Here is a 72,089-nt window from a genome sequence, read left to right as displayed (position 1 = left end):
TATAAGTGCATATGTATGGGCATGTATGTAGAGACCAGAGGACTATCTTGGATGTCATTTCTCAGACACTGTCTGCGTGTTTGTTTGTCTGTCTGTCTGTTTTTTTGTTTGTTTGTTTGTTTTTTGTTTATTTTTTAAATTTGGTTTGGTTTTGTGAGATTCAGTCTCATTGGTCTGGAACTCATTAACTAGTCAATGCTGCTCAACCCCAGGGAGCTGCCTGTTTTCCCACCTCTAGCACTGGGATTACAAGTGTGCACCACTATGCTCAACTACGGGCATACTCGGCAAGCACTGTGCTAAGCAGATTATCTTCCTAGCCCTCCAGAAATATGAATTTTGAATAGTAATTTCTTTAGCGAGAATCTCACTTCTCTCCTAGGCTGACCTGGATTTCATGAGCCTCCTGTTCTGTGAGTACAGGTGTGTAGCTCCACGTCTGACTCCGAAGAGCAAATTTAAAACTCTCCAAAGATCACCAATCATGAGTTTGCCACAGATAAAACAGAATGTGCTGATTTCTTCCTATAATTAACTCAGAGATCTAATGAACTTAATGAAAATTGATATGTGATCACAGGAAAGTGTTATTTTTAAATTGAACTCACAATTCTTTAGAGTATTTTAAGAAAAAGTATTGAGCCTCTCCTGAATTGAAAGCTAAGTTTAAATGGCGGCGTGTGTGCATGGTTCATCTCCCTCATCAGAATGGATCTTATTCTCTCATGACCCCTCTTCTTGGAAGAGCTGTTCGCTCCATGTTTCCTACCTCAACCTGTTTTGCTCATGTTTCTAGGCTCTGCATTTATCCCTTCAGAGAAATTACTGTGGCTCACAGCCCTACCAAAAAATTACTTGAATTTTCTGACTCAGTCCATTCCTGCTCCTATCACAAAATGCCTTGGGTTGGATAATGTATGAATGGTAGTCATTTATTTCCTATAGCCATGGAGACTGGGAAGTCCAGTATAAAATGCTGGCACACTGTGCTCATGGTTAAGGTTTGTCCTCTGTTTTCAAGATGGAGCCTGCCTTTATGTAGCACCTTCAGAAGTGCCGAAGGAGGCAAAAGAGGACAACCTTGCTCCTCGTGACCTTTATGCAGACACTGCTGCCATCCATGGAGGCCAAGTCCTCTCAACTACACCATTTCCCAAAGGCCCATTTAAGGAGAACTTTAGTTTCTAGCTTATGAATTTTGAAGGAACACAGACATTCAAACCACTACATTTTTCTTCCTCACATTCCTTAATAATAACTATGGGCCTTTACTTGGGCTATAGTTAACCAGAATATCCATACTTCGGCAAGACCCTCATAATCTTTCAAGATTTTGTTTTAGCCTGGCCTTTTCTACAGGCTCATACCTGGGTCAGTCCCGCCTCTTGGGTTGCAACAGCAGACTCAAAAAAGCACTTGCCAGGCTCAATTTTAATTCAAATTCTCTCTTCTCTTCTCTTCTCTTCTCTTCTCTTCTCTTCTCTTCTCTTCTCTTCTCTTCTCTTCCCTTCCCTTCCCTTCCCTTCCCTTCCCTTCTCTTCTCTTCTCTTCTCTTCTCTCCTCTCCTCAGACAGTGGATGCTGCTATATGGTATTGGTTCACCTTGCAATTCTTTGTTGGTTATCAATGGACTTTGATGCTGGTCTTCGCTGACAACACTTTGTGGTATTTGCTTGCCTTGCCACTCTTTGCTGGTCATTGTTTGTTGAGACTTCATGGAGAGATATGACACCAAAGAACTTCTGGTAGTGTTCTGGTGGCTTCTTCACACTTCCATAAATTCGGGCTTATTGGCAGAACCTAGTGTTTTCTTCTGGATTGAGCTCTTGTTAACCAAACTGCTGACAATGGAGACCAGATTCACTCCAAAGAACCTTTTCTAAATGGGTCCACAAACTTCTTTGCCTTATTAACCTTCCATTTACATTACCTCAAGTGGGTGGTGGGCTAGAAGGGAGGGTAAAGCATTTAAATATTCATATTAAAAGTAGGTTTTGAAAAATATTAGCCTACAGGTGGTATCCAAAATGGCTTAGGCATTATGGCTTACTGATTCTAACTTACTAGAGGAAAGGGCAGGTTTTGATGGGTTAGCAATGTTATTTAAGGAGGTTAGTAAAATACCAGCTGCTGCCACTGGGTGGTCTCCTGCCTTGCTACCATAAGTTTTGTTTTGTTTTTTGTTTGTTTGTTTGTTTGGTTGGTTGGTTGGTTGGTTTTGCTTCATAGTTCTCGTGTATACTAATTTGAAAAAGTTTAGGGAGAAACCTGACAATTCTCTTCTGTTAGAGAAGATTAAAGAGTTGGCTATGCACTTAGAGAGTTTGTGAATTGAGGTAGAAGTACTTGGAAAACAAAAAGAGCCAGTAGGAGAAAAACAGGCTTCAGGCTAGGTGTCTGAGACCAGGAATTTATTGAATGATGAAAATGGGAAGCAAACTAGGCTGAAAGATAAACTGCCAACCCAACATCCTCCACAAACTTTCACTGCCATGCCCCCAGAACACCTCAGTGAAAGAAAAGGGAAGGAAGAGCAGGAGACTATACAAACTCAACATAGGTTTTGCCAAGTGCCAGAGGATTTGTTTGAGGCTACACAAGCACCTTCAGCTTTCCCAGTCTTTGTGCAGCATATACCAGCTAACAACAGTGGCCACGCTTTTAATGAATTGACCTGGTGACTGATAGAAATGTTAGATCTAAATATTAAAGAGCCCATTATGTTGTACAGCTTGCATTCTCCATTTGTTAAAGAAACGTTAAAGAACTGGGCCATGCAGCATAGGGTCATCTTCCAAGATTAGAAGCAACTGGTGTCAGCCATACTAGAAGCAGGGAGGCAATTACAATGGCTATTGTGGTAGAAGAACAAAGCCACAACAATAGAACAATAAAATGTCATGGGGGGGGAGAGAATAAATTTAACTAAAGACCAGCTGCCTAGTAAAGTACATTATGCTGACTTACAAAAACAAATCTGATCTGATGATGGATTAATTGAACAACATCATGTTGGGGTTGGGCTCAGCTGTGAGTAGAATTTGAAACCAGACAGTCTTTAATAAAAATATTGGGAAAATGCAACTATCAGGGGCCTTCTAGTTGCCATGCACAGTGACCCTGAACCACAGGAAATGGGAAAGAGCTGTCCCAAGTGCTGACTCCTGACAGCATAGGTAAGACTACCACTTCTGTTCTGAGGGACCCACCCAGAGCCCTCACGACACAGGAACCAAAGAGCAGCCTGGGACAGGATCCTTCTGGTCTCCATCTGGGCCCCAGAGCTGTCCCTGTGCTAAGCTCTCTAGACCCACAAACTGCCAGAAGACAGCTGATCTCCCAGGAGTGCTGGCACACCTGAGAGCACAGGTAAGGCCACCACTTCTGCTCCAAGGAACCCTCCCAGAGCTCTCAGGACACAGCAACCAAAGAGCAGCCTGGGACAGGAGCCTTTTCATCTCTATCTGTGCCCCAGAGCTGACCCTGGGCCACAGCACTCTGTACACAAATCCTGCCCAAAGAAAGCTGGTATCCCAAGAGTGCTGTCAAACCTGAGCACACATGTGAGACCAACACTTCTGCTCAAATACCTGAGCTAAGAGGGACTCATCCAGAACCCTTGCACCATGGAGCTCTCCATACCTAAATTCCATCAGGAGCTTTGATACACAGGCTTACAGGAGGGACAAGCCACTGTAAGAGAGAGCAAAACCAAGTAACACCAGAGATAACCAGATGGCGAGAGGCACATGCAAGAACATAAGCAACAGAAACCAAGGCTACTGACATCATCAGAACCCAGTTCTTCCACCATAGGAAGCCCCAACATACCAGAAAAACAAGATTCTGATTTAAAATCATATCTCAAGAGGATGATAGAGGACTTTAAGAAGGACATAAATAACTTCCTTAAAGAAATACAGGAGAACACAGGTAAAAAAGCAGAAGCCCTTAAAGAGGAAACACAAAAATCCCTTAAAGAATTACAGGAAAACACAACCAAATAGGTGAAGGAATTGAACAAAACCACTCAGGATCTAAAAATGGAAATAGAAACAATAAAGAAATCACAAAAGGAGACAACCCTGGAGATAGAAAACCTAGGAAAGGATCAGGAGTCATAGACAGAAGCATCACCAAGAAAATAAAACAGATTGAAGAGAGAATCTCAGGTGTAGAAGATATCATAGAAAACATTGACACAACAGTCAAAGAAAATACATAATGCAAAAAGCTCCTAATACAAAACATCCAGGAAATCCAGGACACAATAAGAAGACCAAACCTAAGGATAATAGGTACAGAAGAGAGAGAAAATTCCCAACTTAAAGGGTCAGTAAATATCTTCAACAAAATAATAGAAGGAAACTTCCCTAACCTAAAGGAAGAAATGTCTATAATAAACATACAAGAAGCCTACAGAACTCCAAATAGATTGGACCAGAAAAGAAATTCCTCCTATCACATAATAGTCAAAACACCAAACGCACAAAACAAAGAAATAATATTAAAAGCATTAAGAAAAAATTCAAGTAATATATAAAGGCAAACCTATCAGAATTATACCAGACTTCTCAACAGAGACTATGAAAGCTAGAAGATCCTGGGCAGATGTCATACAGACCCTAAGAGGACCCAAATGCTAGGGCACTTTTGCTATACATAGCAAAACTCTCAATTACCATAGATGGAGAAACCAAGATATTCCATGACAAAACCAAATTTACACAATATCTTTCCACAAATCCAGCCCTACAAATGATAATAGATGGAAAACTCCAACACAAGGAAGAAAACTACACCCTAGAAAAAGCAAGAAAGTAATCTTCTTTGAACAAACACAAAAGATAGACACACAAACATAATTCCACCTCTAACAACAAAAATAATAGGAAACAACAATTACTACTCCATAATAACTCTTAACCCCAGTGGACTCAATTCCCCAGTAAAAGACACAGCCTAAAAGACTAGATATGTAAAGAGGACCCAGCATTATGCTGCACACAGGAAATGCACCTTAGTGACAAAGACAAACACTCTCTCAGAGTAAAATGCTGGAAAAAATTCTCCAAGCAAATGGGCCCAAGAAACAAGCTGGAATAGCCATTCTAATATCAAATAAAATCGACTTTCAACAAAAATTTATTGAAAAAGATAAGGACTCTATGTATTCATCAAAGAAAAAAATCTACCAAGATGAACTCTCAATTCTGAACAACTATGATCCAAATGCAAGGGGACCCACATTTGAGCATTTTTACTAAAGCTCAAAGCACACATTTCACTTTACACAATAATAGTGAGGAATTTCAACACCTCACTCTCATGAATGGATAGATCACGGAAACAGAAACTAAACAGAGACACAGTGAAACTAACAGAAGTTATGAAAGAAATGGATTAAACAGATATCTATAGAACATTTCATCCTAAAACAAAATAATATACCTTCTTCTCAGCAACTCATGGCACCTTCTCCAAAATTGACCATAGAATTGGTAAAAAAAACAAAAAAACAAAAAAAAAACAACAACAACAAAAAACCAACAACAAAAAATAATCCAATACATCTTATGAAATCACTACGAAATGGACTAAGGCTGGTTTTCAATAACAACAAAAACAATAGAAAGCCCACGTGCACAAGGAAGCTGAACAATGCTTTAATCAATGATAATTTTGTCAGGGAAGAAATAAAAAAGAAGTTAAGGACATTTTTAAAATTTAATGAAAATGAAGGCACAACATACCCAAACTTATGGAACACAATGAAAGAAGTGCTAAGAGGAAAACTCAAACCTCTGAATGCCTCCAAAAGAAGTTGGAGAGAGCACACACTAGCACCTTGATAGCACACCTGATATATGTAGAACAAAAAGAACCAAATACACCCAATAGGAGTAGATAGCAGGAAATAATCAAACTCAGGGCTGAAAACAACCAAGTAGAAACAAAAAGAACTACACAAAGAATCAACGAAAGGGGGAGATGGTTCTTTGACAAAATCCACAAGATAGATAAATGTTTAGCCAGACTAACCAAGGAGAGACAGTATCCAAATTAATGAAACCAGAAATGAAAAAGGAGACGTATCAAAAGAAGCTGCGGAAATTCAAAATATCATCAGATCCTACTATAAAAGCCTATACTCAAAAAGATTGGAAAATCTGGAGAAAATGGAAAAATTCTAGAAAGATACCTGGTACCAAAGTTAAATCAGGTTCAGATAAACCATTGAAACAGTCCCATAACCCCTAAAGAAATAAAAGCAGTCATTAAAAATCTTCCCACAAAAAAAAAAGCCCAGGACCAGATGGGTTTAGTGCTGAATTCTATTAGACATTCAAAGAAGACCTAAAACCAATACTCTTCAAACTATTCCACAAAATTGAAATAGAAGGAACACTATGAAGCCACAGTTACTCTGATACTAAAACCACTCAAAGACTCTTCCCAAAGAGAGAAGAGAACTTCAGACCAACTTCCCTTATGAATATTGATGCAAAAATACACATTAAAATTCTTGCAAACCAAATCTAAGAACATATCAAAATGATCGATCGTTCACCATGATCAAGTATTCTTGATCCCAGGGATGCAAAGGTTGTTCAATATCCATCTAATCCACCACATAAACAAACTAAATAAAAAAAATTTTTTTAAATGATCATTTCATTAAATGCTAAAAAAGCATTTGACAAAATTCAATACCCCTTCATGTTAAAAGTCTTGGATAGAACAGGATTTCAAGGACCATAACTAAACATAGTAAGAATAATATATAGCAAACCAGAAGTCAACATCAAACTAAATGAAGAGAAACTTGAAGCAATCCCACTAAAATCAGGGAATAGACAAAGCTGCTCACTATCTCCCTACCTACTCAACATAGTGCTTGAAGTTAAAGCTAGAGCAATTAGACAACAAAAGGAGGTCAAAGGTATACAGATTGGAAAGGAAAGTGGCTGGATATAAAATTAATACAAACAAATCAGTAGCCTTCCTCCATTCAAAGGACATAGGGGCTAAGAAAGAAATTAGGGAAATGGAACATTTCACAATATTCACAAATCTTGGGGTGACTCTACCCAAACAAGTGAAAGATCTGAATGACAAGAACCTCAAGTCTCTGAAATCAAAGATCTCAGAAAATGGAAAGATCTCCCATGCTCATGGATTGACCGGATTAATACAGTAAAAATGGCTATCCTGCTGAAAGCAATCTATAGATTCTATGCAATCCCGCATCAAAATTCCAACTCAATTCTTCAGAGAGTTAGAAAGAGCACTTTTTTTGTTATCTTCTTTGTTTTTCCTTCCACCCCCCCACACTGGATAGTTTATGTGTTTACATTTCAAATGTTATCCCCTTTCCCAGTTCTGCCCTCTCACATTCACCATCCCATTGCTTCTGTGAGGATGCTTCCCCTCCCACCCACCTACTCTCAGCTCAACGCCCTGGCATGCCCCTACACTGGGGACAAGAGCATTCACAGGACCAAGATCACCTCCTCCTATGTATGCCAGACAATGTCATGCTCTGCTACAAGCATGGGTCCTCCCATGTAGATCCTTTAGTTGGTGGTTTAGTTCCTGGGAGCTCTGAGAGGTCTGCTTGGTTGATTTTGTTCTTCCTAAGGGGTTGCAAAACCCTTTGGTTCCTTCAGTCCTTTCTTTAACTACTCCATTGGGGTCCCATGCTCAATCTGATGGAAGCTGCAAGCATCTTAATCTGTATCAGTAAGGATCTGACAGAGTCTCTCAGGAGACAGCCATATCAGATTCCTGTCAGCAAGCATTTCTTGGCATCGGCAATAGTGACTGGGTATGGTGGCGGCATAAGGGATGGATTCCCCAGGTATGGCAGTTTCTGGATGTCCTTTCCTTAACTCTCTGCTCCTCTTTGTCCCTATATTTCTACCTGTGGGTATTTTGTTCCCCCTTCTAAGTAGGACTGAAACATCCACATTTTGGTCTTACTTCTTCTTGAGCTTCATAGCGTCTATGAATTGTATCTTGGGTAATCCAAGACTTGGGCTAATATCCGCTTATCAGTGAGTTCATAAGTTTTGTGACTGTGTAATCTCATTCAGGAAGATATTTTCTAGTTCCCTCCATTTGCCTAAGAATTTCATGAAGTCCTTGTTTTTAATAGCTGAGTGGTACTCCACTGTGTTGATGTACCATATTTTCTGTATCCATTCCTTTGTTGAAGGACATCTGGGCTCTTTCCAGCTCCTGGCTATTATGAATAAAGCTGCTATGAACATAGTGGAACATGTGTCCTTGTTATATGTTGGAGCATCTTTAGGGTATATGATCAGGAGTGGTATAGCTGGGTTGTCAGGTCCAATTTTCTGAGGAACCACCAGACTAATTTCCAGAGTGGTTGTACAAGTTTGCAGTCCCACCAAAAATGGAGAGGTGTTCCTTTCTCCATACCCTCGCCAGTGTCTGCTGTCACCTGAGTTTTTTATCTTAGCCATTCTGACTGGTGTGAGGTAGAATCTCAGGGTTGTTTTGATTTGCATTTTCCTAATTACTAAGGATTTTGAGCATTTGTTTAGGTGCTTCTCAGCCATTCAATATTCCTCAGTTGAGAATTCTTTCATTAGCTCTGTACCCCATTTCTAAATAAGATTAAAAATTTCACCAGAGAACTCATAAACCTGATAAACAACTTCAGCAAAGTGGCTGGATTTAAAATTAACTCAAATCAGTAGCCTTCCTCTTTTCAAAGGATAAACAGGATGAGAGAGAAATTAGGGAAATACCACTCTTCACAATAGTCACAAATAATATAAAATACCTTGGTGTGACTCTTACCAAGCAAGTGAAAGATCTGTATGGCAAGAACTTCAAGTCTCTGAAGAAAGAAATCAAAGATCTCAGAAAATGAGAAGATCTTCCACTCTCATGAATGGACAGGATTAGTATAGTAATATACTAATATAGTAATGGTCATCTTGCCAAAAGCAATCTACAGATTCAATGCAATCCCTATCAAAATTCCAACTCAATTTTTCATAGAGTTAGAAAGCAATTTGCAAATTCATTTGGAATAACCAAAAATACAGGATAGAAAAAACTATTCTCAACAATGAAAGACCTTCTGTGGAAATCACCATTCCTGACCTCAACAGAGCAATCATGAGAAAAACTGCATGGTATTGGTACAAAGACAGGCAGATAGATCAATGCAATAGAATTGAAGACCCAGAAATGAACCCATACACCTATGGTCATGTGATCTTTGACAAAGGAGCTAAAACTATCCAATGGAGAGAGGACAGCATTTTCTTTTAAATATACAAAGAACTCAAGGCAGAAGATACAATAGAAAACATCGACACAACCGTCAAAGATAATGTAAAACACAAAAAGCTCCTAGCCCAAAACATACAGGAAATCCAGGACACAATGAGAAGATCAAACCTAAGGATAATAGGTATAGAAGAGAGTGAAGACTCCCAACTTAAAGGGCCAGTAAATATATTCAACAAAATTATAGAAGAAAACTTCCCTAATCTAAAGAAAGAGATGCCCATAAACATACAAGAAGCCTACAGAACTCCAAATAGATTGGACCAGAAGAGAAATTCCTCCTCCCTCTTTTTCTGCCCCTCTTTTCCCTTCTTCCTTTCTTTCTTCCAAGCCCTCCCACCCTCTACTACCTTTAATTATTTTGTTTCTTCTTCTGAGTAGGACTGAAGTATCCACTCTTTGGTCTTCCTTCCTCTTGAGTTTCATGTGGTCCTTGAGCTTTATTGTGGATATTCCAAGCTCTTTGCCTAATATCCACTTATCAATGAGTACATAGCATGTGTGTTCTTTTATGACTGAGTTACCTTACTCTGGATAACATTTTCTAGTTCCTTCCATTTGCCTATGAATTTCATAAAGTCATTGGTTTTGATAGCTGAGTAGTACTCCGTTGTGTAGATGTACCACATTTTCTGTATCCATTCCTTTGTTGAAGGACATCTGGGATCTTTCCAGCTTCTGGCTATTATGAATAAAGCTTCTATAGACATAATGAAGCATGTGTCCTTGTTACATGTTGGAGCATCTTTTGGGTATATGCCCAGGAGTGGTACAGCTGGGTCCTCAGGTAGTACTATGTCCAATTTTTTGAGGAACCACCAGACTGATTTCCAGAGTGGTTGTAACAGTTTGCAATCCCACCAACAGTGGAGAAGTGTTCTTCTTTCTCCACACCCTCACCAGTATCTGCTGTCACCTGAGTTTTTGATTTTAACCATTCTGAGTGATGTGAGGTGGAATCTCAGGGTTGTTTTGATTTTCATTTCCCTGATTACTAAGGATGTTGTACATTTCTTTAGGTACTTCTCAGCCATTCAATATTCCTCAGTTGAGAATTCTTTGTTTAGCTCTGTTCCCCATTTTTTAGTTTTTATTAGATTTTTTATTTATTTACATTTCAAAAATATCCTCTTTCCTGGTTTCCCATCCATTAACCCCCTATCCTACCTCTATGAGGGTGCTCCCCCACCAACCTCCCCAACCCCTTCTGGCCTCCCTGCCCTAACATTCCCCTACAAGACCAAGGGATTCTCTTCCCATTGGTGCCAAACTAGGCCATTCTCTACTTCATATGCAGCTGGAGCCATGGGTCTGTCCATGTGTACTCTTTGGATGGTGGTTTAGTCCTTGGGAGCTCTGGTTGGTTGGTATTGTTGTTCTTATGGGTTTGAGAACCCCTTCAGTTCCTTCAATCCTTTCTCTAATTCTTCCAATGGGGACCCTATTAGTTCAATGGTTGGATACAAGTGTCTGCTTGTGTATTTGTCATGCTCTGGCAGAGCCTCTCAGGAGACAACTATATCAGGCTTTTGTCAGCATGCACTTCTTGGCACCAGCAATGTCATTTGCATTTGGTGGCTGTATGTATATGGGCTGGATCCCCAGGTGGGGCAGTCACTGGATGGCCTTTCCTTCAGTCTGGGCTCCAAATTTTGCCTCCATATTTCCTCCTATGAATATTTTTGTTTTCCCTTCTATGGAGAGCTAAAGCATCCACACTTTGGTTGTCTTTCTTGAGCTTCATGCGGTCTGTGGATTGTATCTTGGGTAATCAGAGCTTTTGGGCTCTGTTCCCCATTTTTAATAGGGTTATTTGGTTCTCTGGAGTCTAATTTCTTGAGTTCTTTGTACATATTGCATATTGGCCCTCTATAGGATGTAGGATTAGTAAAGATATTTTCTTAGTCTGTTGGTTACCATTCTGTCCTATTGACATTGTCCTTTGCCTTACAGAAGATTTTCAATTTTATGAGGTCCCATTTGTGGATTCTTGATCTTAGAGCATAAGTCATTGGAGTTCTGTTCAGAAAAATTTCCCTTGTGCCCATGCGTTCAAGACTCTTCCCCACTTTCTCTTATATTAGTTTCAGTGTATGTGGCTTTATGTGGAGGTCCTTGATGTATTTGGATTTGATCTTTGTACAAGGAGATAAGAATGAATCAATTTGCATTCTTCTACATTCTGACCTCCAGTTGAACCAGTGCCATTTGTTGAAAATGCCTTTTTCCTCTGGATGATTTTTAGCTTCTTTGTCAAGGAACAAGTGACCATTAGTGTGTGTGTTCATTTCTGGATCTTCAATTCTATTACATTGATCTACCTGTCTACTTCTTAGCCAGTACCATGCCATTTTTATCACTATTGTTCTGTAGTACAGCTTAAGGTGAGGAGTGGTGATTTCCCCAAAAATTCTTTTATGGTTGAATTTAGTTTTTGCTACCTTGGGATTTTTGTTATTCCAAATTAATTTAAGAATTGCTCTTCCTTGAGTCTAACTTCTTGAGTTCTTTGTATATATTAGATATTAGGCCTCTATTGGATGTGGTAGGATTGGTAAAGATCTTTTCCCAATCTGTTGGTTGCCATATTGTTCTATTGATAGTGTCCTTTGCCTTATAGAAGCTTTGCAATTTTAAGAGGTCCCACTTGTCAATTCTTGATCTTAGAGTATAAGCCATTGGTGTTCTGTTCAGGAAGTTTTCCCCAGTGCCTATGTATTCAAAGATTTTCTCCACTTTCTGTTCTATTAGTTTCAGTGTATCTGGTTTTATGTTCAGGCCCTTGATCCACCTGGACTAGAGCTTTGAACAAGGAAATAAGAATGGGTCGATTTGCATTATTGTACAAGCTGATCTCCAGTGGAACCAGCATCATTTGTTGAAAATGCTGTCATTTAAAAAAAAAAAGAGGAAAGAAAATGCTGTCCTCTCTCCATTGGATAGTTTTAGCTCCTTTGTCAAAGATCACATGACCATAGGTGTATGGGTTCATTTCTGGGTCTTCAATTCTATTGCATTGATCTATCTGCCTGTCTTTGTACCAATACCATGCAGTTTTTCTCATGATTGCTCTGTTACAGGAATTGCTCTGTTGAGGTCAGGAATGGTGATTTCCACAGAAGGTCTTTCATTGTTGAGAATAGTTTTTTCTATCCTGTATTTTTGGTTATTCCAAATGAATTTGCAAATTGCTTTCTAACTCTATGAAAAATTGAGTTGGAATTTTGATAGGGATTGCATTGAATCTGCAGATTGCTTTTGGCAAGATGGCCAGTTTTACTATATTAATCCTGTCCATCCATAAGTGTGGAAGATCTTTCCATTTTCTGAGATCTTTGATTTCTTTCTTCAGAGACTTGAAGTTCTTGTCATACAGAGCTTTCACTTGCTTGGTAAGAGTCACACCAAGGTATTTTATATTATTAGTGACTATTGTGAAGAGTGGTATTTCCCTAATTTCTCTCTCATCCTGTTTATCCTTTGAAAAGAGGAAGGTTACTGATTTGTTTGATTTTATGTGACATTAGACTCCAGAGAGCCAAATCACCCTATTGAAAAATGGGGTACAGAGCTAAGCAAAACATTCTCAGCTGAGGATTATCGAATGGCCAAAAAAGCACCTAAAGAAATCTTCGACATCCTTAGTCATCAGGGAAATGCAAATCAAAACAACCCTGAGATTCCACCTCACACCAGTCAGAATGGCTAAGATTAAAAACTCAGGTGACAGCAGATGCTGGCGAGGATGTGGAGAAAGAGGAACACTTCTCCATTGTTGGTGAGATTCCAAACTGTTACAACCACTCTAGAAATCAGTCTGGAGGTTCCTCAGAAAATTGGACATTGTGCTACCTGAGGACCCAACTATACCTCTCCTGAGCATATAACCAAAAGATGCTCCAACATACAACAAAGACACATGCTCCACTATGCTCATAGCAGCCTTATTTATAATAGCCAGAAGCTGGAAAGAACCCAGATGCCCTTCAACAGAGGAATAGATTAAAAAAATGTGGTGCATCTACACAATGGAGTACTACTCAGCTATCAAAAACAATGACTTCATGAAATTCATAGGCAAATGGAATGAACTAGAAAATATCATCCTGAGGGAGGTAACTCAATCACAGAAAAACACACTTGGTATGCACTCATTTATTAGTGGATATTAGCCAAAAAGCTCAAATTACCCAAGATGCAATCCACAGACCACAGGAAGCTCAAGAAGGAGGATGACCAAAATGTGGATGCTCCCACTCCTTCTTAAAAGGGGGAAATATCCATAGGAGGGGATATGGAAGCAAAGTTTAGAGCAGCAACTCAAGGAACAGCCATTCAGAGCCTGCCCCACATGTGGCCCATACATATATACAGCTACCCAAACTAGATAAGATTGATGAAGCTAAAAAAATGCATGCTGAAAGGGACTGGCTATAGATCTCTCCTGAGAGACACATCCAGAGCATGTCCAATGCAGAGGTCAATTCTAGCAGCAAACCACTGAACTGAGAATAGGACCCCCTTGGGGGGGAATTAGAGGAAATATTGAAAGAGTTGAAGGAGCTTGCAACCCCATAAGAACAACAATGCCAATCAACCAGAGCTTCCAGGGACTAAACCATTACCAAAACACTATACATGGACTGACCCAGGGCTCCAACTGCATATGTAGCAGAGAATAGCCTTGTTACAGCACCAGTGGAAGAGGAAGCCCTTGGTGCTGCCAAGGTTGGACCCTCAGTGCAGGGAAATATGGGGGGACAGAAGGGGGATGTATGGGGGGAATACCCGTATGGGGTGAGGGGGACAGAGGGATGGGGGCTTATGGACAGGAAACCAGAAAGGGGACTAACATTTGAAATGTAAGTAAAGAAATATATGTAATAAAAAATTTTAAAAAATAGTTATCGAATTGATCTGTATGTCAAGAGCAGTGGCCCATAACTAAAGAAAACTTGCAGGCACTTGAACAATTGGTGCAAGAGCAGCTGGAGGCTCAACATACAGAAGAGTCCCTGGTAGCAGCCCTTGTAATTCCCCTGTGGTTGTTGTAAAAAAATCAGGAAATGAAGGATGATAACGAACTTAAGAGCAGTTAATAAGGTAATTAAACCACTGGGTCTTTTTCAGCCTGGACTTTCTTCACCATCTTTGTTACGGAGATGATGGCCTATAATAATAACTGATTTGAAAGAATGTTTTTCACAATATCCTTACGTGAGCAAGATAGGGAAAAGTTTGCTTTCTCAGTACCTTCTCTGAACAATAGCAGTCCAATGAAAAGATACCACTGGAATTTACTTCTGCAGGGAAGGTTAAATAGTCCAACTTTATGTCAATATTTTCTGCAGCAACTATTAGAAATAATTTGTAAGCAATTCCCTCAATCTATCATTTATCATTATATGAATGACATTCCATTGGCTAATTATGACACAGATGCTTTAGAGAATATGTTTAAGGTAACAAAGAATTTTGCCATGCTGGGGGTTATAGATTTCTCTAGAAAAAAAAAACTAGAAAAGGAGATTCACTTAGTTACTTGAGCTATAAAAATCAGTCAACAAGAAATTCAACCACAAAAGGTACATATCCCTAGGAACCAATTGCAAACTCTTCAGGATTTTCAAAAATTAATGGGAGATATTAGCTGGCTGCAGTCTACAATTGGATTAAGTAAACATTAGTTAAGTAATTTGTTTCAAACATTACAAGGAGACTCCAATTTAAACAGCCCAAGATGTCTAACATCTGAAGCAGAAAAAGAGTTAACTCGTGTAGAACAAAGACTGCAAGAGGCATATGCAGATCAAACTGATCCTAAATTTGATTGTATTTTGGTCCTTTTACCTGTAACTCCTTCTCCTACTTACGCTCATTAGGCAAAGGGAAGATAGCATTGTGGAATGGATTTCCTTAGCTCATGAACAAAGCAAAAAATGGAAGACATATACAGAAAAGATTTCTGAATTAATTTTAAAAGATATTATACATATATAGTGGTAATTATTAAATGTATAAAAAAGAATAAGATTACAACGATTGTCAGAAACAGACCTGACCAAAATTATAATACCTTTGACAAGTGCTTACATAATGTCATTGTGGGTGATCAATGAAGATTTGCAAAGATCTTGTAGTAATTACTTAGGTGAAATTAATAAGAGATATCCAAAAAGCAAACATTACATTTTATAAAAAGAACTACTTGGATTCTTCCACGTATAGTAAATAGAACAGCAATTCCTGAGGCACCAACATTTTATACTGATACAAATAAGATGGGGATGGCAGGTTATAAATCAAATCAAATAAACAAGGATCAGAAGTTCATATACATTCATTCAAAAATCAGAATTATATGCTATCCTTATGGTATTATTAGGTTACCCTGAATCTCTTAACATAATTAGTGATTTTTTATATGCATAAAGAGTTGTTTTACATAAGATTGCTGAACTTGTACCTGGTAACTCAGATTTAACTTAGTGGTTTATACAATTGCAACAGGCCATCAGAAGTAGAAACTATCCTTATTACTCACATTTGGTTTCACACAGCTTTGCCAGATCCATTAGCTCAAGGAAATGAGAAAATTGACCAATTACTAATAGAAACTATGTTAAAAGCCTCAAATTTTCACGAGAAACATCATGTTAGTGGGAAAGGTTTAAAGAAAAAAATTCTGTCACTTGGCAACCAGCCAAAGAGGAAAATTTCTTAAAATGTCCTACATGTTTCCTACACAAACTCCATTACCTGTTTGGAGTAACCATAGGGATACCAAAAGAAATGACATCTGGCAGATGGATGTTTTCCATTTTGCAGAATTTGGAAAACAAAAGTATATACAGCATACCATTGATACTAATAGGCAACTGCTTTAAGTTCTAAGAAGGCTGATTATGTAATTACACATCTATTGGAAACCCTGGCAATTATGGGGATACCTGCATAAATTAAAGCTGACAATGCTCCTGCATATGTATCCAATAAAATGAAGCAATTCTTTGCATATTATAATATAAAGCATGTTACTGGCATGCCACAAAATCCCACAGGGCAAGACTTTATAGAAAGATCCAACCGGGGCTGGAGGGATGGTTCAGTGGTTAAGAGCACTGGTTGTTCTTCCAGAGGTCCTGAGTTCAATTCCCAGCAACCACATAATGGCTCACAACCATCTGTAATGGGATCCGATGCCCTCTTCTGGTGTGTCTGAAGACAGTTACAGTGTTGTACTCAAATAAAAAGTGAATAAATAAAAAAATATTTAAAAGAAAGATCCAACTATACCTTAAGAGAGATGCTTATTAAACAAACAAAAGGAGGGTAAACCTCCCCCAGGGACAGACTACATAATGATTTGTTAACTCTAGATGTTCTTAATGTTGGTGAAAATGGAACAGCAGCAGCTGAAAGACACTGGGTTATCAAAAAAGAAGAAGAAAAGAAGAAGAAGAAGAAGAAGAAGAAGAAGAAGAAGAAGAAGAAGAAGAAGAAGAAAGAGGAAGAGGAAGAGGAAGAGGAAGAGGAAGAGGAAGAGGAAGAGGAAGAGGAGGAAGAGAATGAGAAGGAGAAGAAGAAGTAGGAGAAAGAGAAGGAGAAGATAGGAGGAGAAGAAGGAGGAGGAAGAGGAGGAGGAGGAGGAGGAGGAGGAGGAGGAGGAGGAGGAGAAGAAGAAGAAGAAGAAGAAGAAGAAGAAGAAGAAGAAGAAGAAGAAGAAGAAGAAGAAGAAGAAGAAGAAGAAGAAGAAGAAGAAGAAGAAGAAGAAGAAGAAGAAGAGGAGGAGGAAGAAGAAGAAGAGGAAGGGGGGGGGGGGGAGGGGAGGAGGAGGAGGAGGGGAGGAGGAGAATCAGGAGGAGGAGGAGGAGAATCAGGAGGAGGGAGGAGGAGGAGGAGGAGGAGGAGGAGGAGGAGGAGGAGAGAAGAAGAAGAAGAAGAAGAAGAAGAAGAAGAAGAAGAAGAAGAAGAAGAAGAAGAAGAAGAAGAAGAAGAAGAAGAAGAAGAAGAAGAAAGCCAACCAATATACTATAAAGAAGTGTTGACATTAGAATGGAAACCTGCAATAATTTTAAGATGCAGATGTGGTTATGCTTAGGTATCTACAATTAGTGAAAAAATATGGTTAATAAGAAAACTTATAAAGATTAGATCTGACCAGGAAAAAACTTTTTTCAGCTGAGAAATGAATGTCTTCACAAAGCAAAAGGCCAGTGATTCACTCTCGCAGACTGTCCCAGTCACTGTCCAAAATAGGCATGCACATCCACTTCAAAAGGGCAAGCCCAAATGACCGATCACATAGAGACTAGAAAAGATAAACACTTGACAGACAGCACAAACACTTGGCAGACAGCATAGAGACTCAACAGACAACACTGAGATTGGATAACACAGAAACTGGGCAATAAATGCTACAGCTGGATTTTTTTTTAAACTAACAATTTTTCCCCTCAGGCTCCAAACAAGAATTCTTTCCCACAATTCAGCAGGAATAAATTATTTAAGAAGACCGTCATCCCAATCCCTAAAATTGGGGTGGATGGTTTTGATCATTTGACGTGTTACAGTTCTTATCATCTAGGGTGGTAGGTTAGTTTGCTTAATTATTGTAGAGTGATAGAAATTTAAGGTTGTTTAGCCTAATTATTGTATAATGACAGGAATTTTAGTTTGTTTTGCTTAATTATAGTATATTGATAGAGATGTAAGGTTGCTTTGCTAGACTATTGTTTAACTGTCTTGTACATAAGCTGTTTATGTAAGTTATGATGTAAAGTTCTAGTTTGTGGTTCTTATAATTGTTTCTACTGTGTGTAAACTGACAGTGTTAGAGAAAAGGACAAGTCTTTAAACAGGAGGGGGGATATGAAGTGGAAATTTCTGGTTTCTTTGAAGATACAGTTGTGTCGTGTGATGCGTTTCTGGAAACTGTTATGCGAGGATTTTTTTTGCTGAAGCAAACAAGTGGGAAGATGTTTTGCTGAGAACAGACATGTGGTGTTTTTCTGGAAGCAGCCTGGAAAGGGGAGTGTGATGTTTTGCTTGGGTGGATGCTTGAGAGAACACGTGGTGTTTGGAAAGGGTACACATAAAACTCAACAGTCAGTGAATGGTGCTGTATGGTATTGGTTCGCCTTGCCACTCTTTATTGGTCATCGTTTGTCATGACTTTATAGAGACAAATGTCACCAAAGAACTTCTGGTGGTGTCCTGCCATCTTCTTGCTGTTTCCTCAGCCTCAGGCTGATTGGCAAAGCCTCACAGTATCTTCTGGATTGATTTGTCATTGCTGATTAGTGAATGGTGTTTGTGAGTGGATCAAGCTGCTGCCGCTGATTCATGGGAACTGAACTGCTGATATCCTGACAATGAAGATGGGATTCGCTCCAAAGCAAAATTTCTAAACAGTCCACATCCTCCTTTGCCCTATTAACCTTTCCTTTCTACTGCCTCTGGTGGGTAGTGGGCTAGAAGGGAGGTTAAAGCATTTAAGTACCCTTATTAAAAGTAGGTTTTGAAAAATATAAGACTCACTCACTCACTCACTCACTCATTCTCACTGTTGTGCGTGTATATACATCTCTGTACACACACTTTCGTGTACATTAGTATGTGTGCACATGCATGTAGAGGACAGAGGCTGATGTCAGCTTTCTTTCCCTTTATTGCTTTCCACCATTTTTTAGGGTCTCTCACTGAACCTGGAGTTCATAGATTTTGCAAAACTAGCAGGATCTGCCTATGTCTGCTTCCCCTGTCTAGGACTATAGACTTATACCACCATATACAGTCTTTTACTTTGGTGCAGGGAAACAAACTCAGAACTTCTTGCTTTTGTGACAACATTTTACTGACTTAACAATATCCTTTGGGTCCTTCTTTCCTTCTTTTTCTTCTATCACAGATTATAAGTTTCTTGTGGCCAGAAACAGCCTTTTACCTTGGCACATTACTGCACAGTGCTGGCATTTGTGTTAATAAAACTGTCACACTGTTGTTTGAGTGGATTCTGGTAAATTCTGCAGATTAAGTACATTTTTAAAAATAAATAATACAAAGACCACTTGTTTAACCCCTCAAGTTTGAGAACAAAGCAAAGTGTCACCTCACTAGGACACTGTACCGATCAGGCTTCAGGTTTGTTTATTTTGGTTGCTCGATTGTTGTGTTGTGTTCTCTCTCTCTCTCTCTCTCTCTCTCTCTCTCTCTCTCTCTCTCTCTCTCTCTCTCTCTCCTTCTCCTTTTTTGCCAGTTGTGGTTTATAAGTGATGTACTGGAAATTCCTAGTAATCTATACATCAAAGGCTGTCAGCAGGCATGAGCAATGGGAGGTTTTGGCACACCTCCAGAACGCAACCCTCTGTGGAGAGAACTCACGCACTCAGAACTGGGGATGTAGGACGGTGGCAGAGCGTTTGCTTAGGATGTGGGTGGCTCTGCGTTCAATCCTCAGAAATCACAGCAAAATGAAAGAGCAAGGACCCATTCATTCCCTTATTCCGTGGGTGCTTCTACATTTACTATGTTTCTAGCTATTCTGGATATTGGAGATGGGGCAACCAGTGAAAACCAAAAAGGCCAATAGGATTGCCTGCGTTTGCTTGATATTCCAGACCTTCAGAAACATAAACTGGATAAATATTAATTTTGTCAAATATTCTAGAAACAATTATCTGGGGTGTAACAAATATAAAATAAGCGTAGTGACAAGGTTTGTTTCTTCACAGGGTGATCGGGAAGGGCCCTCTGCTGAAGTGACTTTCTCCTTGTATGTGAATCTGTTCATATGTGTGCACTGAGGTCAACATGAGATGTTTATATCAGTTTCTCTCTGCCTTATTTCTGAGTCATGATCTCTCACCCCATCTCAAATTCACCAAATGCCTAGATCAGCCATCTGTCAAAGACAAAGGAGGTCTCAGTCTTGCCACCCCAGTGGTGGAGTTTCAGACAAGCACTGATTCGCTTGGCTGTTTCAGACAGAGGTGCTTCAAACATGGGTCCTTATGCTTTTGTGGAAAGCACTTTACCCAGACCACAAAGTAACATTTTGAGCAGAAAACCAATAGGGAAAGGTACCAAGTGCAAGGGTCCTGAGGCAGAACCATGACTGACATTTTCCCAGGAGTAATACAGTAAGTACCAGTGCGGTTGGGGCACAGTAGCAAAGAAAAATGAGGTGGAAGGCAGTTGTAACTGTGATTGAAGGAAAAGCAGGGGACTGAGGAGGGCAAGGCAGGCCATTTTTCTGGAGCTCTTACTTTTACTAGGAGCGCCATGGGGAATTGCTGAAAGGTTTTGAGAAGAAAAGAGAGATTATCTTCATCTTCTATGTAACGCTGCTGTGGAAGGACAGATCCTAGGACTAGAGGAATGAATTAGGAGGAACTAGTTATGAGAAACTGGTCATGATATAAAAAGAAGACGATGATGGCCTAATGTGACCCAGCCCAGAATACTGTCTGGAGAGGAACATGAAATACTAGATTCTTGGTGTGCTTTGAAGATGAAGCTAACAGAAAGTGCTCTGGCAAGAAGATAGTAGGACATCACTGATGACTGCAAGATCGGAGAAAGAGGATGGATTGGCGTGTACTGATGAATTGGATTGAATTACTGAGTATCTTCAGGAGAACTCAACGTCTTCATTTTCACTGTTTTGCATTTGTACATGTCTGTGGTGTGCATGAGTACATAGGTGTGTTTATATGTGTAGGGGGTGTGCATATACTATGTGCTTGTAGAGACCGTAACAGGTGGATATTGACTGTCTTCTTCAGTTGCTTTCTGCCTCGTGTATTGAGGCGGGGTTCCTGATGAGCCCAGTGTCACTGTTTTGGCTAGTCCAGCTGGCCATCCTTCTCTGTCACCTGTGCACACTGGGATTAAAGGCATGCCACCATACACTCAGCATCTACATGGGTCTGGGCGAACTGAAGCTTGGTCCTTACACTTGCATGGCAAGCACTTTACCTGCCAAGCCACGTCCCCATCACTCACTTCCGTTTTCTGTCAGATGACAAAGTCCCACTGGCCTATGTACTAGAAGACTGTTTCAAGGTGTCCTGTTTCCTCTGCCATTTCTTCCCAGTCACCAACCACAGAACCTCCTTCTCGGTGCTGACTTGAACGTCACAGCCATCTCTATATTCCTCCATGTTTTCCCCAGTTAGATCCTCTATGATAATGCTGCAAAGTAGCCTACCAATTGATGCGTCTAGTCTCTGCCCCCAAGAAGCCACAGATGGAATTCTCGAATGTTCAAAGATCTCTACGGTCTCAGTCAGCTTACTATGTCTCCTTGAGAGACAAAAATCTGCATATCAGACTTTTTTTAGGGGCCTCGTGCTATTTCCTCTGACTTTTTCATGACTGTGGGTAATGTAAGATATATTGATTAGTAAATCAGCATGTGCTGGTTGTGCCTGCTGACTCTGAGCTAGACAGATGCCCTGTCTCAGATCCCAGCCTGTTAATCTAAATCTTCTAGTCACAAAGAAAGCTGGTCCCCCAACCTTGTAACTGGGAAGGAGAAGATAAAACAGCGAGATGCATTAAAAATGCCGTGCCTTTCAGAACAGCTAGGAGGCAAAGCACTTCCAACTGAAGTTATTGTTATTCATCTCGTAACTTTTATGTGCCTATAGTAGCAAAAGAAGTTGAAAGTTCATCTGTGCAGAAACCAATCCGCTCTTCTCAGGAATGTCTCATTCTGGAACTCCAGGCCTCCCCTAGTTGTTCCTGCAGGATATTCTCAGTGCCTGATTTGATGATGTTTTTGTATCATCTGCTACTGGCTACGAACCGAATAAAGTCACTGACTCAAAATCAAAAACACAGCTACCATAGATCATTCTTCGAAGAGAGTAGCATTGTTGTCCTGGAATTAGAGCAGATGTGATCACCCAGGGTGGCCCTTATGAGATTGGTGCTACTAACATCCCCGTGAGGAGGTTCATGAGTCTTTATGAGATGTTCACAAGGCCCTCTCTCCTTCCCAAGGTGATGTGGGAGAAAGGTTGACTAAGGGCTGGGACTCCTTAGTAGCCTATCTGCCAATGTTGCCCAGGGAGCCTCTCCAGTAGAACAGCTTTTGGCAAGTCATTCACACTGCAGGTAGGACTCTTCATGGCGAGGCAGATTTAATTTCATTTCTGCTGAGTGACAGAGCTGCTTCTGAGTCCCTCGAGGCTCTGATGACCACTCCCAGTAAGCTCACTCATTCATCAAGCGTCACATGCAAGTCACTTGGCTTGTCGGTGCTCTCCCTATCTGGGGTGAGTAAACCTTTGTGTCTCCCCAGGAAACACCACAGGACACTAGCTTTGTGTCTTGTTATGGGTAGATCTTATTACTTCTAGGTGGTGGGAGTCTCAGGAGGCAGCATCTAGAGGAGGGAAGACAGGTGAGCTTTGGAACTTTAGTTCTGTCTCTTTTAGGCACCGTGAAGCTGGCAGTTTGCTCTATCAAACCTTCTACCTGACTAGCCACAGGCCCCAAATCTATAAGCCAGCCAACCAGTACTGCAACTTCTGAAACCAAGAACCAAAATAAACCCTTTTTAGTGGATATTCTCGGGTACTTAGTCATAATGACAGGAATCTAACACAGCTTTCAGTCCCTGCCAGCTTTGTCTGCTCCCTGAATACTCTGACTCTTTGCTTCAGTTGGTGATGGCTCGTTCATCCCAAGTTTGCCCCAGACTAAAGCTCACTTCTCAGTATGCATGCTGATAGGCTACCAACCTTTTAATATCCAAATCCCTCCCCTCACTGAAGCACCAGCATCACCCAGGGGTGGCGGAAAACTTCTTCCCAAATTTTGCATGACCTCAACCCTTTACTTTTAATATTTTAATTTTATTTACTTTAACATTACTTTAATGTTATTTATTAACACTTCTACAGAGTGACTCTTTATGCATGAGTCCACACACTCTTCAAGGTGATGGCTTGCCATATGAGAACAGAAAATTTGCCTTACCATCACGCTCTTCCACAGTGTTCTGTAGAGTACTTTTTGTAAAGAGATCTTCAATAAATATTCACGGTGAGTCTCAATAGCAAATTGGTACTGCGATGGGAACAGTCTGAACAGTGAAGAGAGACTTGCAAGATTTGTGGCTAGCTCACACACATAAGCATTTGCACCCCCTAACATTATTTCTTTCTAAATGCATTTTCTTTTATAGTGTATTATTATTGTCATGGATTGCTTAGAACAAAACTACCAATGTACTTTAAAGGTCATATTCAGATACTATCCATAAACATAAGCTTCTCTGGAGAAATATTTAGAAAACATTGTAAAAATAAATTAGATGTTTTGTTCCTCTGGGGCCAAGTATGTTTTCATTTTCTTGCGCAAATAAAAATATATTGATTTTTCTTTTTCATTTCTGCGGTAAGGGAAAAAAAACACAGCTCTTTAAAACACACCAGCAAATGTCTCGAGCATTGCAAAGGCCAGTTGTCTAAGGACAACGAAATGGAAAAATTAGCTCTGAATCTCATAACTTAAGGACATCTTAAGGAAAACGTGATGAACGCTGACTGGAGCTGTGGGCAAGCTCATTCAATCCTGTTTAATATCAGTGATGCCTCTGGCCCTCACTTCACCACTGTATATTACCATTATTGGTATAAATGTCTTTCATTGACTAGATTATTGCTTCCAAACCCTCACTTCACTCCCGCTTATTAATCTTATGGATGCTGGGGTTTGTAGTGCTATGGTAGAGCAAGAACTTAGCATGCACAGGGATCCGAGTTCAGCCTCAGTACCAAAGATAATAATGCATAATTAACAATTAACATACGTGCATTTTCATTGGAGTATAAATTCCACAGCTGCCACTGTCTCTGGGCCCTCATGTATTTTTACAAATGCACTTTTTTCTCTGTAGCTTTAAGTTCCTAGGGGTATGGACTCTCCACTCTTCATACTTCTCACACTCCTCATCCTAAGACGTTATACACTGCGTCCCACTTTGTCCCCTCACAAAATCTTACTCTCTCTCACCATTTGCCTGTCACTACTTTCAATAGAAACACCCATGTCTTTGTCTGTGATTGAGGCCCTCATGTTACTCACAATATATATTCAAATTAACCTCCTTGTGGACACTTTCTGAGACTCGTTCCTGCAATATGCCCTATGTGCACAGGAGGCTCATGGGTATTGTATGCCACTGTGCATGCTGTAGTATGGTAGTCCCATCCACAATGGTCTGTGGAAATGGCGTCTGCTGTCCTGATGCAGTATGTACGTGCCCCGCTGTTCCCAGGCTGTTCCCCGGAGGCACAGCTTATCCTATTGTTCCAGCATTTCCAGGACAGTGCAGGATTTATTGTGTTCCAAGCTGAATCGCCATCACCACACTCCATTAGAAATCTGATTGGGTGCGGCCGGGGAGATGATGGCTCAGTGGTTAAGAGCACTAGGTACTCTTTCTGAGGACCCTAGTTCAGTTCCCAGCACTCGCATAGTAGCACACAGCCATCCGTAATTTCATTTTCAGGGGATCTGATACACTCTTCTGGCTTCTGTAGGAACAGCCACTCATGGAGATAAAGCATCATTACACAAAAGAAATCTTAAAAACAAAACAAAAAAATGGTCGTAAGGAATTGCTTCACTTACATCCCACTGACTAGGACTTAGTCATATAACCGTCTAACTGTCAAGGAGACTGGAAAATGTCTTTATTCTCAATGACGAGCTATAACTGAAGGATTCCATACCCTAGTGCCTCATTGAAGCTTCATCAAAGATACTAGGACTTCTTGTAATAAGTTAAATTAACACAGAGACTCACAACTGGACCAGGTGCAGAGAGTGACTTTGGAACACTCTGTCCTAAATGGGATGTCTTCATCAAACTCCAGGCCGAAAGAGCTGTGCCTAACAGGAGGCTGAAAGACTGTAACAGCCAGGGATGATGGATGATACCAAGGCAGCAATGTCTTCCAGACACAACAGAGCTGATGTACACATGAACTCACAGAGACTGTGGCAGCATACCCATGGTCTGCACAGGTTCAAGTCAAGCCGGGTCTCAGCACTGAGAGGGAGAAGGTTATACTGGAACCCAAATCCTCACCAGGAAGCTATCTGTAATTGATACCTACGGGGAAAGGGAAAGCAGCCTCCAATGGAGTCACTGAGTATATTTCTGTGGACTTTCTCATTTTGCTTTGTTTTACAGTTTTGTTTGCTTGCTTTTGTGTTATTGTTTTTGTTTGTTGGTTTTTTTTTTTACTTTGATTTTTGTTTCCGTGGGGGTATTTTTGTGTTTATCTTTTTTTGTTTGTTTCTAGTTGCTTTGGTATTTTGTTTGTTTTGTTTTTTGAAAAAAAGGGAAAGAGAATATAAAGGAGGTTAGGGAGGTGGGGAGGGGGTGGGCTTGGAGGAATTGGGGAAAGGAAAACCATGATCAAAATACATTGTACAGGAAAACCCGAGCATGTGAGCATGCACGTGTGTGTGTGTGTGTGTGTGTGTGTGTGTGTGTGTGTGTGTGTGTGTGTTTGCATGCGTGCATGTGCATGTGTGTTTAATTACTACAGAGATAAAAACAGGTTGAGCTGGCAAAGCTCTCCTATAAACTATAATGCCACCTCCCATTTTATCAAGCCCCTTCCATTTCTGTCTCTGTGGTCCTTTCTTCAGCTAGCACTACTGTTGTTATAACTGATGGCTCTCTGCTACCACAGCCCCTTCTAATGCTACCTGGACCCCAGTTCCCGAACTCCAGCCCAGGCCTGATGTCAAACGCCACTGAGGCTGATCCCAAGCCATCTCTCCTCCCTGCACTTTTCCTCCTGTCTCTTCCACGGTGTTTCATTTGGTGCCTGCCAATCTCCTTGCTGCTCCCTGCACACATTCTGTATTTCCCACGTCAGCATTCGTAAGATCAATCACTTTGTCAAGATTGCCTTCCTGCTCCTAGTTACCTGTCACTGTTATAACTATTCTTGAGTCCACTTCAAAAGTACCCCTCCCTTAGTGAGACGTCTCTGTCTTATTTTTTTTCCGAAGGTTCTCTTAATGAACCTGACGCTCACTGATTCACTTGGTTAAACTCGACTGGTTAGCAAAACCCAGGGATCCCCCTGCCTCTGCCTTCACTGTGATTACAAGTGTAAACACCCACACCGGGCTTTTACATGAGTGCTAAGAGGTTCAAACTCATAGCCTAACACTTAGGAGACAAGCACTTTACCAAGCGAGCCATGTCTCCAGATTTGACTTAACCTTTATTAAAAGATGCTATACATGTGGTAAACTTAAAGATCCAGCAGGGTGAATTTTTACACTTAGAAATGCCTCTGAGTCTAGATATAAAGTGTCCCCTCCAAAAGTTGAAAGCCTTAGTCCCCAGCTTGTGGATCCAATCACTGAGAGGTAACAGGATAGAGAAGACTCTGATCAAATCAATGGACTAACTCACTTCTGAGTTGAGTTTGGTCGCATGATCATGGTGGATACTTGCAGTGGTGGGGGCTAGTTGGAGGAGTAGGTCCCTAGGAGTATGTCTTTAGAGGTGCATATTGTCCCAGGCCCTCCTCTGTGTGTCTCTCTCTCTGTTTCTTCACTGCCACGAAGAAATCAGCCCTGCCTCACTCTGCCCTGCCGTGTTCCGCCTTCCAACAGGCGCAGAAACAATGCAATCAAACTACATGACCGGAAATCTCTGATATAGCGATCCAAAATAAATCTTTCCTTTCAAAACTAACACAATGCCTATTACAGGAACCTATGCTTTGGCCCAAATGATGTTTACCTCCTGCCATCTTGTGGGTGCTACGCCTCGTGTGCAGTGGATTTGATGAACCACAACTGCTCTGAAGAGAGACAGGACCATGTGAAGAGTAAGCTTTGAGGGACTGAGACCAGACAAGAAATAGTAGATAGCAGGAAAAGGGGGACCTCGGACCCAAAAAAGTACCAGTAATCTGCCACCCAATGAAGGTCAATACTATTATGATTTTAATCATGCTAATTGAGTTCTGCTCCTTTTGAGCTCTAAATGGAATCACAGTGAACCACGTGCTCTTTTTTATTAGCTCCCTTCATGCAACATTGTGTCTATATAATTTATCCTTATTACTGCACACAGCAGTGGGTAGTTTTTAGTTAATAATGGATAACACTTCATTAATGGTTTTACTCATTTATCCTTGAAAGGCAGTTGCATTGTCTTCGGTTTGGCATTGTAATGAAAAATGCTGTTATTAAGTAACCTTGCATGTTTCTTTAGGTACACATATGTACTATTCTCCTGGGTATATATCTAAGAATAGAATGGAGAATTAATCCATATATATATGGATTAATGGATTAGTTCACTGTTGTGTGAAGTTTGCATAATCAGGATGATGATGGACACTTTCAGTGGTGGTGGTATATATATATATATATATATATATATATATATTAGAGATTATATGTATGTGTTTTTATATTATGCATATATGTATACATGCATATGTATATGTACATATATTTATACATAATGTATATATGATGTGTGTATACATACAGTATACAGCATATGCACAGGTGTACATGCACGCACTCCCATTGCCAGATTTTCAAATTAACCCTTCTACCATCAATATATGTAACTTCCTGGTGGTCCACAACTTTACAGTAAATTCCAACTTTAACCATTTCTGTGTGTCATGGTTTTAGATTCTTCTGTGGTGATTAACCATGTTCAATAAGCATTTGGATATGTTTTGGTGAGGTATGCAGTCTCTTTCTCATTTCTTATAATAGTTTTCCCTTTTCTAAAGGCTTGCTTGGCTAGTACTTTACTCACTGAGCAGATAGTAAGTTTTCTATATGACTTTTGGTTGCATTTAGTATATAGAACATACAACCCATTTTGGGTATTGACCTGGTACCCAGTGAACTTGGTAACTTTACTGGTGAATATTGTTTACCTTAAGAGTTCTCTATTTCTACATCCTCAGTAGCATCTGTGAGTGATAAGTTTGCTTCATCCCTGTCTTAGTCAGGGTTTTACTGCTGTGAACAGACACCATGACCAAGGCAAGTCTTACAAAGGACAACATTTACTTGGGATGGCTTACAGGTTCAGTCCATAATCATCAAGGCGGGAGCAGGGCAGCATCTAAGCAGACATGTTGCAGGCAGAGACGAGAGTTCTACACCTTCATCTGAAGGTTGCTAGTGGAAGACTGACTTCCAGGCAGCTAGGGTGAGGGTCTTAAGCCATGCCCACAGTGACACACCTACTCCAACAAGGCCACACCTCCTAATAGTGCCACTCCCTGGACCAAGCAGATGCAAACCATCACGATCCCATTTTTACCCCCTTCACTAATCAAAATTTCCACAAGGGTGAATTGAGAACAACGGAATGTTTGTTATTATATAGAAAGCATTCATTCTGTCCCCAGATATTATGGTGCCCAGTACAAGTCTCTTCCAGGTATTAGTGATTAAGCATTTCCTCTCGTTGTTGTCAATTTGCAAACCAGGGTTGTGCAAGTTTATGACTTCCAGGATAGGTTTTCTGAAATTGGTTTAGATACTTTGGAGTTGTGACCTTGATACTGGCCCTTGTCTTACAAACTCATGCATTAAAAAAGTACAAATTTATATATATTATCTCTACCAATGATTATAGTGTCTTCACTATTTATAAACTAGTTTCTTTACAAGAGACCTCAGATTTACAAGGACAATAGATTAAGCTTTAAAAAAACAGGCATATATAAAACTTAACCTTGTGGAAAATACAGCTAGTGTAGAAAAATACTAAGAAGGCAGTGAGCGCATCAATGCATGTAGGTCATAATCCACATCATCATTAAAATCACCTGAAAATTTTTTTAACATTTTTAATGAAGTATGCTGTAGATTTGATATTGACTGGAAAAAATAATCATGTCAATTCTTCACAGGCCATAGGAATTTCCTAGCCCTAGGATTTGAAAACAACAACAGAAACTTCCTTGATGCTTTCTTGACCATCACATAGGTCATGGAAAGGGCGCAGCCAGGCCTCTGAAACACAGCAGTGAGTGGCTGGTGACTGCTTACTTTGTTTCCCTTTGTTAAGCAGAGAGCATGACTTCAGAACTCACTGAACACAACTGTCCAAGCTTCCAAATAATTTAGACTAAGTATCCTATGCTAATGATGGTCTTCTTCAGGGATATGGGAAGGGAGGTTTGTTTCCAGGAATGGTCTTAACTTCTTCAAATCCATTTGTAATTCTCCCAGTAGAGTTTGTTTTTGCTAATGAGTTGTTTAGTAGGAACTTTCACTATATTTAATTTCTAGTAAAGACATCCTTGATCCTTGTGCTGGATTGAAGATGGTCACGAATTGTTCTGCACTCTCTTCATGAAGAGGTGTCTTAATTTTCTCATTTTTCTTTTTTTTTTTTTTTTTGGTTTTTTTTTGAGCTGGGGACCCGGGCCCAGGGCCTTGCGCCCTAGGTAAGCCGCTCTACCACTGAGCTAAATCCTAGCCCTCTCATTTTTTTTTTAAGTCTAGCTGGCCCTGGGTGAGCCTAATGTGGTACACATGACATATGGCCAGTTATGGAGCTGGTGTTCATGAGAACAGCCTTCCAATCTGTCTTTGGTATCCAGCAGAGAAAGACAACATACAGTAAACCAGCTGAGATCCCAACCAGCATCAGATGCCAGTCATATGCATGAGACATTATGAATGGTCCAGACTCACTGAGTCCCAAACACTTGAGCCTCACTTGGCACCACAGGGGGCAAACACAAGCCCACTTGCTAAACAGTTCTAGTGGATGAGATGGTGAAAGACGGTCATCTACAGGTGTTTTAAATCACCAAGTTTGGGTTTGTTTCTTAACTTAGTTAAGTCCATATAAATGTGCACATGCATATGTGTACATGAACACAATCCACAGCACAGCAAGTTTTCCTTTTGGTAGAAGACCTATACAGTGAATATTGTTAGGATACTGTAAGACCCAAATCAAAAGACAAAATGGATTCCTATAGATATACAAAAAAATCTCAAAAGAAAGTTACATATGCTATAACGAATAAAATAAAATGCACATAAAATGTTGAGGTGTTTAGACATCCTTAAGTAAAACTCAAAGGACATGCAGAAAGATTGTGTACCCCCAAATTTAAATACCAAATAAGACAAAAGTCATTATGAACAAAGCTGAGCAAGGCGCGGGACAGAAAGTTGAAAAAAATGAAACAAAGAGTACACTTAGATAATGTACACGTGCACTCACAAACCACTTTTTAATAAGATAGCATGGCTGCAAGCGTATAGAAGGGCAACAGAGAGGAGAGGCAATCCCAGATATAAATAACCAACAAATACGGACATCTGTCCAGTCTGAATAACCATCTAATACGGTTGGGAGAATGAGATTGTGTACAAGGACACAAGGCTGATCCTGTACTTCAATGTTGGGAATAAGGTAGTACAGATGTCTTTGAAGTACATTTTAGCAGCACTCATCAGAGTTTAAATGTACTCCCCTCCACCAAATAAGTTTACACTTAGGAATCTGTCTCGTGTGTGCATGTCTGTGCAAAGGCAGAACTCACTTGGGCCTGATCCATCACCTCCCACTGATTCTTCTCATAAAAGTGCCTTTAAAAAATAAAGTCTACGGGAACTGGAGAGGTGGCTTAGTGCTTGAGAGCTGCACACACACATGCAGGTCAACACACAGATAAAATATTTTTAATTAAATTAAGTCATACCCTATTTTTAGTGAGATAAATAATATTTGGCCTGGTACATAATCCGTTTCAACGAACAGATAAACACCACATACTATTAAAAACCTCATTTCGTTATATGTGCCTGTATTATGTAGCTGTATATAACACATCTTAAGTAGAGATGTCCACTAATAGAAAAATATGTGTCAGGAAACAGAATGTACATATTGCCCCACATGTGCACGCGTATTGCTAAGACACTGGGTGAACAACGGAGTAAAATCATATGATACGCACTAAGCATACTGCAGAAGGCCAAAGACTGAACGCTGTCCTCTCAAGTTGATGGTCGGGGATTTCAATGGACACTCTCAAAATAATACAGGCTACTGCCATTGCTCTTGTGCTCCAGGACTTGATGGTAAGACCCTACTGCTGAAGATAACATGTACAACGGTCATAGGACATGCAGAAAACAAGTTGGTACTGACCAGGAAAGTTCCACCACGTTGGCTAGCTTGTATAATATTGGGAGGTGCTATGTAGGCTGCTGAGAGGAAGTGCCTTGGACAGTCTTACCCAGCTGAGAACCCTATACACTATAAAAATGGCCTCCATGGCAATGTACTTCCATGGGTACAATGGTGGTATGAATGTTTCAGGTGTAACCCATCAATTAGTGATTGGATTTAAGGCCTGCTACCCAGAAACCCACGTCTGGTAGGTGGTTTTATCCAAGAACCTATGGTTGAGAAGCTCCCGGAACCCAGTGTTGAACTCACTGCTGTTATCCTGCTACTAGGACGCAGTATCAAACTGCCTTCTAATGTCCCTCTGCTCATAAGTTCGTGCCACTTTCAGACCTCAGCAAAGAAGATTCTTCACAGAGTGGATAGCACCTAACGCAAAAATTCACACCTGGTCAAAGTGCAGAGAATAAATGTCACTGCAGTGTTCACCCACAAATGGGACATCTACAGCACACTTTCCCTGACAAGGCTCGGGGACCAGCACACAACAGGGACCTAAAGACTCTAAGAGCCAAAAGTCAGGGAAGACTGGAGCAAAACAGTATTTCCTGGTCATGATGGGCTGTTTGTACTCACAGCAGTCATGGTTGCCTGAACGAGACCCGCTTGTGATCCAGGCAGACAACATGCTAGCACAGAAGGAGGAGGAGTTTATAAGTCCCCACCCTCGTTGAGAAGCTACGGACAATTGATGGTTTCTGGGGAAGACAAAATATGGTCCCTGGTAAGTCAGCCACACTGCAGTGAATAACCCCACAGACAGGAGCGTGGAAAGCACAAATGGACTCAACAGACACAAATTAGGTAGTAGAGATGGGAGGAAGAAGAGGGGCGAATACAATTGAAATACATTACGTGAAATTCTCGGGGAATTAACGCAATATTTAAAAGATGAAAATGGCTGTTTCACACGAGAGTGAGAAGACACGAAGCTGTCACTAACACATCAAGGTCTGGCATGAAGGGAGGAGCTGAAGACTTGCCTTCTTGTGTCCCTCATCGTTTTAATCCTGTCCTTTCTAAACAGTCAACGAGACTCCAGGATCTCCTTACAACCAGCAAACTCAATGCATTCTACCACAACCACTAACCATTTGGCTTGCGTCATTTGAAACCAATCGACTCAACTGGCTTTTCAGGATGGAAATGAGCGGAGACATTGTTATGAAATACGTTTTTCCTAGCACTTAGAATTAAGGAGATTTGCATGTACACTTTAACGGGGATGGTCACCAATGAACTTTTCTTTCTAAGAAAATCATCTTATTGCTGGCAGTGACAGATTAATGAAGCAGTTCTGACCAAAATTATTCCAGCAGATTCTGATTAAGGAAACTCCTCATTTGAGAAACCCATAAAAGCCTTTATAATCTTCCATTAATGACACATATACCAATTATTAACAATACGAACAGTGTGCTGACAGCACAGAATCCTCTAAAAGGGTCCATAGGAGAATAGTTCACCGTGCTCCTGCCAGCGGGTCAAACTCCCCTGTGCTTCCTGGAAACACTGCTGTGGGTTGGGGAGGGATGGCTGGAAACCCTCCGCCACACTTCTGCCTGCCCAAGCTCCATGCCCAGGCTCCAGCCACTGCATCTTTACTCTATGTGGTTGACGATAATCTGCAAAGTCCTGTCACCAGAATCCAGCAACATCCTAAGGTATTGTCTGTGGCTTCTAAACGGTCGCTAATGTTCCTTAAGAAGTAAATCTATACATTTGGGGACTACAGGTAGCTCTGGGAGTTGAACGCAAGCTCTTGCAGGTACTAAGCACGCATTTGACTGTTCAGCTACACACCCCCAGCAAGAGCATGTACTTCATCCGCAAAGAAATATGTCTAGGCCCATACATATACAGCCACCCAATTAGACAAGATGGATGAAGCAAAGAAGTGCAGGCCAACAGGAACCGGATGTAGATCTCTCCTGAGAGACACAGCCAGAATACAGCAAATACATAGGCCAATGCCAGCAGCAAACCACTGAACTGATAACGGGACCCCCATTGAAGGAATCAGAGAAAGAACTGGAAGAGCTTGAAGGGGCTCGAGACCCCATATGAACAACAATGCCAACCAACCAGAGCTTCCAGAGACTAAGCCACTACCCAAAGACTATACATGGACTGACCCTGGACTCTGACCTCATAGGTAGCAATGAATAGCCTAGTAAGAGCACCAGTGGAAGGGGAAGCCCTTGGGTCCTGCCGAGACTGAACCCCCAGTGAACGTGATTGTTGGGGGGAGGGCGGTAATGGGAGGAGGATGGGGAGGGGAACACCCATATAGAAGGGGAGGGAGAGGGGTTAGGGGGATGTTGGCCTGGAAACCGGGAAGGGAATAACAATCGAAATGTAAATAAGAAATACTCAAGTTAATAAAGATAAAAAAAAAAAAGAAATATGTCTAGCTTTAGGTGAATCCATTCGGTTCACTTTAACATCAGAACTAGGTGTTTGTGGGAAGGATGGAGGGACGGCTCGGGGGTTAAAATGCTTACGGCTCTTACAGAGGACCTGGACTTGGTTCCCAGTGCCCACACTGTGGCTCACAGACATTCATAACTCCAACTGTAGAAGACGAGATGCCATTTCCTGAATCCTCAAGCACCGGGCACATGGACTAGGTACATATACATATGTAAGGTGAGCGCTCGCACGCACACACGCACAGAGACACAGACACACACAGACACACTCAAACACACACAGACACACAAACACACACACACAGACACACACACACACAGACACACACACACACACACACAAAAACCACAAACCATATACACCAAACACAAAGAAACACACACGACACAGATACACACAATACAGAAACCAACACACACACAAACACAAACATAACCACACAACAAACACACACAAACACACACACACACACACAGACACACACACACACACACACACACAGACACACACACACACACACACACACACACACACAGACACACACACAGACACACACACAACACACAAACACACACACAGACACACACACACAGACACACACACACACACACACACACACACACACACACACACACAGACACACACACAGACACACAAAGCCACATGTTTTAATGCTATAAATGTAATTTCTTTATAAATTATCTGATGTATTTTAATGTCAGAACTAAAACAGAAAGAAATTCCAGGCTTTAGCAAGCTGGTATGTAGACAAGTTTCAAATAAACTTGCAATTTTATAAAATGTTAATGTCTGATTTCTCTCCAAAACTACATTCTCCAAGGTTAAAAAAAGGTATAGATTGAGGGTTTTGTCGTTTTGTTTTGTTTTTTTTAGCCCATTTGCAACAAATTAATCTGTTAATTTCATTAGTTTTTAAGATTGTTTTCTGTTGTAAGAGTTTTAGTACAGTTTAGTTAAAGTTTAGCTCCATAAAAACAGATGCATGCTAGTGAAGGCACAAGTCTACGCTACTCAACTTATGAAATTAAAATTAATCCAGGCAAATCAGAATTATTTCCCATCATGTGAATTTTTCAAGAGTACATATGTTTCTACAACCTTGACATATTCATTCCTCTGTAAAGAAGGCTTATTGCAGGAAGAAAGGAGTTCTCTGGATCCAGTCAATTAGCAATCCCACTGTGTGAAATGTCTTCTAATTGATGCCTGCCACTGCATGCCATTAAATGCAGTAGGAAAACAAACCCGATTTGATTTCTCTATTGTTATCCCTCTTTAAAAGCACACAGAGTGTCTTGCTGCTTCGTGCTGTGAAAATATTGTTTTGTAAACTAAAAACAATGACTTTGACTTTGACAAGAAACAAAGAGGAAGGACTATAAAATGCTGCTTTCATTTTATTGGGTACATGGATTATAGCATGGGTAAAACCCATCTTTCCCTGCCATAGTTCTTCTTTTCCCTTTCATTCTTTGTATTTGCATATATGGTTCATGTGCACACATGTGCATACGTGTGTGTGTGTGTGTGTGTGTGTGTGTGTGTGTGTGTGTGTGTGCTGGGCTCACTAACTCAATCACTAAGTTACAGCCTGAGCCCTTTTTATTTTGGAGCAGAATTACCTAGGCTGGCCTTGAACTCACTACCTAGTCCTGGCAGGTTTTGAACTTGGTACCCTTGTCTCATCCTCCCAGGGGTTGTTACATGGCCCGGCCAGGCTGCCAGGCTGTTGCAGTGTTTCTCACAGGCTTGTAGGACAATCTAACCGTCTGCCCGAAGGCATCAACCAACACCAGGTCAAAGTGCCCATCTCTGGTCCCACAGCCGCTGATGTGGAAGTCTCAATGGGCAGGAGGCTAAGGTACCCAGGGCATTTCTTGTCTTGGAAATATAAGATGAAAACAATTCTGCTGTCAGGAGTTAATCCACAAAGTGCATTTGAGACCATTTTAAAATTTCAACCTGTCTAAACTGCATTTTCAATTGATAGGGATAGAAGGCCATCATAAAAGAGGAAATAAAATATATGTTACAGTAATGTCAACCTGAAATCATACAGAACATTAGCACAGTGCTGGCAGTCAGGCATGTACAGTATAGTATAGAACAGGGTATAGTCAAGAATGGCCAAGTGAAATCAAATTGTGTTAATTACAGGATTGTACAGAATCTAATCTAGGTGACATAAAAGTCAATACAAAGATTGAGTTAATACTGTGCCCGGAAGTTGTTCGTGTGTAAAGAGCTGAGCACCTTTTCTTGTCTTAGACATTGATGCTCAGGTATTAATGGCCCATTCATTGGGTTCTAAGAAAAGGAAAGACTCAATACTTTAGTTCACAAACCCCCAAGAATCAGAACAAAAGATTTTCTATGCATCTGGGTGCGACGGCACAGACCTGTAATCCCAACCTTTGGGAGCTGAGGCAGAAGGATTGCTACAGGTCTAGGGCCAGCCTAGGCCACACAGCCCTAGCAAGACCCTGTCTCTTTTTTTTTTTTTTTTTTTTTTTTTTTCGGATGAAACCCAGGGCCTTGTTTCCTAGGAAATTCTCTGAGCTAAATCCCCAACCCCTATAGACAAAAAAAAAAAAAAAAAAAAAAAAAAAAAAAAAAAAAAATGAAAACCATTATAGGACAAAAAAAAAAAAAATCTTACTACCTCAGGCTGGTGGCAGTTAAAACGAGTGAAAAGAAATATTCCTGCCAAAAGTCAGATAAACTCACCGAGGAGACAGCCCCAAGATGAAGGACTTGCTATAAATCAACTGTCCTATACTATTGATAAACATCTAAGTCATGAGGAGCCCGTGATGAAGTGGCATGTGTCAGGAGGTAGAGGTGTTTTTCATGCAAGTCTGACAGTCGTCTTCTGTCCTTGGAACTCATAAAAAGGCAGGAGGAATCAGGTCCTAAAAATTGACCTCTGATATCCATCAGCACACTGTGGCACGTTCCAACACACACACACACACACACACACACACACACACAGATACACACACACACACACACACACACACACACACAGACAGACACACACACACACATACACTCACACACCACACACATACATACACACACACCACACACATACATACACACATACATACACACACATACACAGAAATACACACACATACATACACACACACACACACAAAAAAAACACACATATACATACAAACACACACACACATATACACAAACAAACACAAAAACAAACAAACAAATAAAAAGACACACACACACACACACACACACACACACACAGCTCATGCAGAAACCTGGCTTGAAGCTTGGAAGTTGACCCAGAGTGCACGTGTGCACTTGCACACCAAGACTGGGAATGGTGGCAGACTGCAGATAGGCCAGCCACACTGTTTGCCTAAGTGGTCACTAAACTGGGGAAATATAGGAAAGTTCCTAGGAAAATACTCACTAAGGGAATCGGGCACCAATGGTCTCAGCTTCTGTGCAATAACAGAGAGAACACCTCGGAGATCGGAAAGCAGCCGCCAAACGGAGAATTCTGAGAAGGCTTTGAACAGCTCATTAAACTGTCCTTGCAGGCTGCCTGTAGGTTTGAAATGACTTCAAAACAGCAAGCAGAACATTCTTCAAGCTGACAGAATACGAGAAATCTAAAACCTTCAGAATATTTAACCTTCATCTCTGAAGGAACCACTCTTGTCTAAGTATTTATACAGTTATACCGAAACATGAACAAATCTTTCTATTAAATGCCTTCCTCTGGGAAATTATGCTATCGTGTTGCTAAATTTTTAAGAGAGGACTGCTTTCGTGTTTATAGGTTATTTGGGGGTGGTGGCATGTGGACGTCACTGAGGATGTGTGGCGGTCAGGGGACAACTTTGCAGAGCTGGTTCTCACCTTTCACCTCCTTGAAGCAGGGTTGGTCTTGTTTCTCCCAGGCTGTGTACTCCGGGCTCATGGCCTGAGAGCTGGCAGGTGGGTTTCCTGCCTCTGTTTCCCACAGCCATGGGAATGGTGTGATGACGGATTCAGGCTACTCCATCAGACGTATTTACCTGCGTCCCAGGGATCCAACCCAGATGCTCAGGCTTTCTTTGACCCAGTGAGCCTCTCTGTTGCTTTTTGTTTGTTTGTTTGTTTGTTTGTTTATTGTTGTTTTGCTTTTTTTTTAATCACTGTATGTATAATCCAGACCTATAAGTACCTGTCAGAAAAGTATCAACAGCCAGGTACTCCCTTTAAAATACGTATAATGTTGCTTTTTTTTTACAATTGTCCTTTCCTTCAATGGTCCCTTAGTGGTTCATTTTCTCAGTCTTATAACTGCCCTTCGGTTGGTTCTGAAATAGCTCCAATACAGAACGGCGCCTTGACAGACCCAGGGAACAGGAACCAGGCCACATCCTCATATCATCAACAAACTGTATTGTGTTGAAGTCTGTATAATGTCCCGCAATGTGATCTCATAATTATGCCAAAGGGTTTCTGTGCCAGACGGCAAAAGACAAGAGACTGCTAGTAGCCCTTTGCAAATATGGAGCACGTAAGGGGCTCAAAACAATATTTGGTACGTGAGAAAGGTTACTGGAATGATGCAGGAGCCGCATGATCAATAGATGCACAGAAATCTCAATGTGAAAAAACACTTCCGCTAAAATCAGGGACTAAACAAGGCTGCCCACTCTCTCCCTACTTATTCAATATAGTTCTCTAAGTCCTAGCCAGAGCAATCAGACAACAAAATGAGATCAAAGGGATACAGATTGGAAAGGAAGAAGTCAAAATATCACTATTTGCAGACGATATGATCTTATACTTAAGTGATCCCAAAAGTTCCACCAGAGAACTACTAAACCTGATAAACACATTCAGCAAAGTGGCTGGGTACAAAATTAACTCAAATAAATCAGTAGCCTTCCTCTATACAAAAGAGAGACAAGCCGAGAAAGAAATTAGGCAAATGACACCCTTCATAATAGCCCTAAATAATATAAAACACCTTGATGTGACTTTAACCAAGCAAGTGAAAGATATGGATGATAAGAACTTCAAGCCTCTGAAGAAAGAAATTGAAGATCTCAGAAGATGGAAAGATCTCCCATGCTCATGGATTGGCAGGATTAACATGTAAAAATGGCCATTTTACCAAAATCGATCTACAGATTCAATGGAATCACCATCAAAATTCCAACCCAATTCTTCATAGAGTTAGACAGAACAATTTGCAAATTCATCTGGAATAACAAAAAACCCAGGATAGCTAAAGCTATCCTCAACAATAAAAAGACTTCCAGGGGAATCACTATTCCTGAACTCAAGCAGTATTACAGAGCAATAGTGATAAAAACTGCATGGTGTTGGTACAGAGACAGGCAGCTAGACCAGTGGAATAGAATTGAAGACCCAGAAATGAACCCACATACCTATGGTCACTTGATTTTTGACAAAGGAGCCAAAACCATCCAATGGAAAAAAAGATAGCATTTTCAGCAAATGGTGCTGGTTCAACTTGAGGTCAGCATGTAGAAGAGTGCAGATCGATCCATTCTTATCACCCTGTACAAAGCTTAAGTCCAAGTGGATCAATGGCATCCACATCAAACCAGATACACTCAAACTAATAGGAGAAAAAGTGGGGAAGAATCTCGAACACATGGGCACTGGAGAAAATTTCCTGAACAAAACACCAATGGCTTATGCTCTAAGATCAAGAATCGACAAATGGGATCTCATAAAACTGCAAAGCTTCTGTAAGGCAAAGGACATGTGGTTAGGACAAAACTGCAACCAACAGATTGGGAAAAGATCTTTACCAATCCTACAACTGATAGAGGGCTTATAGCCAAAATATACAAAGAACTCAAGAAGTTAGACCACAGGGAGACAAATAACCCTATTAAAAAATGGGGTTCACAGCTAAACAAAGAATTCACAGCTGAGGAATGCCGAATGGCTGAGAAAGACCTAAAGAAATGTTCAACATCTTTAGTCATAAGGGAAATGCAAATCAAAACAACCCTGAGATTTCACCTCACACCAGTGAGAATGGCTAAGATCAAAAATTCAGGTGACAGCAGATGCTGGTGAGGATGTGGAGAAAGAGGAACACTCCTCCATTGTTGGTGGGATTGCAGACTGGTACAACCATTCTGAAATCAGTCTGAGGTTCCTCAGAAAATTGGACATTGAACTACCTGAGGACCCAGCTATACCTCTCTTGGGCATATACCCAAAAGATGCCCCAACATATAACAAAGACACATGCTCCACTATGTTCATAGCAGCCTTATTTATAATAGCCAGAAGCTGGAAAGAACCCAGATGCCCTTCAACAGAGGAATGGATACAGAAAATGTGGTACATCTGCACAATGGAATACTACTCAGCTATCAAAAACAATGACTTTGCGAAATTCATAGGCAAATGGATGGAACTGGAAAATATCATCCTGAGTGAGGTAACCCAATCACAGAAAAGCACACATGGTATGCACTCATTGATAAGTGGATATTAGCCCAAATGCTTGAATTGCCCTAGATGCACAGAACACATGAAACTCAAGAAGGATGACCAAAATGCAAATGCTTCACTCTTTCTTTAAAAGGGGAACAGGATTACCCTTGGGAGGGAATAGAATAGAGGCTGAAGGAACACCCATTCAGAGCCTGCCCCACATGTGGCCCATACATAGATAGCCACCAAGCTAAATAAAATGGATGAAGCAAAGAAGTGCAGGCCGACAGGAACCGGATGTAGATCTCTCCTGAGAGACACAGCCAGAATACGGCAAATACATAGGCTAATGCCAGCAGCAAACCACTGAACTGAGAATGGGACCCTCGTTGAAGGAATCAGAGAAAGGAGTGAAAGAGCTTGAAGGGGCTCGAGACCCCATATGAACAACAATGCCAAGCAACTAGAGCTTCCAGGGACTAAGCCACTACCAAGACACTGACCCTGGGCTCCAACTGCATAGGTAGCAATGAATAGCCTAGTAAGAGCACCAGTGGAAGGGAAGCCCTTGGTCCTGCTAAGACTGAACCCCAGTGAACGTGATTGTTGGGGGAGGGCGGGGGGGAGGATGGGGGGAACACCCATATAAGGGGAGGAAGGTTTTTAGGGGATGTTGGCCTGGAAACCGGAAGGGGAATAACAATGGAAATGTAAATAAGAAATACTCAAGTTAATAAAGATGGAGGGGGCAAAAAAAAGAAAAAAAGAAAAAACACTTCCGAAAGTGACCAGATCTCAGGCAGCAAAGGCTTCAGTGAAGACATGTTTACATTTACTCTGCCGTTTTTCTAAGTGGCAACTGTCAACATTAAGACATCACAAAATCTTCTCAATTTGCATATTATGTAATTTATTGTTATCAAGCTTAAATAAAGAACTGTCAGAATTTTGTCGACTGTCACCAAATGTAATTGAATGGTGCTGGTAATAAAATTTCTAGGTGTAATCTTCTCAAATGCTAACGGAATTCAAATTCTATTTGATTTAAGCCCTGGTTCACAGGTTAGGGCGACTTAAGGAGAAAATCAGATGCAGTCACAGCACAGTGAATTTCAAGCAGTTTTTTTCTCTCCTAAAGTCAAACTACCATTTAGCACTTTACTCCATAAATTGACAGATTAAAATTGGTGGACTCTAGGGGATACCAAACGAAACCTAAAACCTACATGTTTTGAGTACATTATTTGAGTAATTCGCCAAATAGCTTAAGAATTCATTTTTATTAAAGTTAATTATAATTCTTATTTCAGGATAGACTATCACTGGAAGCGGAGAAGTATTCCAGCTTCTTGGAGGGAGTGCAGACTGAATGAACGCCTGCTTCGGGAATATGACTGGAGGTATTTGCACTAGGTAGATGTTTCACAGTGTGTTACCCAAAGTAAGGAAAAATTTCTTCATCAAAAAATTCAAGGTGAAAACTGACCAAGCAGTGTCCGAGCAGAATGACGGTGGCATTTGAAAATTAGTGGCCTAATACATGGTGTGCATTTGAACAATCAGCCGAAGGGGAGGCATAGAGGGCAATGTAACAAAAACAGCGTCTTTGGGGAAAAAAGTTATCCATAAAAAATCTGAAAAGCTGTTCTGAACTCCACTTCACTATACAAAGACCACTATAGGAGCAGGTTACACACAAACGAGCTGATCTGAAAAGAGTGTGTTACGTGTGTAAGTACACACCAGACCGGACACTTACAGCTACAGTTGGATCTGTGAAGCTACAGCAGACAAAGGATTCCTTTTCTCACCACATGGACAATCCCTTTAAACTCGACCAGTAAATCAGCATATTTTACCATAGGACACAGACCTTTCAAGACCTTATTTAATTAAAGCGGAAGTGAAAATTGTTCAGGATTGTCTTTCTATTAAACATGGGGTCAGGCCTGCCAAGGCTGGACTCCCCAGTATAGGGGAATGTGGGGGAGGGGGTTACGGGAAGAGGAGGTGGTTTGGGAGGGGAAACACCCAAAAGAAGAAGGGGGATGGGGAAGGAATGGGGGAGGGGATAATGTCTGGGAAACCTGAAAGGGAATAACATTTGAAATGTAAATAAAAAATATCCAATAAGAAATTTGAAATTATAAATTTGCCACTAAAAAAGATGGGGTCAAGGCTTTATCAGGAGACTTTTGCTCCCCAGTATAACTCAGAATAAAACGAAACGTTTCAGAAGACAGCTAGAAATGCTTAGTTATAAAGTACCACAAAGGATTGCCATGCCACGGTCCTATAAGATAATTCAGCAGGTTGGAGTCACTTGCTCAACCAAATATCTGGAAACAATTAATATGATCAGATGTTTCTTTTAGCCAGTAGGCAAAATAAATATCTGGAATTTGTCTAGCCTCTTAAAATCCTTATGACTGAGAAAGCTGTCCTTGTGTGATTAATGCAAACAAAAGTCTGCTCGATAAATAATTATGACAGTCTAGAAAGATCTTCAACGAATATTCTCCTGAAACTAAGGATGTCATTTGGTGACCATCACTTCCCTGGACTATCTTGGCTGTGTCTCCAGTAACCCCAACTCTCTCCAAAGGAAAGAAACGGGCTTCTACCACTGACATTTACTTGAACATTTTTATGCTTCTAGTTTATATTAAAGGCTCACCATAGAAAATTATGTCCACGCTTCCCAGACATTGACATCAATCCTAAACGTTGCCTTACAACTTGGAACAATGGACAGGCAGTTCTAATGCAAGGTTGATCAGTCGTAACAGTTTCGTATTGGCTTTCATTTGTAAAGTAAAATATAAGTGTCATCGGTAGGCATCATGCTAAATTAAACCAATTTTTACCTATTGATTTTAAAGAGCCTTGAGCACATGTTGTGAAAAATATTAATAAAGGTAACACGAAATTCTTCTTCCCGGGTAATACATCCAATTGTTTCTAAATGAGTCACTCCTGCCCCTCACCCACAGGTTTAGAATATTTGCAGTTGTCAAAAAACAGATGCAACACAGTACAAAGAAAAATACTGGCAAAGACCATTTTTTTTCTTCTATTTCAAGAAACAATACAATCCATGGTATTTCATGAAGTTGTTTATTCTTATTATTAAAACTTGGACTCAAGTAATCCGGTTTTTCTGAAAAAAGCACCTTGTTTGTAGGGACCATTTAATCGTCCTTCTCTACGATCACCTCGCCATGAAGCACCTTTCTTCTTTGACGTAACATATGAAAATAGAGCTGAGGAAACACTTCATTGGAAAAAAGAAAAAGAAAACAGAGATAAGCCATTGCTTTAAACTCTGCTTGAAACCTGTTAAATGAAAGAGCTCTGCGCTTTATATAGAACTACTACACACATTAGAACTACCATGCACATACAGAACTACACACATAGAGAACTACTACACACATATAGAACTACTACACACATATATAACCAACTACACACATACAGAACTATTACGCACATAGAGAACTACTACACACATAGAGAACTACTATGCACATATAGAACTACACACATAGAGAACTACTACACACATACAGAACTACTACGCACATAGAGAACTACTACACATATAGAGAACTACTACACACACATAGAACTACTATGCACATATAGAACTATTACACACATATAGAACTACTATACACATAGAGAACTACTACATAGAGAACTACTACACATATAGAGAACTACTACACACACATAGAACTACTATGCACATATAGAACTATTACACACATATAGAACTACTATACACATAGAGAACTACTACATAGAGAACTACTACACATATAGAGAAGTACTACACACACATAGAACTACTATGCACATATAGAACTATTACATACATAGAGAACTATTATACACATAGAGAACTACTACACATATAGAGAACTACTAAACACAGAGAACTACTACACATATAGAGAACTACTACACATATATAGAACTACTGTGCACATATAGAACTATTACATACATATAGAACTACTATACACATAGAGAACTACTACACATATAAAGAACTACTACACACATAGAGAACTACTACGCACATAGAGAACTACTATACACATAGAGAACTACTACACACATAGAGAACTACTACACACATAGAGAACTACTATACACATAGAGAACTACTAAACATATAGAACTACTACACACATATGGAACTACTATGCACATAAAGAACTACACACATACAGTACTACACACATAGAGAACTACTACACACATAGAGAACTACTACACACACAGAACTCTGACACACATATAGAGCTACTACACACATATAGAGCTACTACATGCACAACCCACTGATGCTTATGGAGCAGGGGCTAAGAGCAAAACTAGAGGCCATGCGCTATGTAGCACATAAACTGCTGGGAGTGTGTCTGTCATAGCAAGTTCATATGCCCCGATAAACACAGTTTCCATCCAGAGCTGGATGATCGTGTTTATTTTTACACATCAGTAACACAGAAATAAACCAGAACCAAGGACAGCAGACCACACTACACTGACTGCTTTTATCTGTTAACTGTATCTGGCTTCGTGAACATCTGCATGCACATACATGTAAATGTCCCAGCTGTATCCAGCCCTCATCCATACCCACTGAACAGCTGCACATGCTCTCGGAACAACACGCGTTAATGCTGAGATCAACCCTTGGAGCAGGACAGGACCTGGGCCATAGTCTCAGATGTGGTGTCTAAGGGGCAGCCAGAACAGTCCTGATCAGACACTTCCCACAGCTGGGCCTGTGGGCTTCTGTCATGGATCATACAGATGTGTGTGTACAGATCATACCGGCTGGATATACGACTATCCGTGCAGCAGATTTGGAGGAAAGTCTGAACCAGTGTGAAATGAACCGGAAGAAAGACTTTCAGTCACGTCATAAAGGCTGGTGTCTGAGCAAGTATGAACCAGCTATAACCTCCGAATATAAGGCCATCCCAGAATAACCACACTAGAGAAATTAATCACAGAAACTTTCAATATCTTCTTCAAGCATCTTTGGCTTGTGTGTGTGTGTGTGTGTGTGTGTGTGTGTGTGTGTGTGTGTGTGTGTGTGTTTTCAAAAACTGTTCTTAAAATTTAGTTCAAACGGGACAAGAATGTAGAAGACAGGGTTTCTTGTTTTTATTATGCACTTCCCATACTGATAAATTCAGTCATATTATATCTACAGGTGAAAACATGCAGGTCATGTACGTTTAAAGCAAACCAACCAATTACAGTGAGTTCTCCTATAAAACCCTGAGTAGTTTAACAGAAGGCACTGCATCCTGGGTACTTCAGTGTTCGCTGAAATTCTCCCATGTGGAATGCCCTCATGGTTAAGTGAGAGATGCAAATTCTCAGTACTGAAATTAAGTATTCAAATGCTACTGTTGTTGATTATCCAAGTAAAACAAGCTGTTGTATCTAGCAATATCAGTAAGGATGTGGAAACAAACACAGGTGTCTGACAGACCGATCTGGGGCAAGAGAAACCTCGTGGTCACAGGGACAGTGAGCTAGGAAGTTGCCATTGGCAGAGGTCAGAGGTCAGACTAACATCTCCCAGGACACCTGACAAGCAGGCTAGAGGTTTGAAGCCTCAAACTACATTCTCTAAGGGTCTTGGTTTCTATGGACTAACTTCAGAGGTCACAAGAGAGGTGACCACAGGACCGGTCACCCCTGTGACCGCAAGCAGTCTTTATGAGCCCTGATTCTATTTGTGGCATTCTGTCCCCACCTTGAGACTCTTAAAAAGCAAGGGGTGTGACACACGGCGTCTGTCCATCTTCCTTCGCTTACAGCACGGGCTGGGTGGTCAATCAGGCCGAAGTGGTAAAGGACAAGGAGATGCGTCCTCTGAACTCTGTCTATTTTGGTTTTAGAAAAGTTCCAGGGTCGGGGCTCTCACAGACTGGCCAAATCCTATGCACAGCCCTATGAAACAAGAGGCCCTTCTGGCCTGGCCACATCGCATTCAGGCTCTCTGACTTTCTCACATCTCCATCTACTTCCCACAGACATCCTCCCTTTTACTGAGAAGGTGAACACATCATATTTCCTTCTTTTATTTGCTGCTACTGATTTCCAAAAAGAAAAAAAAAGACATAAAAATCTACCGAGAAGAGAACAAAGTCTCGTGAACTCATTGAAACTGTTGAAAGATGGTGAGAAGTTAGAGGAAAGGCTCAATTATTCAAAACATTTTTTAAGAAAAAAAAATCTGTATTCCTGTCAAGTCCATGAAACAACAACACAAAAAAGCCTAGAGAGCATTTGTATTAAATCCCCAGTATGCCAACGGGTAGAAAAGATCTCACGTCTTCTTGATAGAATGCTTATGATTCAGACAGAGCTAGAGTCCTCGTTAATAGTCCTACAGATGCACGCTTTTGAAATGATTTAGCTTTTTTTTTTTCTTTTAACCATACAGAGCTCGTTTAAATGATTTTTAAGAGAGCAATCACTTGGATATTAATTTACTTACCTTTTCACATAATCAGGAAGAAAGAAAGAAAGAAAGAAAGAAAGAAAGAAAGAAAGAAAGAAAGAAAGAAAGGAAGGAAGGAAGAAAGGAAGAAAGAAGGAAGGAAGGAAGAAAGGAAGGAGGGAAGGAAGAACTAACTCACTTCCCTTCCATTATTCCAAACACATAAGCATGCTAATGTATTTGGGAGAAATTATTCTCCTTTCCCCTCACTTTTTAAATTAGCTTAGCTTGCTGTTCCAAACACGTGCATGTTATGCATTAAATCGAAGTACATGTAAGTCCGTACTTACGCGGTATATACGAGGCCATGGTTATGAGAAGAAAATAGTAGTAGTCGAAAGACACGTTGTACTTGTTAGGAAGCCTTACTGAAAACATCCCTGATTTCTTTACATAAGGCAACGCAGCGTATATCGTGAGAAGCTCTCCAGCAACTCCAACGGGATATAAGATGATAAAAAAATTGTATCTGGAGAAAGACAAGACACGGGTGATTGTTCCTCCAGAACGAGCACTGTTTTACAACTCAGCCCTTCCGTCGCTACTGTGTGTTCACTTGGAAGTCTCTCTATGCGTTTACAATATCGCCCACCACAGGCTGTTGATGTCACCATATGCTCGCTAACTGTCACCTCGTTTCTAATAGTGATCCCCATGCCCAGTGACAGCATAGGATAAAGGAAGCAGTTTACGCTATATGGTATTAAAATATTGTTATAATTCATTTGAAAGTATGCGTGTTTGCTTTGTGATGTGGGATTACTGTGTTGGCCAAGTTGGTCTTGAGTGATCCTGGCCTCAAGTGACCCTCCTCCTGCTTTGACCTCCAAGTCACTGACACCACAGATGGGGACACCATGTCTATCCATACAGCTCTTTTGTTTCAGTTAATTATTTTTTTAAAAAAAATATTTCTTCTTCGGGGTATATAGTCATAATGGCTCTTTTATTTACTGATAAATTCTGTGCCTTAAAAAGGCCAACAAGGACCCTAATCTGGTAGTAACTTTCAAATGACTAAAGCTGATATTTTAGGTTATTTGGAAAAGTGTGATTACTGATTAAACGTACTACTATAGGAAACTGACCACACAACTTCAGTCACCAGCCACTAGTAATTAGTACACAGTGTACAACCACCTTCACAGAATTTTTTTTTATGGAAAAATGATCTGCGTTTCATTTAACCCCCAGCTGGCATGAAGAAACATCTATACGGAAGAGCCACATGACACAGCTTACCAAGTTGTGAGTGCTTACCAAGCACGCATGGAGCTCTGAGTTAGATCCACAGCGCTACATAAAATAAGCATGGTACAGCACACCCGTGAGGCCAGCACTCTGAAGACAGAGGCAGGAGGAACAGAGGTGCAGAGTCATCTTCCACCACACAGAGAGTTCAAGGCCAGCCTGGGACACACAACACTCTGTATGTTGGGAGGTGCGTAGTAGGTGGGAGGAGGTGAGAGACAGACAGACAAAGAGAAGACAGAGACAGAAAGATGATAGACAGACAGATGAAAGGATAGAGAGATGGATAGATAAATGAATATGGATGATAGATAGCGGATGGATCGATAGATGATATACTGATGAATGGATAGATAGGTAGGTAGATAGATGGATAGTTAGAAAGACAGATGATAGATGGATGGACAGATGAATTGATTGATGAATGGATGGATGGATAGATGGATGGATGGATGGATGGATGGATGGGTGGGTGGTTGGATGGATTGAAAATGGATAGACAGACAGACAAATGGGCAGACAGGTAGACAGATGATAGCTAGGTCACCTGATTCCCATGTACTACAGTCATATGAAGAGATAAGGGGGGAACTTCAAAGAAAGAAAGGAAAAGAGCCTCTGCTGTCCCTACCTATTCTGGCCTTGCTGGGTTATGCTCCTGTTCACTTCCCGGACTTGTATACCTTTGTGTATTATTTAAATCAACATTTTCCAACTTTACCTTTTAAAAATCCTATAGCCAATTGTATAATCTCCTTTCAAACAAAATACCTAATCTAATTTATGTTTTAACCTCATGAAGCTCTCCAGTGATTTTTTTTTTTTTTTAAGTAGCACCTGTGTTCACTCCCAAGTTGGTAAGATTGGGTGGTGGGTAAAGGTGCTTGCTTGGAAGCCTGACGATCTAGACAATCGGTGTTCAATCCCCAGGACACAAGGACACATAAAAAGGAGAAAATTCCTTGCAAACTTATCCTATGATCTTCACAGGAGCATCTGGAAAATGCAAGTACACACACACACACACACAAACACACACACACACACACTACAATCCATCAAGAAAATGTAATTAAATTTTTTTGTAAATTATTATTCTTTTTGTTGTTTTGTTTTATTTTTGTTTGGTTTTTTTTTTTTTCAGAGGTAGGGTTTCTCTGGGTAGCCCTTGCTGTCTTGGAACGTGCTCTGTAGACCAGGCTGGCCTCGAACTCAGAGACCTGCTTGCCTCTGCTTTCCATGTGCTGGAATTAAGGATATGTGCCACCATCACCTGGCCACCACTCTTAAATAGATGGTATTTAAAAAGTAGTTGAAAGCCACAAGGTCAGTGAAAACTCATAATGAGATGGGAATAAGTTATATATTATTTCACTTTTCTTATGCTAACTGTGGAAAGCCTCGATACCTTGGACATTCCCACTTGTTACCTAAAATTTCTTTGAGAAAATATACTTCTGAAATTAAAATGGAAATCAGTGTGAAAGCATAACCCGACATAAAATTATTCAGGAACATTTTCAACTCGTAAATAGAATCAAGGTAGTCAATTGTGATAGGTCAAACTTTGAATCCATTTCTAAACTGAAGTTTTATTTGAGAATAATAGCTTCCACATTTGAACTTAAATATAAATATTAGTTTGGATTATTTAACACTGTTGGAAAATATATTTAAATATTTGAAAATATCAAGAGTGTTTGGAAAGGAAACAAAATTATTGATGATGGCTAGGCATCAGTACACACCTTTAATCCCTGCACCCAGGAGGCAGGGTCAGGCAGCCCTTTGTAAATTCAAGGCCAGCCTGGTCTACGTAATAAATTCTAAGCTAGCCAGGGCTACAAAGTGAGACTCTATCTTAAAAAAAAAAAAAAAATCATTGATGATTATAATCAAATGATACATATACCAGCAGTTCTATTTCAGTGTTGGAACTTTTGCTGTTGTAATTGTTAGAATTGGTCTCACATAATGCTGATTTGGCCTCAAACTCTATATGTAGTAGAGGCTGGCCCTGAACTACTCATCTTCCGCCTCCACTTCCCAAGAGCTGGGACTGTAGTGCACACGACGACCATGCCCAGATTCCAAACCCTCCACACGAAGGAGGTGACAAATGATTTCAATGCAGCAAGTTCAAGCACGACACAGCAGTTCTGTGCACTCAGAAACGGATGGCATGCAAATACATTCCAAACGAGGGAACCAAGACGCTGCAGGCGAACAGGCCTGGCCTATGCAAACATGCAGTGTTCCGTTACCTTCCTCAAGAAGACTTTGCAAAGTACAGTTTCGTGAGCAGAGACGATGTGCTGTGTGAGTGAGTTTAAAAGAACCAGAGGCTCAAAAGGCTGCTGGAAAACAGGACTGACGGGCCATCTAACATTAGGCCCAGCGCCATGCTAAGCTGCAAAACCTCTTCCAAGGCCTAATCCTTAAACGTGAATGGATTTTCATGTAAAATAAGAATGAACCCAGTGCATAACCATGCAACCTTCTTATGACAGACAAGGAATTGAGGTATAATTTTAGAGCATTTTACTGTATGCAAAACTGTAAGGTAGAAATGTCTAAAAGGGAACCAAAGGGTATTTTAAGTCTAAGAGTCTCGAAACTACAGTCAACAGGAATGCCCTTATGGAATGGAGTTGTGGGTAATTTTTACAGTTTTATTTCCTTCTTATTTATTCTAATTTATTATCATTAAACATGCACAGTGAGTTTTTTTTTTAAAAAAAAAAAGAGTAATCATCTAAGAAACTGTTAGGCCTTTAATAGATGGTGATATGGAGCAAGTATAAAAAATGAAGCATGTTCTAATACAGATGTCAGAGGTTATTTTGTTTTGTTTTCTTTTGTCTGTTTGAGACAAGGTTTCTCTGTGCAGCCCTGGCTATCCTGGAACTCCCTCTGCAGACCCCGCTGGCCTGGAACTCAGAGATCCACCTGCCTCCGCCTCCTGAGCGCTGGGATTGAAGGCCTGCAGTGCCATCACCTGGTCCGTTGTTTTGTTTTTAAGACAGGTCTTGCTGTGAAATGATAACAGGCTTGGGACTCCCTAGTTTGACCAGGATGGCTTTGAACTCACAGAAACCCGCCTGCTTCCGCCTTCCGTGTGCTAGGATGAAAGGCACGTATCACCTCCTGGGCTTAAAAATTAGTTTTTAAAAGAGAGAAATAGGAGATGTGATATTGTCTCTAATATTTTGCGGCACTAATGGTTTCTGAAGGCTGGGAAGGAGCATTCCGTGGCAGCATCCAAGTACTAGGGATGGAGTGCTAGACTGACACTCACTCCTGCTGACTTAAAAACGTACGGAAGGGGGTTCCCTCAGCGAGAGAGAGGGTTCGGTTCTAAGCACCCACATCAGGGCCTTAACAAACACCTGTGACTCCAGCTGCAGGGACTCTGATGCCTCTGGCCCCCAAGGACACCGGCACTCAGGCAGACACATAGATGTGTACCAAGTCAAAAATAGTAAAAATAAGCCTCCACATTAATACCTCAGAGCAATCAGTTAGCTATATTTTGAGTAAACTTTACTTATTATGTAACACCCAAAAGGTATATTGTACTTTCCAAAATAATGAAATAAATGACCAACTGAGATTACTTAAGGATACGATGTGCTGGATATTACTTAGGATATGATTTCACATAAACTGTATTTCAGTACTACTATGTGCCTATGGCCATTGAGATTCAGCGTTTAGGATGTAAGTTAGAACAATGCTAGTATCCCAAGCGGTAGCATTCTGGCATCATGGAGCTGTGACCCGATTGTAATTCTCCCGTGTTAGCTCAGCACACAAGGTCAGCATGCACAGGGCGGAGAGGAACTAGAAGGCAAGACGCTGCCACCTGGCCCATTTAATGAAGTGCGGCAAGTGGTCGAGGAGACTGAATGTGTAGAAGGAATAGCGAGTGATCTCGGTCACAGTCCAGGAGACCAGAAAAAGCACCACGCTCTCTTCGTTCTGGATCTGCAGATTAGAGAAAGCCACAGTGCCGTTCAACATCGGGCTTTTTTTTTTTTTTCCAGTGAGATAAGCAAAAAAAAATTTTTAGATTGGTTGTCACCCTCTATTATAATGGAATGCAGGACACATTGAAGTCACCATTATGTAATGGTTCTAAACGTGGAACTTAACTATGTCCTGTGCGAGGGGCGGGCTGTTTGCTGATATTTGCTCCTTCCAGTCTCAGTCCAGCCAGTGAATGTGATTAATATCCTAGAACAACATTGTTGCCTTGAAACCTGAATGGGAACAATCTGCTCTTCCAACTTCCTATTAGTCATCGAGTCATGCAAACGCTACTGCGAGGATACTGTGGCAGTCTGAATGAGAACGTGTAGGACGATGCCATTATGCAACAAAGGCAGGACCAAGATAAAGCAAAGCCTATCATTGGATGAGCACGAAGGGTACTGGGAAGAAATCTAGGAGATTGGGGAGGAGGAGAGGGGAGGGGAGGGGAGGGAAAGAAGGAGGGAGGGGAGGGAATGGGAAGAGAGGAGGGAGAGGAGGAGAGGAGGAGGAGAAGGAGGAGGAAGAGGAGGAAGAGGAGAGGGGAAGCGGGAGAATCAAGATGGAAATGGGGAAGAATGACTCAGATCTAGGTGGTCTTGAATCGCCAAGGTAGCGGGGATGGATTTCTGTAGGCAAATTTATCTTATCTAGGTGGGCGGTTTGTATCCTTATCAATTGGTTGTGAATTCATCGTGCGATTGTATTGTGGACTGAGAATTTAACATAAATCTGATTCCTGTGTTACAGTTTGTTGAGTCTTGATTTTACTGGGTAGTTGGGAGTTTATACTTTAACTACCAGGGGGGCGGTTGCTGGGAGCGTGGGCAGAGTCTGTGGCAGGGAGCTGTGCTAGGCTACAGAATGCCTGGGGCTAGCTTGGCATGGTGCCACAGTAGAATGGCCCGGGGAACTCGATGTGTGTGTCAGGCGTGGTAACAACCTGCCAAGCCAAGGGGACAGTGTGTGAAAGCGGCTGGCAGAGAAACAGCCGGAGTGCACAGCTCCTGCGGAGTGAAAACAAGCAGGAACCCATTCTGCCGCTTTTCTTATTTTTACTGCAACAAGAAGGGTGCCCCCAGAGGCTCATTTATTTAAAGCTTGGACCACTTCCCCCCCACCCCAAGATGGTAGAACTGTTTGGGAAGTACAAGGTGTGGCCTTGTTAGGGATGTGTGGTCTTGTTGGTGTGTGTGTGTGTGTGTGTGTGTGTGTGTGTGTGTGTGTGTGTGTGTGGCCTTTGTTGGTGGGTGGCCTTGTTGGAGTGGGTGTGGCCTTTGGGTGTGGCCTCGTTAGAGTGGGTGTGGTCTTGTTGGTGTGGGTGTGGCCTTATGTGCCACTGGGGATGGGATTTCAAAAGCTCAGGACAGGCGGGGGTGGGGGGTTGGGGTGGCACACGCCTCTTTGTCAGTCAGCTGCCTGTGAAGCTCAACTCTCAGCTACTGCTCCAACACCATTCCTGTCTGCTTCCTGCCATGACGATCATGGACTGACGCTGTGAACCTGTGAGCCAGCCTCCAATTAAATGCTCTCTTTATGAGAGCTGCCTTGGTCGTGACTCTTCACAGCAACAGAACAGTGACGAAAGATACCAACTGTCTAATCTGGCCATTCTTCTTTGCCTCTAACATTTATATTTCAGTTCCAGCCTTATCGTGTCACAGCTGGACCATTCTAACTCTTTCCTAAGTGGCTTTTCATTTCTTTATCTTCCTCTCCAGTGAAAGTTTTCTTAAAAATAAAACAAAGCTGTTGCTCCTGATGATGGTGGTGGTGGTGGTGGTGGTGGTGGTGAAGAAGATGATGAAGATGATAAAATCAGATTAAGTCATGTGATGTGGAACTTAACATTGATCTCTCATTGCTTAACAGGTGAAAAGGGTCAATTCTGTAGCACCTGAATGCTACAGAAAGGTCCTCCCAGCCTGAGGTCAGTTACATCCACAACTTCTTCTGCTGTTACTTATCTCTCTATGCTTGTTACCGTGGCAACATTATAGTTTGTATTATTCCTGGGATATGCTCAGAACATCTATGTCTTTACGCAGGCTGGTCCCTCTCATTAGAGTGATTGCTTCCCATACAAAACCCTTTCTCGTTTCTTAAGATCCAGCTACGAGATGACAGCCCCTGTAATGGGTTGGATATAAAATGTCCCCACAGGCTTATGTGTTGACCATGCCTGGTGGTGGCACTACTTGGGGAGACAATGGAAATGGGCAGAGGGGACATAGCTGGTGGATATAGGTCCCTGGAGAGGCAGACCTCTGATTCCTGATCCCGTATCGTCTCTGCCTCCTGTCTCCACTCTGAGCTGAATAACTTACGCTATGTTCCTGCTTCCAGGAAGTTGTCCCTCTGTGTGGCCTGGGAGCCAAGGACTATGTGCTGAAACCTCTAAAACCATGACCTCTAACGAATGTCTTCACTGTTGTTTGTGTCAAGCATACTCAGTCTAACACAAGTCCCAAGCCTCTCTCAGGCCTGCGCAGCTCCTTGCTCACCATCCCATCCTGACGCGACTTTTTGGATTAGCACTCATTGATCTGAATAGATAATGTTCTCTCCTGTACCTCAGTCGGTGCTCGCCCAGCTTACTTACGCCTTTCTATGGCAGCATTCAATCACTTCCCAGAAGACACTAAACTGTAGTTATAGAGTGCAAAGCATACTGCGCTCCTGTTTCAAAAGACTTAAAACAAATGCAATTCAGTCAGCATTTGTAGAACTATTTATTTAGGTTCCCTCCACCACAGGCTCCAGAGGGTAAGAAAAACCATAGGCATTGTTGACGGCCACGTCCTCAGCACAGTGTGAGTAACTGCACAGCTGCTACGTGTGGCCTATGTGTCCCAACATCCAGCAGAGTGTTAGCTGTGGTTGCCATATTCCTTTCTGGACATCCAGGAATTAGTACTTCAAGATGTGGAGAAAATGTTCAATAACTACTAGTTGAATTAATCAATCAGTTGTTGATGAATGTCCATGGGAAGCCACTGCCAGAGAAAATCAAATAGGAAACTCAAGCGATTAGAGCCTCCAGGGGAATGAAAGGACCAGGAGTTTCCTTTCCCCTTAGGGCCTCTCCATTCCTAACTTCTCTTTAAAGGTTCCCTCTCGGTGCTGTCAGCTACACAACTCTGCCTTCTTTCTCCCTCCATCTTCAGGGTCTCTGTGGTTCTGGCTCAATCATTATATTCCTTCCCTGTCTAGAGTCATCTTTCTGCTGGTCTGTCAATGTGGTGGTCCTCCTTTTAAACTAGCAAGCGACTTTAGAAAACGCTTGGGCTGAGTGTGAGGTGTCCGGTCTGCAGTCCTGGCTAGGGACAGGTGGTTCGAGTCAGTCAGGTAAAAGATCCCCGTCAAGAGTGGTGAGAGGGAACAAGGTCAGAGATCTGTCCCCACACAGACACAAGGCCAGGGAGGCTCAGAGGAAATGGAGAGGAGGTTAGGTGTCAGCCCCAAAGCACAGAGGAGACGGGAAAGGAATCCGCGGGATGGAAAGAAAGCCAGAGATCTGTCCTCAAGTGGACAGGAGACTACGGAGGCTGTCAAGAAGGTCAGGAGGGTTGAGCTGAGAAATGTTTCTGACATGGGTTTAAAAGGCCCAACATCCTCAGAGAGACTTGCAACAGTATTTGTTTTGTCTACATAGTTGAAACCACTAATTAGATTCAGTAATTAGGTCTGTCTCCTGTCATGTGTCCATAAATAATGTGTCTATTTCTCTCTAAGTTCCTCAACCTTAACTTTCAAAATGTATTTTAATTGGCAAATTAAAACTGCATATATTTATGGTACATAGCATGCGGTTCTGAAAATATGTATGCATTACAGAATGGCTGACTGAAGCTAATTAACTTACACTTTACCTCAGCACATTTCTCATTTGTTTGGGGGTAAACACTTAAAATCTACTGTCAACAATGTTCAAGCAGACATTGTCAACATCTGTAGTCACCACAGCTCTCTGAAACGTAACTCTTCCTGCCGGAGATTTAAGAACTACAGCTTTTAATTTAAATGTTTTCTGCTTGTTCAGATGCAAGAAAAACTACATTTATGTTTGCCTATTGCTATAATCCCTTGTACTAAACAAGGAAAAGCAACTGAATTGTTTACATTGATAATGTCCAAGTTTTTTTTTTAATTACTTAGGTTAAGAAGAAACGTAATAGAAAAGAAAAAAAAATCAGTTGGATGGAAATGTGTTCACATCCAGAAAACACGGGAGATTCTATGAACAGAAGACGACTGTACAGCCCATTCTATGTCAAAGCCCACCTCCTCTGTGCCCAATCATTCGGTTCCCCAAAACACTGCAGGGTTAATACTTTGGGTCTCTTAGAATGAAAAGCTTCCCCGTGGCTCAGGTAGACAACATGTGCACATCACTTACGGGTTTTATACTGTGAGTAATGAGCCATACCATGAAGATTCGTGAACTCACTTGGACCCCAGTCACAAGCACAGAAGTGGGTACGATTCCTGGAAGAGAAATCAAGTCAGTAATTGCCTCACAGGCAACTTCTACCAATAGCATAAAATTAAAGGAACAACTCACCAATCAGACAGTGGACTACCTGTAGGGAAATTGAGAAACCACAAGTCAATAACATGAATATTAAATACCCATCCTCGGGGGTGGGAAACGAGCCCACAGGTATTATGTAATTAGCAAATGAGGATTCCCATTGTTCAACGAAAGTATTTCCAAATAAACGCCATAGCAGACATATTGAAAAGCACTTACCTCAAGCAAAGCAAATGTTTGGAAAAATTTAAGTGTCTTCTGAATGCTTTTATATAAACCTCTGTGTGTTCCTTTTTCCATATAAAAGCGTACCATTGCAATAGCTAGAACCAACCACCTAGAGGAAATAAAAGCATTTTACAAAGTTCTATCAAAACTAATATTACTGACTCGTGCATGCAATCGTAGCAGTGTTATTTACTATTAGCAATAACTAAAAGGTAAAAGCAGAGGGTATCGGTCGCCGACTACACGGATACTTCCTGCGGTTTGTCAATACTTTGTCATTTACTGTAGTCAGTCTACAACGATACCTAAATTCAAGCCCACCCCTTTTCCACTCATTTTGCTCCCTGCAATATGCCAACACTTTAAAATACCAATGCTGTAGATCGAGATATACCTGTAGGCCCAAAATATTATTCTGTCTTTTAAAAGAAGAGACTCCAATATATGCTATGACGTAGATGGACCCTGAAGGCATTATACTGGGGGAAATAAGCCAGTTGCAAAAGAGCAAATACTGTATTTCATTTACATGAGGTACCAGGGGTTATCAGAGTCCCAGGCATTGAAAGACTGGTGGTTGGCAGGAGCTGGGAGGAAGGGTGAGAAGGAGTCAGTGTTCAATGTGTACAGAGGTTGTTGTCTGTGATGAACTCAGGGATAGGAGTGTCGATGACAACAGCACAAACCGTAAATGTACTTAAAGCCACAGACGATATGTTAGGACGTTCAAGAAAGTCCGTGTATATTTACCCTCACTGAGGCTCTCGGAAAAATGCCAAAACCCGTACCATAGTATTTGTGTTTCATCATTCTCTTAGTTCGTTATTTTGAGGGGGAAAAAAAAAACCCAGCCCAGAGGGAAAGAGAACAAAAGTTGGTCTGTGGGATATACAAGGGGCCAATTACCAACAAGGCAGAGGTTAGGATGCGTTTGTTTGCAGCAATCAATCTGACAGACTGATAGAAGTAGCTGCGTGTTTTAAAAATGAGATTATCAGGGTTGGGGATTTAGCTTAATGGTAGAGCGCTTGCCTAGCAAGCACAAAGCCCTGGGTTCGGTCCCCAGCCCCAAAAAAAAGAAAAGGGAAAAAAATGAGATTATCAAAGCACTTAATAATTATATAATGTCATAGTACCAGTTTCTTTATATGTCTGTGATTAAAACATTTGGACCAAAGGCTTTGTTTCACCTTACATTTCCAGGTCACAGTCCATCATGAAGGGAAATCTGGGCAGAAACGGAACCAAATACCATGGGGAAATGGATTACTAGCTTGCTTCCTTGCTCAGCTGACTTTTGTTTGTTTGTTTGTTTGTTTGTTTTTTGGATACAGTCCAGACCCACTTGCCTAGGTATGGTACCGCCCACAGTGGGCTGAGGCCTTCCACATTAATCATCAAGCAAGACAATGTCCCATAGACAGGCCCACAGGTTAATCTGATCTGGGCAATTCCTCAGTAGATTTTCTCTCTGACCGGGTAGCAGGTTGACAGTAAGTAAATTAACCAGTCTCAAGATAAAAAGCTGTATGTATTCATAAGAAAATACAACATACAATTTATGTGGGCACACACAGAAATCTTTAATAAGAATCATTTATTAGTCTTCGATAAACAAAGCCAATGGCTGTAATATAGAAGGGCTACATACAGATCAAATATAAGCCTGCTTTCAAAGAGTTACTGCTGTTGGAAGCCGGGTCTTACTGTGATGGCCTGGCTGGTCAAGAACTGACTGTGTAGACTAGGCTGACCTCAAAGTCACATCCATCTGCCTACCTCTGTCTTCCACATGCTAGGATCGAGGATACTTGCCGTCACACCCAGCCAAAGGTCGGAGTTATTAAAGAAATGAACATATATTGACCCTTGTCAGCTTCCAGGTATGTGTTAAGTATGCACTCTCCTCCCTGAATTCACACTTGTGGGCAGCAGCTTTGTGGTACACACATGCCACGCTCCATATGTTCCTGGTGAGAGCTAACTTCCTGGTTTCCATCCCCACTCCTGTATGGAGAAGTTTAAGAAAGTTGCCTTATCAGTGGCTTTTGAAAGCCTGGAATATTCCATCTATAGACGCCCTAAGCCTTAAGATGGGGGGTAGCAAAGTGTACAGTCAGATCAGCAGTTGTCAACCTGCAGGTCGCAACCCCTTCAGGGGTGAAATGACGCTTTCACAGGGGTCACCTAAGACCCCTGGGAAACCACAGAAATGTACATTATGATTCATAACAGTAGCGAAATTACAGTTATGGAGTGTCAATGGAAATCATTTTATAGTTGGGGGTCACCACAGCATGAGGAACTGTCTTAAAAGGTCACAGAATTAGGAAGGTTGTGAACCGCTGGCTTAAATGCATCCCTTTATAAAGATTCCAGTGACTGGTGCAGGCTTGACAGAACTTAAGGACAGACTGTGCAACATGCAGGACCACTCTCCTCTCGCCCCGCTCAGCATAGGGCACACTGGACAACACAGCACAAGGCCAAGCAAATGTCTAACAGCATCAGACGTCTGAGATGCAGAAACGTTAGCAAACACAGTAAATGCATCCTCAGATCTGTTTCAGACACGGCCACACAACAATTTTGGTCCTTGCAGCTTCTGAAGGATTACTCTTCTTTTACTGATGAAGAAGCAGACACAAAAGGACACACAGCCAAGCCAGCAGTGACCTAGAGCCCCGACCCCTGAGCTCCTGCGCTGACTTGGGTTGGCTCCAACCACTATGATCACAGAATAGCCCATGCTTACCTTCCATTGTAACGTCACAGGGAGAGACTGTGCTAAAACATTTCGATAGTGTGAAAGAGTGTGCAGGCCACTCATAGTAAAGAGGTTAATTTGCTAATCTGAGGGCATAGCTCCGTGGTAGACTGCCTATATAAGAAGACTATAGAAGAAGCCCTTCACTCCGCACTTAACATTGGAAAAAAGGAAAAGAACCTTACAGAATGCATCTTGGAGTAAGATAATGGGCAAGGCTGGGACTGAGCCTCTAAAGTCCCCAAACCTGTCCTAGCACATCACGGCTTTGATATTTGATTCAGCTCATGACTCTTCCTTCTGTAACGAGCTGCTTCTGTAGTAAGTACTGAGCTAATCCTAAGGCCCTCGTTGGACGGTGTTTTAAGTACCTCCCCAGCTCAAAATGTAATGACTTTATCTGCCTTGGTTCTAAGTCCCCGAGGCCCTAATAAGAAAACCAAAAAGTTAGCAAAGGCTAACTCATTTTCCATACACCTGGCTTTTGGAGGCAGAGACAAGTTAGACGCCTATAAAATTTGATTTGCGCGGCAATTACTAAGTTAACAAAAACATCATCGTCAAAGCATTAAGTCTTCCTCACATTTTAAGCAGTATTTATGAGGTAGTTCGTGTTTGGGACTGTCCCATAGGTGGCAGCATTGTACCAGCTACACGCTACACAGGTGACTACAAATGAAAGCCCTGGAGCTGGAAAAGACCACCAGGGCTTTGAACCTGACTTTGTTTTCAGTAAACAAGGCCAAGGCCTATATAAACTAATCAGAGTTCATTGCCCAAGGAAACCTTCACAAAGGATGCCCAAAGTTCCCCTAAGGGCCCTACACTTAGCAAACTGTGGGTATTAGTTTAGTTTAAAAAAAAAAATCATAGCAACTGGAATTTCTCCAACTGGGAATTGGTTTGAGGGGTGCTCTGTTCTGTTTTGCTTTTAAATGTGCCAGGGATTTCGATCGCATGAACTCGAATAGCTTCAGTCCCCGCCCTCGGTGAGCCAGATTCGCAAGCCTAGTGTAAGGGTGCACGCCTGGGATGCTAGCTCTCCAGAGGCAGAGGGTAGAGGATCGCCTCAAGTTCAAGGCCGGCTTGGTCTACAGAGCAAGCTCCAGGCCAGTCAGGGCTACATAGGGGGATTGTCCCAAACAAACAAAAACAAACAATCAAAACCTGTTTCAGAGGAGTTTCTGCTTGCATATTTGCGTTTGTTCATTCATTCATTATTCATTCGTTCATTCATCGTTCGGCAAGCATTACTGAGATAGGGAGGTGCTAAACTAGATGTGAGATAAATAGGACGTGATTTATTTTAGCTCAGATTGCACTGACTTAGCAAGTAAAGAGGACAGTGCTCTGACAAGTAACACATGCTAGAACCTACAAAGGGAACGGGCCTTTTTATGTCACTCTGGCTGCCATGTCCTTGGCAAGCTAATCTCTTTCTTCTAGTGATCTTCTAGCACTTTTTTCTTCAGGATTTCTTCTGGATTTCTTCTAGATTTCTTTTTTATTTTTTTATCTTTATTAACTTGAGTATTTCTTATTTACATTTCGATTGTTATTACCTTTCCCGGTTTCTGGGCCAACATCCCCCTAACCCCTCCCCCTCCCCTTCTATATGGGCTTCCCCTCCCCATCCTCCCCCCATTACCACCCTCCCCCAACAATCTCGTTCACTGGGGGTTCAGTCTTGGCAGGACCAAGGGCTTCCTCTTCCACTGGTGCTCTTACTAGGATATTCACTGCTACCTATGAGGTCAGAGTCCAGGGTCAGTCCATGTATAGTCTTTGGGTGGTGGCTTAGTCCCTGGAAGCTCTGGTTGCTTGGCATTGTTGTACATATGGGGTCTCGAGCCCCTTCAAGCTCTTCCAGTCCTTTCTCTGATTCCTTCAATGGGGGTCCCATTCTCAGTTCAGTGGTTTGCTGCTGGCATTGGCCTATGTGTTTGCTGTATTCTGGCTGTGTCTCTCAGGAGCGATCTACATCCGGTTCCTGTCGGCCTGCACTTCTTTGCTTCATCCATCTTGTCTAATTGGGTGGCTGTATATGTATGGGCCACATGTGGGGCAGGCTCTGCAGCGTGTGTTCTTTGAAACACTTGGTTATCTGCATTCACAGTTCTTTTGGAAAACTTACAGTTCTTACTATACAACAGCTTCAGACTTACACGAAATTATACAGAATGGCAATGAGATGCTCCCATGTTCCTACTAACCAGCTTTGAGGATTACCATGCCGGGGTCATCTTGTTCCATCAAAGCCTCTACTCTTGATACCACTCTGATTAACTTTAATTAGATCCGCAATGCTCTCTAATATGGTCCTGAATATTTTATTGGCTATCTCTAAAATTATTACCTGTATAACTAAAACTATAATCCCCAGGGTCCTACATAAAAAAAAATAACAGCTTCTGGCTGTTTTAAAACATTGATGGGGCTAGCAAGATGGGTGAAAAGGTGTCGACTGCTAAACTTGATGACCTGAATTTGGTCCCTAGAATTCACATGATAGGAGTCCTCTGACCGCATAAGCATCAGAGCTCGAGTTCTCGTGCACACACATGCGGGCACGCACACGCGCTTTAACCAGGATTCATTTATTCTAATTATTTCCCCCTTCCCTTCATCTCTTTCTTTCAAGTTGTTTGATGAACATGGGTGGCTGGGCCTGCAGGGTGTCCCACTGTCTTGATCTAATTGGATACTTTAGGGTTTAGGTCATTTACTATGTTCTGCCTCCTACATTCCGTAAATTGGCAGTTAGTTCTAGGCTCCATCAGATTCTGACAAGGCTACTTCAAACAACTTTTCTGGTATATTTCTAAAGGAGCAAAACATTTCTGGCTGTTCTTTCCCTGTGATGTTAGTAGCTATCTCTCCTTCTGCCTGGATCCACCATTTCCACCACTTCAACCACTGTTGGAAAATGTCACCCTACTGTGGAATTTCTTCTTTGTGCCCCTGTTAGGTTGACAATGCGGCCTGCAGGAGAGATGGCCTCCAACTGCACATCGCTGAACTTGCGAATACAGTCCATTATCAACTGTCGATGGCGTTCCCTAGCCTAAATCGCTACTTCCTTTTTGCAATTGACACGAGTGCTTTGACTGCCAATAGGGCGCTCGTGCCCATAGAGAGTTAAACTGAAGGGTGCCGAGAAGGTTCAGACTTAGGATTGGGAGCACCTGCTCTCTGAGAGCCACTGTTAGATGAAAGGCAGCTGGAACCAGAAGGCATCTGCAAATCACATACCTGGCAAAGGGCTACTTAACGAAGTTCATATTAGGAAACCAGACAGCCCATCAAAGCAAAATAACTGGCAAAAGATTTGAACAGACATTAAGCCCAAGAAGACATACCAGCTTGCCAACAAGTAAGCCCATGAAAACATACCCAGCATCATTGGTCGTGAAAATGAAAATGGAATTCACAGTGAGAATATACAACATACTTACTGGGTGTGGTGGCTAGTTTTAATGTCAACTTGACATGGGCCAGGGTCATTTAAGAGGTGGGAACCTCAACTGAGAAAATGCTCCCATAAGATCAGGCTGTAAAGAAATCTACAGAGCATTTTCTTAATTAATGATTGATGGGGGAGGGGCTGTGGTTGATGGGGGGAGGGCCCAATCCACTGTAGGTGGGGTCATCGGGGCTGGTGGTCCTGGGTTCTGTTTTTTTTTTTTAAAGATTTATTTATTCATTTATTATATACAAGTACACTGTAGCTGTCTTCAGACACACCAGAAGAGGGCATCAGATCTCTTTACAGATGGTTGTGAGCCACCATGTGGTTGTTGGGAATTGAACTCAGGACCTCTGGAAGAGCAGTCGGGTGGTCTTAACCACTGAGCCATCTCTCCAGCCCCGGTCCTGGGTTCTGTAAGAGAGCAGGCTGAGCCATGAGGAACAAGCTCGTATGCAGCCCTCCTCCATGGCCTCTGCGTCAGCTCCTGCTTCAGGTTCCTGCCCTGTTTGAGCTCCTGTCCTAACTTTACTCCATGATAAACAGTGATCATTGGCCACACCAATCGTTGGCAAGGACATGCAGGAACTGTCTCACTGTTGCTAATGGGAAGGGGAAAGGGCATTATGCCTCGGGAAAAGAGCTCAGTGGTTTGAGACATCAGACATGAGACTACTCCGTGACGGAACCACTGTACTTTTAAACATTTATCCAAGGAAAATGGAAGCACAAACCCACACACAGACTTGTACGTGGATGTTCACAGCTTTGTGTAGATTGTAGTCTCGAACTAGAAATACCCATCAACAGGTAAATGGATAACCCAGTTGCGGTATATCCATTCACTCAAGCTACCAAGCATAGCAATCGATCGTTAGCTAAAAGATATGGCTATTACTTAACGTTTTGGGAAGGGAAATTGGATTTGTTGTTCAATCAAGGTACATTCAACATAACAGAGAAAAGGGGAAATCCTGGTTTCTCTTTCTCTTCCCAGGAAGTGTAATTTCAAGTCAACCACTAAGGATGGGATACTTCTTCTTGAAGAATGAGGAGCAAGGTACCAAGCAGCACCCCACTCTGGCCTCTGCGTCAGCTCCTGCATCTGTCCATCAAACACCTCTGCTAAGAACGTTACACCTGGGGCTGGAGAGGTGGCTCAGTGGTTAAGAGCACTGACTGCTCTTCCAGAGGTCCTGAGTTCAAGTCCCAGCAGCGACACGGTGGCTCACAACCATCTGTATTGAGATCTGATGCCCTCTTCTGGTGTGTCTGAAGAGAGCCATACATTCATGAAATAAATACATCTTTAAAAAAAAGAAAAAAAGAACTTCACGCTTATCACCTCTTTACCCCTTGGAATATATCTTTAGCGAAGTAGCTGTGTTGTTCCAATTCTACAGATGGGAAAACTAAGGCTCAGAGGTCAAACAACTTTTCAACTTTACTCCACTACAGAACCTTTCATCAACACCCTCGCAGTGTTTAAAAAATAAAATCCGCTCGCAAGGCACCTGCGGCCTTACAGTGGATGGACTGAGCCACCCGTCTATCTGTGCTCGGGCCCATTGGTGTTGCCTAACTGATGTCTCCCTGCCTCCTGTCTCAATACTAGCACAGGCTGTCTCCTCAACGACGTCTGATAAACTCTGCTTAGCTTTCAAAGATCCATTCAAATGCCTTCATCTCCTTCAGAGGTTTCGCTCAGTCTCCCTGTCCTCTCTCTGGCTTCTGCTTTGCATGCACTCATTCTATCCCATCTTTATGGCAATTATTATCTGCCTGTAAATGTCCAGGCTGTGCTTCTTCAAGGATGAGCCTGGAATATATGTCTTACATTGCCCACTTGACCAAAGGCGATGAATTAGCATCCATAGGTTCAGAAGAGTTTGTGGGAAAGCAAAGCACAGATGCTCTCTACTCTAGCCAAAAGCCTATTATGAATAATATGAATAAACCATATATACATTATATTATATGTGTGTGTGTGTGTGTGTGTATATATATATATATATATATATATAAAATCCTTCCATCCTTTAAAGGGACCTCCACTCTGAATTTGCCTAAAGCCACTAATTATTCCACAGGGTCAGGGTAGGGGGACTTTAAAATGTCACTAGGGCCTGACTTAATCCATAATGGTACATTTCTTCTATACAGTCTTATATAAGAATTAAAAGTATAATTATGAAAATTAGAATGATGTGCTTGAATATCAAGTGGAAACAGGAGCTTATACAAAAGACATTCATCACCAATGTTCTACAAGATATTCACTCATTCATTCATTCATTCATTCCATAAGTATTATTACTTCCTGGAGCTTACAATGAAGAATTAGTACAATATATGGTATGGCTAAGGGCCAGTAAGTGGGATGGAGAAAAATCAAGGAATCAGGATGTGCTAATACATCACAGAAGGTGCCCAGGTAAAGTCTCCCTAAGGATAGAGATCTGGGGATAACCTTGAAGGGAATCATATGCTCAAATGATAAGGAAAAATGAACGTTTCTCTGTAGGGGGCTCATAGAACTTCGTGGATGACTCCATCTGGGTACTCTGACTTGATAAGAATAGCAGGGAGCCCTCTCAGTACAAACGACAGACACACAGGGTAAGCAGTGGCTCTCTGGAAAGGGCACAGCATGACTGAAGTGTGAGAACACAAAGCAGTAGCCCCCTGAGGCAGGGGAACCTAGAAAAGTTCAAATCCGCTGCAGAAGCCACAAGAACAATGATGATGTCACAGGAAGAGGGAACAGCCTCTACAAAGAGAGCTGTAAAATGCACCCTGAGCAGAGAGTTGGGGGGTTTCAAAGGCAAGAACACTGGGAAAGTAAACTGGGGAGTGAAAATGGTCTTCAATGAGGACAGCCCCAAATCCCTAGGACAGGAGAGGGTCTACGGGGGAATCTTAGCTTCTACACTTTATCTTAGCTAACAGGTCGATTCAATTTATAGAAAAGTGCACATTTATTTCTATAAACATCAGGGACTATTTTAAAGAGTAAACGTTTCTTCGCCACCCTGTAACTTAAAACGTGCGTGGATACTGAGAATGTAACTCTAATGCCAAGAGAGCGAAGGGCATTTTCATAATGGGTTTGAGTCACTGTAGACCCATAAGTCATTTGACAGCCCTTTGAAGACTGATCTTGTATGATCTTAACTTCCAATTCACGCTAGGCCTGGGGTTGGGGGTGGGGAAGACAAGAAATCTGGAAAAGATTAGGCCGGGACACGCTGGCCATCTTGCCCTGTTCCAGGTGTTTCAAACAAAGTCCCAAGTGGGCATTCCTAAGTGTCATGCTTAAAAAGAAACAGTAAGTGAAGAAGAAACAGTAGGTGAAGACACTGCCCAGCGATCCACAGCACCAGGAACCACATGCCCAGGGTCCGGTGTCTACAGGCAGCGGACAGCTCCCTGTTGGGGTGAACAGACCCAGTGGTTTCTTCAACAGCAGGCGGAGGCTGCCGGGCCGCAGTCGCCTCCCCCGTGGGTCGGCCCCGCATTCCTGCCCGGGTCTATACTTAACCTCCGGCCCGCGCCCCGTGCCGCCGCGCCACACCGTGCACCGTATTAGGCAATGCCCAGCGAGCGGCGAGCGGCCGCCCCGCCCCGCTCCATTCAACAGGGCTGCGCCCCTCCCCCATCGCGCCGCGCGCCCCCGCCGCGCCGCGACCACCTAGGGCCCAGCACTCGCGCTCTTGCTCTTTGCACCCGGGCCACACGCCCAGACTGCTCGGAGTGGCAGGGGCACACGCGCTCCCCCAGCTCCATGTGCGACAGCTGCGCCGCGACCCCCAGTTAGCCGACACGCGCGCTCTCGCTCCATAAGAACCCCCCCACTTCTGTCGCGCGCCTCCGCCTCGACCCCTGAGAATTCCCCCGCGCGCTTCCGTTCCACCCTCGTACGCGCGCCGTGGCCGCGGCTCGACCCCCAGCAGCCCCGCGAGCGCGCGCTCCCCGCGTCCCCGAGCCCGGATCGCCGAGGGACCGCACAACTGCGTGCGGAGCGCGGAAGGACCTTCGCGCGCACGTACCCGGCGGTCATGGCGATATTGTAGAAGGTGAGCCAGGCGGTGGCCAGGAAGCCTAGGCGTCTCCGCTTGCCGGTGGCTTCCTTCTCGTCGCTGGCCTCGGAGGCGCCGTTGGTGCCGTCTTCCTCACTGGACGCCATGGTGACCGCGCACGCGGAGCCGGAGGAGCAGCGCACAGGAGCGGGAGGGGCCGGCTGAGCGTGCCACTGAAGCGCCGCTGCCGGCGGCCGCCGACTCGGTCCAGCGCTCCATGTGCGACGCGCGGGGGGTCGGCGCCGCCTGCCCGACCGCCCGCGAGGGGGGAGGAGCGCGCCCCGGCCGCGCGCCCCGCCCCGGCGCCGCCTCTCGGGAGCGCGCTCTCAGGGCCCGGGCCCCCTGGTGGGCCAGCCGGAGTCACGGCTTCCAGGCGGTGTCGCGCCGCGCGCTCCCGTGGAAGAGCTGTCCGCCCGTTCTGGCTGCTACCTCTTCCTAGAGAGACGCGGGCGACGCGTGCCCTGGCAATGGGTGTCTCGCTGGTGAGCCTTGTCCAGACAGAGCGAATGTACCTGAGGCGGCGGGGTTTTTGCCCCGAAAGCAGGGTCTCCCCCACCAAAGGCTTGGTCTACTGAGCTTCTGGAGAAGCAGCTCCGGCCTAGCCTTGTCCCGTGCCATTACTACGGGGTCAGATGGGCCTCATGGGTTCTAGAGAGTCTGTTCTAAAGTTGCATGCCAAAGGGGAGCTGGGGGAAAGGACCTGGTAAAACAAGGATAGGTGTTAGGGTACGTACAGGAAATCCAGCCATGGTGTTAACAAGTTCCCTGTCCTGCAGGGAAGAAGGGCCCCACTGCTCTCCACACTTAATCTTTCACTTTTTCTCTCTTCCTCCCAAGAACCATTCTTTTAATAGTCCCCTTTCCTTTCCCCTCTATAAAGTGTAGCTAAGCAAGCAGGCTACCAAGTCGCTTTACTGGAATTCAACCCCCAAATTCCTGACCTCCACCAGTCTGGGAACTTAGAAGTTTGTGTATGCCTACATTTCCACAAAGGAAAACAAAATGGTGTACCTCATAGAGAGGTAGGGTTCAGTAAATTGTCCATCAAAAGCAGGTATGGACTTGCTTGTCACCACAAATATGCATACTAGCACTTTTTCTGGCGATCTTGCTTATAATTTGAGAAAGGATTTTGCAAAGGGCATCGGAAGGTGTTACCCAGTTCAGCAACAGAATCTAGACACTGTTGGAGGGGACAAATGACCATAGGCCTGTCCATGAGCTCCCCTAGGCGCGTGCATGATTCTGGATGTGGAATGGGAGCATTTCCCGCCCAATCTGAGGTGGGGGTGGGTTAAGTAAAACCTTCCAGCTGCAAAGTGTACTGGGGATACATTTACTAAAGCACGTGCTGGCACTGAACACTGAGCTTTAAGTCACTGCCGTGCGACAGGCCCCCAAATCTCAGAATGTTAGAATGTCAGTTCTCTCCAGATGCCAGCAGGTTTCATTTGAAAAGCTAAAACCGACAGGTCCGTGAAAGTGTACAGGAAGAACGAGGGGCATGCGCATAGCCTCATAAACCGTAGCCTATCAAAAACCTCACTATGAAACTACAGTCGTCAACATAGACTCGTAAGCAGAAGGGAATTGTGGGCCGGTGTGACTGCAGAGTCCAAATACACCGTCGTCTGAGGTAATGAGTGAGGGAGTCTTAATCTTTTCAGTGAGTTGAACAACTAGGCAACCACATTCAAAAGGAATCTTACATCATAGACGTGCGATCATTTCAAGGTGATCACAGAATTAAACGCACAACCAAGCACTGTAAAGCTCCTGGAAGAAAACAGCAAAATCTGTGATGTTAGGGGAAAAGGCAAAGACTTCTTAGGTGCAACTACCATCAAGAAAGGAAAGAAGGAAGGAGGAAGGAAGGAAGGAAGGAAGGAAGGAAGGAAGGAAGGAAATACAGCTCTTAAAAACCGATCATCAAACTGTAAAAATCTATTCCAAAAACAATTTTAAAATAAAAATTATTTGCCATACATTCAAGTAACAAGAATATATGATCCATCTTTATAATCCAGTAAGACAGGGGCTGGAGAGAGAGATCAGCAGTTTAAAGTGCTTGCTGCTCTTCCGGAGGACCCGAGTTTGGCTCCTAGCACCCGGGTCAGTGGTTTAACCGTGAAAACTCCAGTTCCTGGGTATCTAAACCCCTCTTCTGGCCTCATCGGGCACACACACATGACATACACACACAGGAGTAAAATAAAGTATTTTTAAGTCAATAAAGGAGTCTGTTTGTTTGTTTGTTCATTTTTTAACAATTAAGAGAATGTAAACCACAGGGCAATGCAGAAACAGCCAGTGGCGCAAACATAAGTGCTTTGTTTCATTAGTCATTTGGGACATTTGAATTAGACCCGCAGTGACAAGAACAGCACAATTACAGTGGCTAACATTTCAAAGGGCTGGCAAGGGTGTATAGCAAGTGGCCTTTTCCACAGGGCTAAGGAGAGCACTGCTTTGGAAAACAATCTATCAATGTCTTTCAAAAGATCAACACGTCTAGCTGTCATATGGCCAAGCAATTTCCCCTTTGTGTTTAACCAGGGCAAACAAACACATATGCCCACACAATGAATTAGACACGGATATTCATAACCGTTTAGTCATAGTAGCCCCAAACTAAAAATAACCCGCATGTCGGTTAACACGGGAACGAAGAGACAAGTGTATTCTTTAGTACGACGTTACTCAGCAGAACCAAGAGATGAGCAGCCGGCCGGTCAACAAAAACGAGTCTCGTAAACGTTATGCTGAGCTAATGCAGCCAAACAAAATATATAGTGTATTATGAAATTAGAAAGGAAAAATCTTAGCTGGGACAGCATTGCCTGAAGCTAATGATGTCTGTGGGAAAGAAAGACCAAGGCTAAACAGGGGCCTGGTTGGCTGTGATTTCTGTTTTCACACCAAATGAGAACTGGATTCATTTAGTACAGATTCTTGCTTGGAGCTGATCTTTAGATATCTCTTGGAATTGATCTTTAAATATCTCACATAGCATTTTAAGTGTATATTTACATGTTGGTGATGGCATGAATCCCAATATCATGATAAAGGTGAGGTTTGTTCCACGGTTAATAAATCATCTCCCTTTCAAACATCCCCTTAAAGCATTGAATTTGAGTCACATCTTAGTCGTTTGGCTGAGATCAGGACAAACCACAGAACTTGACACAATGTTGTACCTCATTTTTACAACAATGATGTTTCTTACTAACCTTTTGGAAAAAATATTACTTTGGACTAAATAACAACATGTTTACTAAACTGTCTCTTTGAAAATGAATAATTTGTTGTGTACTGGTTGTAAATAACTTATACAGATGTATGTATATGAGGGTATATCCTCATGAGCAGTATTTTAGAGTAGATAAGAAAAATAGCCTATGAATAAGTTTAAGATAAATTCTATAGTTTGGAGTAATAAGATGTGTCAGTTACATAACACCTTTCCTGCCAAGGAGTTGATCTAATAATCTCTTTACTTTTTAAGGATGTCAAGAAGAAGCGGGATGCTCACTTCTGCCCTAGTTAGGGCTTCCGTTGCTGTGAACAGACACCATGACCAAGGCAACTCTTAGAAAGACAACATTTAATTGGGGCTGGCTTACAGGTTCAGAGGTTCAGTCCAGTATCATTAAGGCAGGAAGCATGGCAGTGTCCAGGCAGGCATGGTGCAGGAGGAGCTGAGAGTTCTGCATCTTCATCTGAAGGCCCCTAGAAGACCTTCCCATGCGGTTAAGAGGAGGGTCTCATTGCCCATCCCTACAGTGGCACACTTCTTCCATTAAGGCCACACTTCCCAATAGTGCCACTTCCTGGGCCAAGCGTATTCAGACCACCATACCATCAAATTCCTCTCCTCAGCCCTCAGGGAACCCTGAGAGGAAAAGGAACCCAAGTGATCATCAGAAGTTCTTTGTCTCCTACCATTGTGCCAGGACTCTATATTTTATTATTTTATTACTTTTAAAATTCTTCTCTCATATATTACATCCCAACCACAGTTGTTCATCCCTGTTCTCCCAGTCCCTCCTCATCAGATTCACCCCCTCTTCCATTTATTTCCTTTCAGAGAAGGGCAGACATCCCAGGGATATCAACCAAACATGGCACATCAAGCTGCAATAAAGTTAGGCACCTCCCCTTATATTAAGGCTGAGCCAGGCAAACCAATGAGAGGACAAGGGTTCCCAAAGCAGGCAAAAGTGTCAGAAACACCCCCAACTCCCACTGTTAGGAGTCCCACAAGATACCTACACAATCATATACGCAGAAGACCTGTGTCAGACCCATACAGCTCCCTGATGGTCAGTTCAGTCTATGAGCCTCTGAACCCAGTTAGTTGATTGTGTGAACAATGGTTCTTGTGGTGTCCTTGACCCCTCTGGCTCCTTTAATCCTTCCTCCACCTGCCACAGAATTCCCTGAGGCTTGCCTAAATGTTTGGCTATGAGTCTTTGCTTCTGTTTCTATTAGTTGTTGAATGAAGCCCCCCTGATGACAAATGGGCTAGGCTCCAATCTATGAGTATAGCAGGATACCATTAGGCATAATTTCATTAAAATTTTTCCCAGATGAGTTTGGTCTCTGTCCTAGGTCTCTGGGCTATCCAGCCTCTAGGTCCTGGCCCTCCAGTAGTGTCAGGAGTGTGTTCCCTCTCATGGCATGGGTCTCAGGTTGAACCAGTCATTGGTTGGCCACTCCC

The 72,089-nt window shown here is 42.1% G+C and overlaps 1 protein-coding gene across 1 annotated transcript; it reads right to left on the bottom strand.

Moving 5' to 3' along the window:
• Positions 1-43,575: 43,575 nt before the first annotated feature.
• On the bottom strand, positions 43,576-67,588 carry Hacd1 (3-hydroxyacyl-CoA dehydratase 1). Its single transcript, XM_032884893.1, is given in 8 exon segments — positions 43,576-43,751; positions 47,303-47,481; positions 52,129-52,250; positions 56,695-56,783; positions 56,860-56,878; positions 57,049-57,166; positions 67,340-67,525; positions 67,527-67,588. Coding segments are annotated over 8 exon segments (858 nt in total). The 3' UTR covers positions 43,576-43,668.
• Positions 67,589-72,089: the final 4,501 nt, after the last annotated feature.

The sequence above is a fragment of the Rattus rattus genome, chromosome 14 (genome assembly GCF_011064425.1).
Source record: "Rattus rattus isolate New Zealand chromosome 14, Rrattus_CSIRO_v1, whole genome shotgun sequence".
NCBI lineage: Eukaryota > Metazoa > Chordata > Mammalia > Rodentia > Muridae > Rattus > Rattus rattus.
The sequence above is the reverse complement of the archived record's forward strand: the minus strand, read 5'-3'. Positions and strand labels throughout refer to the sequence as shown.